Source organism: Drosophila sechellia, unplaced genomic scaffold (assembly GCF_004382195.2).
Source record: "Drosophila sechellia strain sech25 unplaced genomic scaffold, ASM438219v1 2R_2, whole genome shotgun sequence".
Taxonomy (NCBI): domain Eukaryota; kingdom Metazoa; phylum Arthropoda; class Insecta; order Diptera; family Drosophilidae; genus Drosophila; species Drosophila sechellia.
The window spans coordinates 377,752-449,840 of NW_022611043.1; the positions used below are offsets into that span (position 1 = coordinate 377,752).

Below are 72,089 nucleotides of genomic sequence, written 5' to 3' on the forward strand. Positions count from 1 at the left end.
GCACAGTCTGGTGACTTTTAGTCATTGCGTTTAGCAAAAGCAAAGGCACGCAGTTGTTTTTCCAATTCGCTTCGTGTCTGGATATTCGTTGTGAATAATATACGCTGCAGTCGGTGGTCTATTTGAGCTACATGTGCGAGCACGACCGATACAGCAATTTCTTCATTGCTCATTTCTTTCCACTTCGAGTTCAATGCCGTTAGTTGTCTGCTGGCATATACAGACAAACGCTCATTCGCTCTTGGGCCATAGTTATACAAGTTAGCACCAAAAGAATTCACAACAACAATCTACGAAGGCTTTCACGCGCATCCGGCCGTGCACCAGCAGTAACCAATAAATGCAAGATCAGCGTCTGGAGCGCTTACGTGGTAGCGACGATAGCAGAGTCAGCAACGGAGTTGGCACTGACGCTAGCAGAACTTCCTTTTTGTGAAAATAAACAAACGTTTACTTTAACTTACATGTTTAACAAAATGGCTGCCGGCGTCTGTACACTATCATATAGTTGTGTAAATAATTCTAGGAATTCTGGCCACTTTATTCCACCATAGCAAATCTGGGATAACCATTGGAATGCTCCTCCTTTGAGTTGCTCATGAGTTGCCTAGTGCCATAACCAAAGCGCTTCCTTCCAACACATTTTCTGCCATAATTATATGAACAGTTTTGCGCCATGCAGCTACATCTGCACTTGCAGTGTCTGGATTAAACTTTGGTAGCGTAACTTTGCTGGGTTGCGTCCTCATTTTGGAAGTCTGCATAGATTTAATCAACTCCATGAAATTTTTGCTTTCCGATTCGAATAATGCACGCCACTGATCTCTGGAGAGGTCTTGGGAGTAGGCCGATCCCACTTCTGATGACGGAGAAGCAGAGCGCGTCTTCTCTTCCACTTCAGTATCCATATTGTGCAGCACAGTAAGTCGCCTACTTGTTGTTCGTTCTATCGTTCTCACTAGACTAATTTACTCAAGCTCGCTCTCTCGATGCTTTTCTTCTATTGCTCAATTTCAATCAATTATTTCATCATCCTTACTTTGTCTCCACGAAACTCTACAAAACAACAACAGGCGCCATGCTCATTGAATACACGCACAAATGATGCTCACTTAACAACGGAACGCTTTCCGTGTATTTTATTATTCGCTACTTATTCTTAACGTAACAAATGAATATCATTATTTCGGATACATTCAAAATAATACGTTAGATCTACTCAATCTCCGACATATGCGTAGTTCTGCTAAAAGACGATTTTCGGGCCGAAATCCATTCTGATCCAAGAATCCACGAATTGACATATTTGAAGTTTTGACCAATTTCGTATAAATATAATGGAATAATATAATGATAAAAAATTCACGCCGTGACTATTTTAATTTTAAAGTTTTTTAATATTCGATTGTTAAAATCTCAAAATCAAAAAGAAGCATTACATTGAGAAAAAAATATTTCATAAAAATAATGCGTTGTAGAAAATAAAAATTTATAAAATAAATAAAAATATGAAAACTGTTTGTTGCAAAAGTCATAACTTGAGGAACGAAGTGCGGACACAAGCACTCACCAATCATTGCTTTATTAATTATTGACAATTATTCTAATCAATTTTGAAATTTATTTTGTGATATTATGTACATAGATTCGGCAATTACTATTTCTAAGCTATATTTAAATAATAATAACGTTAAGGCAATGCAAAACAATAATTTTTTACATGGTGCCAATTGATCAATAATAATATAGATTTAAAGTCTAAGAACTTCTAAGGTGAAGGGCATATTTTGTCAAATTTACAATGCATGAGCATGCACAGTTGTCGGATGTCACTGTATGCGTATAAAAAGTCTGCTAGCTGTACAGCTCTCCGCTCTCTCCCTCTTGAACAAAAATTCAAGAGAGCGTGGAGCCTCACCGAAAAAGCCGTGTGCAAAAAAGTCCGTATGGCGTTACGCATCTTGTTATTCTAGTGTCTTTGGTTAAAGGGTATACTAGATTAGATTAAAAGTATGTAACAGGCAGAAGGAAGCATTTCCCATGTTAGCCCATGTTGCCACGCCAAACACAAAAAAGTTTTTGCCACGCCCACTCTAACGCCTAAAAACCGCCTTAAACTGCCACGCCCACATTTGTGAAAAATTGTTGTATATTTTTTCATACATGCAGTCTTGTTAATTTTTATCGATTCGCCAAAAAACTTTTTGCCACGCCCAGTCTAACGCCCTAAAACCGCCCAAAACCGCTTCTTTGATATTTTTTCATAATTTTTTCAGTCTTGGAAATTTCTATAGATTTGCCAAAAACTTTTTCCACGCCCACTTAACTCCACCAACATCCCAAAACTTCCACGCGCACAATTAAAAAAAAAGTTTTGTTATACTTTCATATATGTGTTACTATTGTAAATTTCTATCGATTTACTAAAGGACTTATATCTCCAATATCTCCGATATCCCAGAAAAAGGCCGAAATTTTGCGTTCGCATTTCACTAGCTGAGTAACGGGTATTTGATAGTTCGAGAAGTCGCCTATAGCATTATCTCTTTTTTAAGTTTAATTTTTTTGTTAAGAGTGGTAGATTGAGTTGAAATATTTGCATAGCAAAGTATTTTTTAAGTAATATTCCCGTTTGTTAGATGGTGTGAGGTTTGTGGATGGATGTTTATCGCATATCCAAGGAAAATGGCAAGAGTAAACGTGGCAATCTGTTTTACAATCAGTATGTAAAATATTAATCTTCTTGTGCTTATAGTTCCTGAAACCTTGATGTAAATACGGGCAGGACATGGCCAGATGGACTCGGTTAGTGATTCTGATTAAGAATATGTATACTTTATAGGATGGGAAACACTTTCTAGGTAGACGGAAATAAGTTATCCAACGAATCTGGACAACGAATCCCCTCATCGTAATCCTTTATTAAAAATGAAACAAAAAAATTAATATTTTATTTAACATAAAAATGTAAGAAAAATGGTTCTATAAACATTTTATATTAAAAACAACATTCTAGGAACTAAAATGCATTCAGTTAGCATTCATTCCGCAATGGCGATCAAAAGGCAACGGAAACGTCGAGATGAACAAAAAAGGGCGCGAGAAAGACGTTATAGCACGCAAAGTTCTGAAAGCGGGGAAACATTTCATTCTCCAACAGGATCCGTGAGGCGAAAATATCACCATCCTCGTCATGCAGTTAGTTCTGGCCCGGGAATGCTTGACAGCCAGGTTTATGTTTAAAATAATAAAATAAGTAAAATTTATGATATTTATCGTTTAAATATAGGTAGTTACTAGTATTGGCATGTTGCATATAGGTATTGTATTCGTTGTGTTTGGAGTTTTTCTTTGCGGCGCTGGTATTATTCCAGACGAAACTATGTCATGGAAGTTATTTAGTAAGTAATTTTAACAGAATATTCTTTTTTTATTTGCTGCATATAATCGATTTCTTAGGCTCAAGCTCAGCCTGGTGGAATGAAGTAACTTGCACAGGATTATTTTCTCTTGGATTGGGACTGTTTTTACTAATTTTAAACTGTCTTATAAGTCGAAAAGAGGAGGAGGATCTTGAAGACTATGTGCAACGTCAACTAACTCGATCTCGCTCTGGTAATATAATATTACTTATGTAATAATTCTTATGTAAAATATTTGTTAAAATAAATACATAATTTTCAGGACACCGACTTGAAAGAGATGTTGAAACTGGTGTTTTGACAACGCGCCATGCACGCAAAGCTGTTGCCTTACAAAAGGGCGGACGTATTAACTCTCCTACAGATGTTTCCGTCGTAAATTGCGGCTCTTCAGAGAATATGTGCAATGGACCGATAGTCGTCCATAATGGTAAAATAATTAGTATCAGCTTATAGAAAGCAGTAATTAATATAGTTTTTAGTTTTAAACAGTTCTGATGCTATCCTTGAAAAAATTGTGGAGGAGGATAATACTTATTTAAACGACCGCAGCTCCGGAATATCTCCGATTGATTTAGAAAATGATAAGAAACAGCTCTTAAGAAGAGAATCTCTAAGTGACGCAATCAGTATAACGCGTATTTAAGAAACTTAATTTTTTACTCCTTACAAACAGTACATGAACAGATAGAAATAATTTTTTTTATATCTAATGGTTTTATAATACAATAATCATATATCCTCTTTGTCACTTACGATTGAATACATTTAATAACACTAACACTGCATTATCATTATAACATAAAACCGAAATGTGTGTTTTAGTTAAAACAAGAGAGAATGCTATAGTAAAATTCTCCGACTATCGGATACCCGTTTCTCAGATGGTAAAAATGAGAACGCGAAATTTCATAAATTTTCTGGGATATCGATAGATATTGGGGAATGAAGTGAGAAAAAATTTAAAAATTATTGAAAAGTGTGGGCGTGACCGGTTTGACGGCTTTAAGGCGTTAGGGCGTGGCAAAAACTTTTGGCAAATCGATAAAAATTTACAAGACTGATAAGATTATTAAAAAATATCCAACAATTTATAAAAAATTTGGGCGTGGCAGTTTTGGGCGGATTTATGGCTCTAAGATGGGCGTGTTTACAAATCGATAGATATTCACAAGACTAATAAAAATGTGAAAAAATATAACCACATTTTTCAAAAGTGTGGGCGTGGCAGCATGGGTCAATAAACTTGCGCTGAGTCTTTGTCTCTAGAATCTTTATGATTAATCTGAACCTTCTAAAATCAATAGTTCCTGAGATCTCGACGTTCATACGGACAGACGGATATGGCTTGATCGACTCGGCTATTGGTTCTGATCAAGAATATATATACTTTTTATGGTCCGAAACGCTTCCGTCTACCTGTTACATCCTTTTCAACGAATCTAGTATACCCTTTTACTCTACAAGTAACGGGTATGATAAGAGAAGAAAATGGGAGCTCGAAGTTATCGGGAAGCTATCAATGAATCGTTCGATACGTGTTGATTATATTATTTAACGATCTTTTGGTGCAAAAAGTTAAGATAAGTGCGTTAAATGAATACCCTTCTTAGAAGATAGAAGATTCCTAAATTTTAACTTTGTTACATGTCATCTTTGGAGGCAGTTAAACTCTGTGGCACCTCGGGTGTGCAGCAGTATCTTCGTTATCTGAGTTCCCATCTCTCACGATCACTCTATTAGTTTCGCACCTACACCCTAGGCTTATCGTTCAGCTGTTCGCTCTGCAATTAAGTCGCTCATTATCATTCGCTTTTCGTTACCTATACATATCGCATCGGTGCAAAATCTCGTTCGCTAAGCCCAATAATATCTTTCGAAATCACTAAATAAACCTCGTCCTTTCATCATTAAAAATATCTAATGAAAAAGCGTATTGTCATTGACGACGTGTGTGTCACCTACAGGTCCTGCTGCGAACAGGATGCTGTTGACGGCATCCAGGACTTCGCATCAACATTTGCGGAATGGGCAAAACGCTGGAACATTGGCATTAATGGTGACAAATCTGCGAATGTGTGCAGCAGCGACAAAGCACTTCTGGCTAATTAATTCGGGAAGTAAATTGTCACTCTCCAACAAGGTGACAATTTACAAGCAAATTATAGCGCCAATATGGAAGTATGGTTGACAGATTTGGGGCTTGGCTTGCGACAGGCAAATTCGCCGCATTCAGGCTGCCCAAAAGAAAATCGTCAGGACGATTACCGGCTGAGAATGGTACGTAAGGAACTCAACCCTGCACAAAGACCTCAAATCGCCTAGCCAAGGCAATGTCCAGAGCCTGCCCACCAAGAAGGCTCCACAGGAGACAGCCGAAGGACCTCATCATACGGTCCCCCTTGACGAGATCCAGGAGATGATGCTCTCATATTGTTATAATGTTAATTGGAATATTTGTATTATTGTTTTGTACAGCTAACTCTTGTTAGCCGGCGCGCCTGCGAGGGCTGAATTAATAGAGACCAAGGTGACAAAGGGGTTTTTCAGCTACCCCGTATGCCTTAATAAAGTACAAAAAAAAAAAAAAAAAAATTATATTTGACCTATTAAACTAATTTACTATAGCGATTAATATTTATGAACGTGCTAGTTTTGCAAGTGAACGCATGTTAGTTTTGCAAATTAAGAATAATTCAAATTTTGTGCCTACTTCTATCTATTATTAACTAAGTGATCCGGCAGACGTTGACCCTCACAAAATTTGTATTTAAACAGATGACTTTTTGGACTTCTTTCTATACAAGGAAATTGTTGAGGTAATAATCTTTTTTTGTCATTGCCACTAATGTCCACACACCTCCCAAAACAGTCATGTCCAGACTTTTGAACAATTATTAATTTTTGTTTTTTCATTTTATTATTATTACCGATATTTCATAAAATGTTAAAATTTTTCGTTCACACTTCAATCTGAGTAACAAGTATCTGAAAGTCAGGGAACTCGACTATACCATAATCTCTTGCTATGATATGAGATTATAAAATTGCATATTTTAATAACTTCATATATTTAAATTTGAAAAAATTTGAATGTGTAATTTCTATGCAGTAGTGAAGGTAACTTCGAAATTCGGAAGGGGATATGTGAAGGAAATTATTTTGGCTTTATATTTTATATTTTGAAATAAACCTAATTCTTTTTCTATGATTTAATAAAACATTTTAGCTAAGACATGCAAATGTAGAATCACCGAAGTCAAGTGCCTTTCAAATTAAATAATCGTTACACACACACAAAACATTTCTATAGCCGTTACTCGTAGTGTATACAGTTTGTTGACCCCTTTTACCCCACCCTCTCTTGCGCCCACAAATTGCGCAAAACTCCCACGGCTACAATTTTGAAAAATATATTGATATTTTTTTATGTTATTATTAGTCTTGTAAATTTTAATCGACTTAAAAAAAAAAAAAAATATGCCACGACCAGTCTAACGCTTAATACTGCCTTTTTCACCCTTTAGAAAAATGTTTTGATTTTTCATCGTTTTATTGCTGTTTAATAGGTGCTGTCACTAAGAGTTTCCAGTGTTGGAAGATTAATTCTACTATCTGCACTCCGACGCCCTTGTCATCATATCCAAAGCGCTTCAGATAGCTGCGAAAGCAACCGTGCCCACTGATCATCTGCGTTGGATGGAACGTTATTTCGCCATGCTTCCGTTCTATCCACGGCTTGAGATTAGGAATCAGCTGCTGCGTCCAGCGACACTTTAGCCCGTTGTTCCACCTGTGCTGACATGTCTTCAGGGTGTGCTGCCTTGCTTCTCCTCGTATTGACCTCTTGGCGCATGGGTTTGGTTGAAGACCACTTTGTCTTCCTGCGCTAATAGGTCTATAGGCGGTATGCTTGCGATCACCAATGCCGCCTCGTTGGACACTGTTCTGAAGGCGCAGCAGATACGTAGTGTCGACAGTCTATGGGTAGCACTTAGGCCCTGAGCGTAGCTTTCTCTTTCAAGCGCTTTTGCCCACACCGGGAGAGCATATAGCATGGTCGCGCGGGTGACGCTCGTCAGCAGCCGTCTACTCGCATGTTTTGGGCCTCGGATGTTCAACATTATGGTTTATAACGCCCGATTTACTCCTGCTGCTTTCGAGCTTGCGTAGGCTACGTGTTGACGGAACGAAAGCCTAATGCCTATCATGACTGCCAGGTACTTAATAGCCCGAGAGGAGGACACCGAGGAACTGCCTACTTCGGCTGTGGCCGTCTCCACTGCCTTCCTGGAGCTAATCAGGACAGCCTTCGTCTTTTCCGGCGCCAGCTCTAGCCCCATTGAGCTGAGCCATTGTTCAATGGCCCTGATGTTTTTGTTACACTTTTTCTCAGCCTTACCGGGATGCTTGTCAACAACGAGCAAAGCCACGTCGTCCGCGAAGCCTACGATCTCGCTCCTCCCAACCAGCGGTAGGCGAAGTATCCCGTCATACATGGCGTTCCACAGAAGTGGGCCGAGGACCGAGCCTTGCGGGACTCCACCGGTGACCTGGTGCCTGAAGACTCCTTCCGACGACTCGCACAGTAGGACCCGATCAGAAAAATAGCTGCGAATGATCCTGACTAGGTAGGCTGGGACGCTGAAGCCAATTAGTGCCTCTAGGATCCGGTCCCATCTCGCTGTGTTGAAGGCGTTCCTGATGTCTAGTGTGACCATGAGGCAGTACTCTTTGCTACCACCCTTCCATCTGGTGCCGTCGATTGCTTGGGCCGCTACTTCGACCACTCTGTTAACAGCGTCGACGGTGGACCGCGCTTTCCTGAATCCAAACTGGGACTTTGTGAGGTCACCCGCGTCGGCGATAGCCCTCTCTAGCCCAGTGCACACCAGTTTCTCCAGGAGCTTGCCAGATGAAGGCTCCTCGGGTGGTTTCCCTGGTTTTGGGAGGAGCAGCAGCTTTTGAATTTTCCAGCAGCTCGGGAAAACTCCTTCCGTCAGGCACTTGGTGAGTGCCTTCGCAAACGAGTCTGGCTGGAGGTAGAGAGCAAGCCGAAGCGCCCTGATCGGGATGCCGTCGGGGCGGGGGCCTTGCCGTCCTTCAGCAGTTTTGCCAGCTCCAGGATCTCATCACTGCTGACCGTGGCGTCGGATTCGACGTGGTCCCCTGTGGCTGGGTCGGCTGGACGTATCCCATCAATCACAGGGAACAGATGTTCCGCTACACTGCGGAGCATCGCTGGGTCCAATAGTCCTCGTATATGCCTTCTTGACCACCACCTTGTAGGCACTTCCCCATGGGTCGCTGTCAGCAGAATCGCATAGGTCGATGAAGCATTTCCGCTTGCTCTCCCGTATGGCTATCTTGAGTGCTTTCCTGTGGGCTCTATACTCGGATGGGCGTTCGGCAAAGGACTCCGCACCTCTAGCGCGTTGATAGCGACATCTGGCGGAGAGGCAATCTTGACGAGCCTTCTCTATCTCCTGGTTCCACCAGTAGACAAGGACTCTTTGTCGGCTATCCGTCCTGCTCGTTTGCATGCTGGCGTCGCACGCGGCCTTTAGCTGCCTCATCAGCGCCACTGCCGTCAGCTCAGCTCCTTCTCTGCTCACCGTGGGTAGGAAGTGCTCTCGTCTTGTATTTCATCCTGGCCTGGGCTACTATCTGGGCTTGGGGCGAAGAAGGGCATCCCAAGTCGCAAATTATGGCCAAGTGGTCACTGCCAGTGTATTCCTTGCTGAGTCTCCACCTCGCGAGCCCTAACGGTGAGGTGAGGTCCACTACAGAGCACAGTTCAGCACGCCTGACTGTGTGTCGGTTTCCTTGGTTTAGAAGAGCCAGGTCCAACGTCGCGAATGCCTCCAGCACCATCCTGCCTCTCGCGTTGGTGGTTGAACTGCCCCAGCTCTTTGACCATGCGTTGTAGTCGCTAGCTATGAGAACCTGGGTGCGGCCTCTAGCACTCGCTACCAGTCTATCCAATGCCCGACTGAATGCGATTAAGGTCAGGCTGGGAGCTAGGTATACGCTGTACCACCATCTGCCCACCTTTGCCCTAACAAACCCTATATCGCTGGAACTGCTATTAAAGCAGTCTTCTCTCCATACTGCGTTTGACGGCGGCTCTTGATAGCCACCACTGCTGCTGGGATCTCCGCCTGGGCCTCCAGGGCCCTCTTCAGCTCGTCTTCAGTAGTAAGCTCTTTAAGGTCGCGAATCAAAAATACTTTTGATTGTGTTAACGCGCGAAGGCTGGCGCGGTCTCCTAGCACCGCTCACATGTCCACCTTGAGCTTCTGCGTCAAGTCTTGGGCAGAGGCACGTAGCTCGAGAAGCAGTTCACCTTTGGCCGTCCTCTTAACCCTCGTTACGTTTTTCCCGATTGAGCCTTGTGTCCTGGTCTCTTGTGACCAACCACAGCACTTCGCTGTACGGTAAACCAGATGGGGTGATAACCAGCGCATCAGGCCTCTCCCTCGGCGGTCTCATCGTGCGCGGTCCGGGAGGTCGTTGCTGAATTCTGGGTTGTGGCTTACTTCCCGCTGCAGTGGTCTAAATTGATCTGCTCCTTGACTTTTTACACTCTTGTTACACTCTTGGCTATTATATACGAACACTCCACCGCCAGTATGGTCGAAAGCTCAAAAACTACAAGCCGAGCTAGACCACTACGTAAAATTTCTTAGTGAAACAAACCCAACCACACCCGCTCACTCAGTAAATGAAATAAAATGCATACCAAAAATTAATAATATTCAACCTGCCCAGCCAAAAAGCCTTCCGGAGTTTAAGAAGATCTGCCCGAAGGACTGCGAGGGACCCTTGTTCACACCACATTGTGAACGCACTTGCAGGCATTGCAACACCGGCACCCAACAATAACAAGAGGACATTTTCATCAACGTGGTGAGCAGCCCGCCCACTACGTCATCGAGGGCGTGTCAGCGTGCCAACACCGGCGACGCCCAGCTGACACAGGATAACGTGGTGTGCAGCCCGCCCACTACGTCAACGCGGGAATAGTATTCACACTGTGGTGCGCTATCCGCACACTACAGCAACGGTGGATCTCCAACAACAAATGACAAGAGGGAACCGCCAGCGCTTCAAAGAGCGCAAAATTTTTTTTAATAGCACTGCGTGCAAAATTTTTTTCTGATTGCACTGCGATGCATATTTTTTTTAATAATTATAAAAACCAATTGTAACATTGAGCGGAACCTTTTCTGCCCGATGAGAAGTTCGGCCTGTAAAGCCAAACGAAAATTTAGGTAGGAAACCTGTAAATTCATACGGATGAATTAATTTTAAATTTCTCACCGCCGCAAGGCGTCTTAACAAAAAAAAACTGATATTTAAAAATTTAAAAAAAAAAAAAAAACAAAATCAATAAATACAAAATAAGTAAATGTCATTTGACAACTCTATAAGTAAATTTTACCCAGACCAATATATTCAGAAAATACTGTACTAGGAGAAAAACTCTTTTCAAAAAATGGGTCTAGTAGATGTTAAGTCAGTGGACTCCACTGCCAATGTAATCAACAAGGTCGAAGTTGTTCCTTTAAACCTGGATTACATAATAATTTGTTTAATTATTATAACAATAATTATGTTGATAAATACATGTTATAAAATATACAAAATGCATAGTAAATGCCTTAAGAAAAGATATGTAAGCAGAGCTAATGACTTGGACAGGGTTTGATAGCTAAAAGGCAATACATAAAGCAAAAAAAAAAAAAAACAAATTTAACCCAAGTAAGCAAGAATAAAACTGCCATGTCAAAAGCTTCACAAAGGAAAGAAAAAAAAAACAAGCCTAGTTATGACCATATAAATAAATATGAAAATATAAAATGAAATATAAAATATAATTAAATCTTTTTATTAAATTTATTAAATAAATCTTTTTAATAACACCCCAGTTCCTAACTTGATGGATAAATATAATAGCTAAAATCAAGAAACTGCGGGAAGACTTTGATAGATCGTTTAAGTGCCTCAATAAGAGTGCACCAATAAGTAACGATACAAAGATAAAACATTTAGAGACACTATTAGGAAAATATAACGAGGTTCGTGTCATAATAATAATTTTCTTCGTTACAACAGACACAAGTAAAAGATATAATATCTCGATTAAAAGAGAACATATTATATGTGTCACAAAGGCACAAGTTACAAGTACTTGTTCCAAATACACTAAATTTCCCAGCTGAACTATTACTAGACGTAATTGCTGAGGAAAGAAATAAGCCAACAGAAAGTAAAATAGTAAACAAGATGGCACAATCAGTAGTAGATTTCCTAAAAACAGCCTCGTCTCTATTATTTGAGTACGACGGCAAAGCAGAAAACCTACAGAGTTTCAAAGACGCTCTGAACTTGTTAGATTCGATAAAAGGAGAACATGAGACTTTAGCAGTCAATGTCATTAAGACCAAACTAAAAGGTCATGCTACGAATCTCATTAGCACGGAAAATACTATACAGGAAATTAAAGATAAACTCTCGCGAACAGTAAAGGGGGAATCTGTTGAGGTACTCTCTGCAAAATTACTAAATCTGCAGCAAAAGAACAAAACAGCCAACCTTTACACGCAAGAGGTGGAGCAATTAACAAAAGCTCTAGAAGGTGCTTATATTAGTGATGGTTTGAAACCAGAACTTGCAAACAAATATAGCACGACACAAGCCGTCAAAGCAATGACGAGGAATTGCTCGATTGATAAAGTAAAGGTTATCATGCAAGCAGGCACGTTCAACAGCATGAACGATGCCATATCTAAATTTATAGACAGTTGCACAGAAGCAACTGGACATTCCAACGCTGTTCTGTTCTACCAGAATCAGACTCAGCGCGGCACATACCGCGGTCGTTATAACACAAGGGGCCGCCCTTATTACAGAGGCGGTCATCGTTATAACAATACCAATAATAATAATAATAGAGGAAACTTTAGAGGCCGTGGCAACTCGAACCGAGGCCAAAACAACAATAATCAGGGATATGTAAGAGTAGCCCAAAATAACTCGGGAAACTCCGAACACCCTTTAGCTGCCCATCAATAAATAGATACAAGGTTCACACAATTAATCTTAGCCAAAACATATTTGTTAATTTTGTCAATGTAGAAACAAATAAAAAACTTGTCTTTTTAATAGACACAGGTGCAGATATTTCTCTTCTAAAAGAAAATTCTGATATCTTTAATGATATCCAAGGCAACAATAAAATTAATATTCAAGGAATAGGACAAGAATTAATTCAATCCAAAGGATTAACTTCAATTGAGATACAGACAGGCAATTACATAATTCCACACGATTTTCATATAGTAGATTCACATTTCTTAATCCCATGTGATGGAATATTAGGAATTGATTTCATAAAGAAATTCAATTGTCAATTAGATTTTAATCAAATAGAAGATTGGCTCAAGATGAGACCAACTAATTTGAATTTCCCAATATACGTTCCAATAACATACAGCTCTGGTAATAACTCAATACTTCTACCAGCAAGATCCCAAGTTGTCCGAAAAATACAACTACCCTCAAATGAAGATAGTGTTTTAATAAAAAACCAGGAAATTCAAAAAGGCATTTATGTTGCAAACACAGTTGCAACAACCAAAAATGCATTTGTCCGATTGCTAAATAGAAATAATAAAGATCAAATAGTAAATATAAAAGATCTACAATATGAATCACTTTCGAACTATGACATAGTTCAAACCAATCCTAAAGCAAGAGAAAAAACTGTCATGTCTCAATTAACAAAAAATTTTCCACCACAATTCAAATCTACACTAACAGATTTATGCACCAAGTATAGCGATGTATTCGGACTCGAAACCGAATCAATCACAACAAATAATTTCTACAAACAAAAGCTAAGATTGACAGATGATGAACCAGTATATATTAAAAATTATAGAAATCCTCATAGTCAACTTGACGAAATTCAAGTACAGGTAGAAAAATTGATTAATAACAAGATAGTCGAACCGTCTGTGTCCCCATATAACAGCCCACTTTTGTTAGTTCCAAAGAAATCTCTTCCTGGTTCTGACAAGAAAAAATGGCGATTAGTAATTGACTATGGTCAAATTAATAAAAAATTGTTGTCCGATAAATTCCCACTACCTAGAATTGATGATATTTTAGATCAACTAGGTAGAGCAAAATATTTTTCATGCCTAGACTTAATGTCAGGTTTTCATCAAATTGAACTCTAAGAAAGTTCAAGAGATGTAACGTCTTTTTCAACGAGCAATGGCTCATATCACTTCACGCGATTACCATTCGGTCTAAAAATAGCACCAAATTCTTTTCAGAGAATGATGACTATAGCTTTCTCTGGACTTAAACCTTCTCAAGCATTCCTGTATATGGATGATTTAATAGTTATTGGTTGTTCCGAAAAACATATGGTTAAAAACTTGACTGATGTTTTTGAGAAATGCAGGAAATACAACCTAAAGCTACATCCAGAAAAATGTTCATTTTTCATGCATTAAGTCACATTTTTGGGACACAAATGCACAGATAAAGGAATTTTGCCAGATGACAAAAAGTATGACGTCATCAAAAATTATCCAGTCCCACACGATGCGGACAGTGCTAGACGATTTATTGCATTTTGCAATTACTATAGACGTTTTATCCAAAATTTGGCCGAATATTCTCGTCACATAACAAGATTATGTAAAAAAGATGTAAAATTCGAATGGACATCTGAATGCCAGCATGCCTTCGAACATCTCAAATCGGCATTAATTAATCCCAACTTATTACAATATCCAAATTTCAGCAAAGAGTTTTGCATAATAACGGATGCAAGTAAGCAAGTGTTAACTCAATGCAAAAAAGGTCTCCAACTTCCAGTGGCATATGCATCAAGAGCGTTCACAAAGGGTGAAAGTAATAAAAGCACAACAGAACAAGAATTGGCAGCAATTCATTGGGCAATAACTCATTTCAGACCATATATTTATGGTAGACATTTCACTGTCAAAACAGACCACAGACCACTTACATACCTGTTCTCTATGATAAATCCAAGCTCTAAACTAACTCGTATGAGACTTGAATTAGAGGAGTATAATTTTACAGTTGAGTATCTAAAGGGAAAAGACAACTATGTAGCTGATGCGTTATCAAGAATAACCATCAAAGAACTACAAGAAATTAACAGAAATATAAAGAAAGTCACTACAAGATATCAAAGTAGACAAAAATCCTGCGCAGGAGATAAAGAAATAGAATTGCCTAACCAATCTATAGAAAAAGCTTCAAAGCCCAACGTATATGAAGTCATCAAAAATGACGAATTACGTAAAGTAGTGACCTTGCATATAAAAAATATGCTATGTTTCTTTAAACATGGTAAGAAAATTGTTGCAAGATATGATGTTAGCGATTTATATACTAATGGAATACTTGATTTAGGTCATTTTTTCCAAAGGCTTGAAATGCAAGCCGGTATAAATAAAATCAGCCAACTCAAAGTGGCACCGTGGGAAAATATCTTTGAACATGTTTCAATTGATAATTTCAAAATAATGGGCAATAAAATATTAAATTCATTGAGAGTAGCGCTACTCAACCCGGTGACCCTAATAGAAAAATTAAAAGAAAAATAAGCTATATTGTCTACATTTCATGACGATCCAATACAAGGAGGTCACGCAGGCATCACAAAAACCTTGGCCAAGGTCAAAAGATACTATTACTGGAAAAGGTATGTCTAAAGATATAACTGAGTACATTAAAAAATGTCAGAAATGCCAAAAATCAAAAGTGACAAGAAATACAATAACTCCTTTAACAATAACAGAGACCCCAATAAAAGCTTTCGACAGGGTGATAGTGGACACTATAGGTCCACTACCAAAATCAGGAAATGGCAATGAATATGCAATCACACTAATATGTGATTTAACTAAATATCTAGTTGCCATACCAGTTGCAAAAAAAAGCGCAAATACTGTCGCTAAAGCAATTTATGAATCTTTTATTCTAAAGTACGGTCCAATGAAGACGTTCATTACGGACATGGGAACAGAATATAAGAATTCAGTTATAAATGACTTGTGCGAATATCTTAAAATAAAAAATATAACATCAACTGCACATCATCACCAGACAGTTGGAACGGTCGAAAGAAGTCACCGAACTTTCAATGAATATATACGTTCATACATATCGGTTGATAAAACTGATTGGGACGTATGGCTTAAATATTTCGTATACTGTTTTAACACGACCCCATCAATAGCACATAACTATTGTCCATACGAACTTGTCTTTGGTAAAACAAATAATTTGCCAAATCAATTTAATAGCATAACTAATATAGAACCCATATATAATGTAGATGATTATGCTAAGGAAAGTAAATATAGATTAGAAGTAGCCTATAAAAGAGCTAGAATTATGATAGGTGAACATAAAGAGAAAAATAAGAAACTTTATGATCAGAAAGCAAGGAACTTAGATATATTAGTAGGAGATAAAGTTCTATTAAAAAACGAAACAGGTCATAAGTTAGACTCCAAATATACAGGTCCGTATAAAGTAACGGAAAAAATAATAACATTATAATAACTAATAATAAAAATAAAAAGCAAACTGTTCATAAAGACAGATTAAAAATTGCGACGTCGTAAATATTTATAGTATGATCATACATAGGCATAAAAATAAAAATAATAATAATAATAATAAAAAAAAAAAAAATTTTTCTTTTTGAGGTTTTACTTAAAAATTCTCACTACATAGATGTACTTAAAAACAATCATAACACAATTTTTAATAATGTATAAACTACCTTTAAAATAACTTCATAATATTACGTTATTTTTCAAAAGGAAAGAGATGTAGTATGCACACATATCGGTTAACCACTGTATTCATAATATACAATTAATAAAAAACCAGGAAATTCAAAAAGGCATTTATCTTGCAAACACAGTTGCAACAACCAAAAATGCATTTGTCCGATTGCTAAATAGAAATAATAAAGATCAAATAGTAAATATAAAAGATCTACAATATGAATCACTTTCGAACTATGACATAGTTCAAACCAATCCTAAAGCAAGAGAAAAAACTGTCATGTCTCAATTAACAAAAAATTTTCCACCACAATTCAAATCTACACTAGCAGATTTATGCACCAAGTATAGCGATGTATTCGGACTCGAAACCGAATCAATCACAACAAATAATTTCTACAAACAAAAGCTAAGATTGACAGATGATGAACCAGTATATATTAAAAATTATAGAAATCCTCATAGTCAACTTGACGAAATTCAAGTACAGGTAGAAAAATTGATTAATAACAAGATAGTCGAACCGTCTGTGTCCCCATATAACAGCCCACTTTTGTTAGTTCCAAAGAAATCTCTTCCTGGTTCTGACAAGAAAAAATGGCGATTAGTAATTGACTATGGTCAAATTAATAAAAAATTGTTGTCCGATAAATTCCCACTACCTAGAATTGATGATATTTTAGATCAACTAGGTAGAGCAAAATATTTTTCATGCCTAGACTTAATGTCAGGTTTTCATCAAATTGAACTCTAAGAAAGTTCAAGAGATGTAACGTCTTTTTCAACGAGCAATGGCTCATATCACTTCACGCGATTACCATTCGGTCTAAAAATAGCACCAAATTCTTTTCAGAGAATGATGACTATAGCTTTCTGTGGACTTAAACCTTCTCAAGCATTCCTGTATATGGATGATTTAATAGTTATTGGTTGTTCCGAAAAACATATGGTTAAAAACTTGACTGATGTTTTTGAGAAATGCAGGAAATACAACCTAAAGCTACATCCAGAAAAATGTTCATTTTTCATGCATGAAGTCACATTTTTGGGACACAAATGCACAGATAAAGGAATTTTGCCAGATGACAAAAAGTATGACGTCATCAAAAATTATCCAGTCCCACACGATGCGGACAGTGCTAGACGATTTATTGAATTTTGCAATTACTATAGACGTTTTATCCAAAATTTGGCCGAATATTCTCGTCACATAACAAGATTATGTAAAAAAGATGTAAAATTCGAATGGACATCTGAATGCCAGCATGCCTTCGAACATCTCAAATCGGCATTAATTAATCCCAACTTATTACAATATCCAAATTTCAGCAAAGAGTTTTGCATAATAACGGATGCAAGTAAGCAATGCAAAAAAGGTCTCCAACTTCCAGTGGCATATGCATCAAGAGCGTTCACAAAGGGTGAAAGTAATAAAAGCACAACAGAAGGAGTATAATTTTACAGTTGAGTATCTAAAGGGAAAAGACAACTATGTAGCTGATGCGTTATCAAGAATAACCATCAAAGAACTACAAGAAATTAACAGAAATATAAAGAAAGTCACTACAAGATATCAAAGTAGACAAAAATCCTGCGCAGGAGATAAAGAAATAGAATTGCCTAACCAATCTATAGAAAAAGCTTCAAAGCCCAACGTATATGAAGTCATCAAAAATGACGAATTACGTAAAGTAGTGACCTTGCATATAAAAAATATGCTATGTTTCTTTAAACATGGTAAGAAAATTGTTGCAAGATATGATGTTAGCGATTTATATACTAATGGAATACTTGATTTAGGTCATTTTTTCCAAAGGCTTGAAATGCAAGCCGGTATAAATAAAATCAGCCAACTCAAAGTGGCACCGTGGGAAAATATCTTTGAACATGTTTCAATTGATAATTTCAAAATAATGGGCAATAAAATATTAAATTCATTGAGAGTAGCGCTACTCAACCCGGTGACCCTAATAGAAAAATTAAAAGAAAAACAAGCTATATTGTCTACATTTCATGACGATCCAATACAAGGAGGTCACGCAGGCATCACAAAAACCTTGGCCAAGGTCAAAAGATACTATTACTGGAAAAGGTATGTCTAAAGATATAACTGAGTACATTAAAAAATGTCAGAAATGCCAAAAATCAAAAGTGACAAGAAATACAATAACTCCTTTAACAATAACAGAGACCCCAATAAAAGCTTTCGACAGGGTGATAGTGGACACTATAGGTCCACTACCAAAATCAGGAAATGGCAATGAATATGCAATCACACTAATATGTGATTTAACTAAATATCTAGTTGCCATACCAGTTGCAAACAAAAGCGCAAATACTGTCGCTAAAGCAATTTATGAATCTTTTATTCTAAAGTACGGTCCAATGAAGACGTTCATTACGGACATGGGAACAGAATATAAGAATTCAGTTATAAATGACTTGTGCGAATATCTTAAAATAAAAAATATAACATCAACTGCACATCATCACCAGACAGTTGGAACGGTCGAAAGAAGTCACCGAACTTTCAATGAATATATACGTTCATACATATCGGTTGATAAAACTGATTGGGACGTATGGCTTAAATATTTCGTATACTGTTTTAACACGACCCCATCAATAGCACATAACTATTGTCCATACGAAATTGTCTTTGGTAAAACAAATAATTTGCCAAATCAATTTAATAGCATAACTAATATAGAACCCATATATAATGTAGATGATTATGCTAAGGAAAGTAAATATAGATTAGAAGTAGCCTATAAAAGAGCTAGAATTATGATAGATGAACATAAAGAGAAAAATAAGAAACTTTATGATCAGAAAGCAAGGAACTTAGATATATTAGTAGGAGATAAAGTTCTATTAAAAAACGAAACAGGTCATAAGATAGACTCCAAATATACAGGTCCGTATAAAGTAACGGAAATAGGAGAAAATAATAACATTATAATAACTAATAATAAAAATAAAAAGCAAACTGTTCATAAAGACAGATTAAAAATTGCGACGTCGTAAATATTTATAGTATGATCATACATAGGCATAAAAATAAAAATAATAATAATAATAATAATAAAAAAAAAAAAAATTTTTCTTTTTGAGGTTTTACTTAAAAATTCTCACTACATAGATGTACTTAAAAACAATCATAACACAATTTTTAATAATGTATAAACTACCTTTAAAATAACTTCATAATATTACGTTATTTTTCAAAAGGAAAGAGATGTAGTATGCACACATATCGGTTAACCACTGTATTCATAATATACAATCACATTGTATCACTCTGTTGTAATGTGTACATAAACAGTTCAGCCCAAGCGTATGTTGAGGGCAACGTACCTATTTTGCATGATCAGCAGTACTCACGCTGGCCAAGCGCTGACCGCTAATATGTGTGCCTATAGCACCCCTCCTCCAGCACCGTCGCTCGGCGACAATATATATATATGTAGGAAACGCATATAAGCGTCGCTGCGCTGCAGGCTATGCCGGCAGCGCTGCTCCTCGACTTAGGCTAAGAAACCATTGTATTTAGATCGCCAGATTATTGACGAATTAACTTCGAATGGAGCGGGACCTTCCCTGCTCCTACAAATCAAATAAAAAGTGAATATAAACTGAAAACCAATCTTTTAACTGGGAGCTACAACAATCCCAGCTGACTGCGAGATCCGAGATTTTCCAGGAGCGCCAACTCGGTGCACCCGACTACTCGAGCGCGCCCGCAACTATCACCGTTTGTGTTTGTGAGTATGTAGTAAAATGTAGTAAAATCTGGTGAGAGTTTTAATATGTTAAAGTTTTTCGGAATTTTCGGAAGTTTTAGTAATTTAGGATTAAAAATGCCAAGCGTTGTTAACTGAATTCCAAGTTCAATATCTTCTATATATTCGGTAAATTGTTGTAAATTGAATAATAAAATGTTTAGTCTTTGTTCAATTTTATTTCTCGCACTTAATAAATGGATTAATTCTATGCCTTTATTTACTGTTTTTTTGACTTCGTTGAGTTCATTAGCTTTGACTCCATTTTCGGACAAATTGTAAATTTTAATTCTAACTCTTCTTTATCTGCTTGATCTAATGATTCAAAAAGGTATTTATACATTATGCCCATAAAATTAGCTAAGCCGCGTTTACTGCGCTTTGCTATTCTTATGCCATTCATTTCACTTTTTAATTTTTCTACTAAATATTGAGCTTGGGGTAGAGTTTCATGTTCTTCTGATTGTTATATTTACAGATAAGTAATGATACTCGTAATTAGTTGGTAAGCTTATTTTTTTTTTTTTTTTTATTTCGCACGGGTCCTACGGCCACACCTCCCGCCCAACCGACCGAGGGGCGCTGCCGTGTATCGTAAGGCTCGATTCGCGAGAAGATATAGACGCGATATAAAAAATAGAATAGGAACGAGGAAATGAATATAATGTGGAATAACTATGTTAAATATTAGTGTTAGTAGGATCTAACTATGTAATAGAAAAGATAAAATCGATTGCTTTAATAGCGGCAGAGAGTCAAGATTACAGATAATAGGATAAAGTCTATTATAGTCAGAACATACAACTCTGTAAGGGTCATGCAACTCATAATTAGATCTACAATGATTTAAGATAAGGGGTATATAGTTTCTAGTGACTCTACTTGGAACCGAGAAGTTAAGCCGACTAATCAAGTCGGGACTCTCAACATCCCCACGAATAAGCTTACTGTTCCAAGCATAGTTCTACGGTTAGCTAGGGACGGTAAATTAATTAAAAGTAGTCTACTGGAATACGGAGGTAATATACGGTTTGCATCCCAATGTAGGCGCCGCAAGGCAAAAAGTAAGAAGTTTTTTTGGACCGATTCAATGCGGTCCGAGTGGACTGCGTATTGTGGACTCCAAACAGGTGATCCGTACTCGAGAATCGGACGGACTAACGAAATAAATAGGGTTTTAGTCAAGTAAGGGTCTTCAAATTCCTTAGACCCCGTTTTTATAAAACCAAGCACACCCGTGGCCTTATTGACAATAGACGAAATATGGTCAGAAAATTTTAGTTTTGGGTCCAGAAGAACACCAAGATCATCAACTCGTGTTATTCTGTCCAGAGAGCACCCACTTAGAGTGTAAGTCGTGCGTATTGGGTTGGCACGACAAAAGGTCATAACTTTACACTTGGAGCCATTTAAGTCTAATATGTTATCACGGCACCATATTTGAAATCGGTCTAGATCGGATTGTAAGTCCAAATGGCAAGGAGTGTCCTTGTACTGGACTTGTTGTGTCCTGTTGTGTCCTGCCATTCAGATAGCTTGAAATCCAATTTAGAAGATCAACAGGGAAACCTATAAGATCAAGTTTTCTTATTAGAAGGTAATTATTAACAGAATCAAATGCTTTACTAAAATCAGTGTAGATGACATCAGTTTGAAGATTATTTTTGAAACCCTGTATTACGAAAGAAGTTAGCTCCAAGAGGTTAGTGGTTGTAGATCTGCGTTTCATAAAACCGTGTTGACACGGTGATATGATTGATATGATATGATCTACAAAGGTGCTGCAAATGAGGAGTGATAACATCTTCGAAAAGTTTTGGGATAGCCGACAATTTAGAGATTCCTCTGTAATTGCTTGCATCCAGTTTGCTACCTTTTTTGTGAAGAGGAATCACAACGGACTCCTTCCATATATGAGGGAATTGTGAAGATTCCAAAGATAAGGTAAACAGTTTCAGTAGAGGCTTGCACAAGGCTTCCGCACAGAATCTGAGCACACAGCCAGGAATTCCATCGGGACCTGCCGAATAGACCGGTTTAACACGCTGAAGATCGTTAAGCAGTGAGCTTTCGTTTATAGTGGGGCAAAATATTAGATTCGACTTAGATACCGCATAAGAGTATGGCTGTTCGGAATGAGGTAAAGTTGAATATGTAGTTTGAAAAAACTTGGCGAATAGATCGGCTATTGCCTGATCCGATGTAACCGTAGGGTTTTCAAAAAATAGCGAGGAAGGGTGAGAACTTGTTTTTCGCTTAGTGCTAACGAAATTATAAAACTGTTTCGGATCCTGTGCAAACTGGAACTTACAACGGTTTAAATAATTTTTGTAGCACTGAGCATTAAGCACGGTAAAGTTTAACCGAGCGCTTAAATATTTACAAAGGATGGACTGAGAACCGGTATTTTTAAATTTCATATAGAGTCTGGACTTTACATTTCTTAGGTGTGTCAACTCTTTATTAAACCAAGGAGGTTTAGAGATTGACGGATAGTACATCGGAACACAAGATTTAAAAAATGATTTAATTGCGGTATAAAACATATTAATCGCATCCGCCATTATGTTGCAGGAGTAAAGATCGGACCAAATAAAGCCAGCTATAAAATTGTTTAGCCTCCGAAAATTTGCCTTGCGAAAACAGAGAATTCGTTTTGTTGACTTCTCTGAATTTACTTTTAATACCGTACCTAAGTCGATTTCCACCTCGAAAGTAGGATGATATTGATCTTCAGGTTGAGTAAGAGGTATTACCCTGGACAGAAACACACATTCAGGACTTGTTACAAAACATAGATCCAAAAGTCGACCAAGAGAATTTGGAATATAATTAACTTGCGACAGCGATAAGTCGAGCAAGCCGTCAATAAAGTCATGTTGTGCTAAAGGGAGAAGGATATTCGATTGTTTTTCTGGGGACCACATTGTGCCAGGTATATTAAAATCACATAGAACTACCAATTGGTCCCTGTCAGAAAGTTTATTCAAGATGGACTGGATAGCGGACAGATGATTCTGATATTGTGGGAATTCAGAAGATGGCGGCATATAGGAGCACGTAATATAAACTGATCTGTCGGAAAAAGACAGCTTTACACATACGAATTCCGAGTTACAGGAATCGTCCAAAAGTAACTCCTCCGACGCGAGGGTAAATCTAACCGCAATTAAGACTCCACCTCCCCGTCTGGAGGGACGGTCAAACCTATATATAGTGTACATACCTGGGAAGACTTCGGAGTTAAGTATCTCCGGCTTTAACCAAGTCTCTGTGAGCACTATTATATGGGATGCAAATGAAAGACTATCACAATACAATTTGATTAATTTGCTATGCAAGCCTCTAACATTTTGATAGGAGATAGTAAGTTTTGTATTTAGTTTTTTGAAGAGGAAGAAGATGAAGAGGCGGATGGTGCAGTGGTCTGGCCACGTGAGGGAAGTTTAATTCCCACGGGCACCTTTTTCTTATTTTTGATCTTAGCTTCAAACTCTTTTACCACCATACTATCCGGCCAAAAATCACCCGAACATATGGTCGAAAAGAGCTCGTTTGAGACAGTTATCTTGAAAGATGATATGTCCCTAGCGTAAGAGAAGTTAAATTTTTCCACTTTTATATTATCGGCTTTTGTTTTGTCTTGTATATAAGACAATACATCCGACGATGTTTGATCAGGGGAAAGCCGAGAAACAAATCCAGTATTAAATATCAGTATTGATCCAGTATTAAATATTATGTAGACATTTTTGGCTTGAATTGGATTTACTTCAAGTCTTTGTCCTTGGGCATATCGGGTAGAGCATAGTAACAAATAGAAAAGGGTCATCAAGAATTTGTTGTTATGTTGGATTGTCTTGATCGTTTGGGGTTGTGCTGGAATTATTATCATATTTAGTTTTATTATTTTTCTTTTTATATTTTAATTTGTAGTGAGTAATTTTTCTTCCTCTGTTCTTTTCTTCATAGTGTTTATCAACTATTTGTGTAATTTCTCCTGTTTTCCTTAATGGGTTTGTTGTCTTAGTTTTTACTAATGGTGCTTGTCTATATCTATCTATTTTGAATTCCTTTTGTGTTTCATTTTACTTGTTATCTTGCTTGTTATCTACTTTATTTTTCTGGGTATCGTATCCAGATCTTCTTGCCTACTTAAAAATATCGGCTGGAATTATCCAGTTGTGTTATGCTTAATTTTATGATTGTATAAATTATTTAACGATTGATCGCACCGTCTTGCGATATTGTCGTCGTCAGGTTTCCGCCAGAGGTGAACGGCTTCCTTTGCTGGCTGCTCCGGGGAGTCCGGGGAGCAGGAGATTATTATTTACGTTGAGAGGGACTTTCCTCTTTTAACTGCCAGCCGTGTGGCCTGGCAGAGTAAGTAATAAATATGTGTTTTACGACGCTTAGTCTAAGTTGATGAGCTGCCGCTCTTCATTCTGGTAAATGCAAATTCAAACTTAACTTAAAATTATTCTTAAAGCTAACAAAGACTCGCTGCGGCCACGCAAATATGCTGTGTTTGCCGGCTGCGCACGGGTTTCCGGCCCAATGCTGGGTCAGCACTTTGACATTATGTTTCACACACTGAGCCAACTGTTCTAGTTCGTTGGCTTGTGTTAACTACTCCCCCTTCAAGATTACGGCCGTCCTCGAATGGTCTTAATTCGGCGATCATCCCGTTTAATTGGATTGCAGATCTTCGCGCTCCGATGATCCGTAGACAGGCGATGCCAATGCAAATTAACGCGCAACTAAACGCTGCTGCGATAAATATCATGCGATGTGAATGATGAACTCCAAGTTACGTTCACTCAGCTGGTGAAGATAGGGGAGACTCAGAATATCTCTGTTGGCGGTGATATTCAATGACGGGGAACTAGCTACTCCTGGAGCTCGTATTTGGGCCTTGTCGTGATTTATAAAGGTGGTGTCATTTATCACGACGCGATCGTTGAAGGTAATGAGATGTGTGCCACGTAGATAGACTTCTGTTCCGTTGTCCACCGTGACCCTGGCAGGCCGGTCATTGATGATGATGATTCCCTCATCCACGCGGGTAAGCGGGTGTAGCAATGCGCTAGAACGCCTGCGTGTAGTTCCCTGGCGCACGAGATTTCCGTTGATAGCTGGCAAAAGCTATCCCCCGGTGTTGGGATGCAGTTTTTGATTGTATGGACTTCTTCTCCACACTTTACTACCATGTTGTCGGTTATTCGCAGCATAACCCCTTTACAAGTGACTGGGAAAATAGTGACCTTCTTACAAAATAATTTTATTTACGGGAATTTAATAATGAAGTGTATTATTTTAGAGGATTGTAGTATTTTTACAGACGATGCCGACATAAGTATCAGCCTAACTGATTTTAAGTCTGCATGATCTAGGATATTTGAACTGACAATATCGTTTTTCGCCAGTGTTACAGCCAGTATTAAATTCTGTAACTCCAACATTAGTATTCTATTCCTAGCCAGCAGTGTCTCATATAAATGGCTGGTGTCAATATGGGTATTTTTATGTGTTTGCAAGATTTGAATTACAGTTGTTGTTAATTGATTGATTCGACTTTGTATTCTAGTATTAATTTTGATTTGTCTATTTTTTGACTGTGTCAACTGCCACTCTGTGAACCTAACTCTTTCTAGATCGCCGGCATCCGGCGTCCCCGTTACTACCTTTAGCATTGAGCCCAGAAAATCTAAACTCCTATCGATTCCCTTATCGAACCCTGCGTGTCCCGAAGGTGCGAGGTGTCCACTTCTAGCAACTTCCTCATTTGAGACTGTGGAAACATCTCGTTCATGCTGCTTGTTTCTTCTATTACGCGCATGTATTCCGAAAGATTTGCCGAGTGTGTCACGTACGCGAGCTCCTCCCACACTAGGATCCCTCCATCTATGATGGGGATGAGCGCTGACACCAATGACAGTGAAAGGAGGAGGAAAATTCTGCGCCTGTGGAAATGAATTTTTTAAGTCGCTTTTTCTTGTTCGTTGAGGTTTATCCCATCACCGATTAAATTTATCCTAAAACTAAATCGTCGTGCCTTTGGCAACGGATTTAATGTCTATTAAATGGAAGTTTGCCAAATGGCTGGTAATAGGTAGTAATAATAAAAAGTTTAAAACTAAGCGAGAGAGTTATTTTAGGTTGTCTTAGGTTCCTCCCTTCAATGAGGACCGTGGTCCTTTTCGCCAACTTCGAAGACTCTGTTTTGTCGAGATGCACTCTCTCTAGACCTTAGCGCGTCTTGGGCACTCTTCATTTTGTCAGCAATCCGTTCTTGTGTGTCGTCCGTGGATTCTTGTATTGCGTCGACTGGCCTCTTATCGATGACCGAATGAATTGATTTGTTATATCTGGTAGTGGCTAACAAGATTACCACAGTATCACTTATGCCCTTGTCAATTTTTAGGCACCTGGCGAGCTCTAGTAGAGTGCTGTGAAAACGTTCCACTTGCCCGTTTGAGGCACTGTGAAGGGGTGGCGCATTCTTGATGATTACGCGAAAATGGTTGTCTAGCATGGCCGTGATGGTGTGCGATTTTAATGATGGCTCGTTGTCGCAGTAAATCACCTCGGAAGAAGAAATGGGAAGAAATTCATAACCTGTAACAAGGCCGGTTTTAAATCTTCAATTGTTCTTGCCGGCACATTCTGTACGACGGCGAATTCCGAAAACTTGTCAATGGAAGTGAGAAAATATTTTTTATCCCCTGAGAAAATCGGGAATCTCCGCACTAAGTCGTCCTGCACCGTTGCTAACGTGTTCAAATCGCAATGGAGGCCGTTAATGCCCTTGAGACTATTGCATCCGCAAGGTCATTGAGTAATGACTCCTTGTCGGTGAAGTTGGTTGCGTGTCGTTTCATATTTTTGAAGAGAGCGAATGAGCGTTTTAGCGGAAAGCGGGCCTCTTCTAGAATTAGTTGGTTCTGGAAGCAGTTTAGGGGCTTATCCGTTGTTTATATGGTGTGGGCGAGGGAAATCTCACTGTGAATGGTCGCAACACATGATTCTGCGTCCTGTTCTTCTATGGCGTTAATTTGCTGCCTAGACAAGGCATCCGCAACCAAATTTTCTTTTTCCGGTTTATATACTACCTTCGCACCCGTTTCCTCCATGCGACCCTTCCACCTTTTAATTTTCGCGTTAGGGTTAGAATCTGATAACGAGAATGACAATGGCTGATGGTAAATAAAGATAGTTTTATCTTTCACCGCATATAAATAGTGTCGCAGTTTGACCAACGCCCAAACGATGGCTAATAATTTTCTTTTATTTGTGGCATAGTTCATTTCCCTATTCTTTAATGTCCTCGAGATCATTGTAATAGGACGATTCTTATGTGAAAGCACTGCTCCAATACCGTAGGCCAATACCTTTGGCTGAATGGCTTCTTGTAATCCGGGTATCTAAGCATAACATCTTCGGATGCCAAAATGTTGCGCAGTTTTTCGAAAGAATTTTTTTGCGCCTCATTGAATTGTACTTGGATGTGTCGATATCTGGCAGCGGGTATTTGTCCGGGATAGTCCTTTCGTTTAGCTTACGAAAGTCTTTGACTAATCGTATATTTTGATTGTCGGCCTCGTCGGTTCCTTGTGGAGATGCGCCGCCCTGTTTTAACAGATCGGCCCCGATTATCCCGTCGAATATAGTAAAATCTGGTAGAATGAAAAAAGTCGTGGCGCCATGAATTGAGTGAATTTCGAAAGAAGAGTCCACCGGGCGGATACCCTTTAGCTCTTTGCGAGGTCGGATGAAATTTTTTGACGCGCCGGTCGAAAAAAATTTACGTAGTCAGAATCAAAATCGGCTTTGGCATCGTCGGCTATTTTCGATTCCGCTTTGGAGGCGGAGACGGCATATCTCCTGTCTTTTTTTCCGCATTCTGCGTAATGAAATTAATTTTTTGTTGTTTCCTTACGGCGCCTGTGCGCTCAGAGGTGGCTGGTCTTCTATTCTGATAGGCATTTGCCTGGGTCGGCTGCAGCTATTTAAAAAATGAGGGATCGACCTCCATAGGCTCTGGTGTGCCGTTTTTTTTGTAATTTTTGACATTTTGCGGGTCGGCGAGAGCCTGTGCCTTATGCTGCCTATTGAAATACGGATTTTTGGTATTATTAGGTTGTGGGTCATGGTGGTCGTACTTGTCAAGTTGACGACCCTGCACTTTTGCAGTAGGTTTGCGATCTTTGTCTTTCTGACTTTTTGCAACGTACCTCTCATGGTTAGATTCTACTTCTTGCGCTAAAGCTAAAGCTGACGGCATGACTTTCGGCTTTGCCGCGAATAGCACTTCAGTGAGTTTGCGTTTAAGTCCCGAGATGAAAATACGCAATGCGTCCTCTCTGAATTTTTCACACAATATTTTTGCCGTCGTTGGATCGTGAGACATATGAGCATTATTTGTGAGTAAGGTGAGTTTTTTCTCGACCTCATTATAATATTCTAACAGAGTCATGTTGTTTCCCTGTCTTAAAGTGCTCATGTCTTGTTCAATGAAGTAAATTGGCCCTAACTTTGTTTTTAATAATTGTCACTGACTCGCAATGGCGAGAGGTGCCGTTGAAATTTTTAAATATTCGATGTGCAGCTATCGCCGCTTGTCGCAACGAAACATATGATTCCTGGGACCCCGAGAATTCAGGAAAATATTTACCGGCTTCTAAAGTCACGCTACATGGAGAATTATTAGTTATATCTATAGGTTCGTGGTTGGCTCAGCCACGGCTGGGGTGGGCACGACATGTGCTGCTGCCGACTCGCTGCCCAGCTCCTGACTTTTCTGACGCATTTCATTTGGTTCGAGTTCGTCTTTGGCGGCCTCCTCCGCTAAAGAATTGGCCACAATTGCCTGTATTACGGTTTTGAGCTGTTCTGGATCTATCGCCATTGCAGGGGGATTCGTGGTTACACGTCTTAGAGGGGAGCTTGATGTTCGCTATCGGAGTATGTGGAGTGTGGTTTATTATTCCTACACTCTGAGAATCCGGGCTGCATGAGCAGTCCAACTCGCTTAGGTATGCAAAAGCTGCCTGTGTGGGTGGCAGTTGACCAAAGACAAACAAACAATAAATAAAGACAAAGGCTGCAGCGTCAAATGTCGCGCTTGAATCGAATGAAAATATAATACTACAATAATAAATGAAAAGCGAATAATAAATACGCGCTGTTATAAAAAATAAGTATATGTTTTTGTTTTTTGTTTTTATTCACATTGATTTCTGTTGAAAATATATTTTTTGTTTAGAATACTTTCTGTTGAAAATCATTTTTTGTTCAAAATAATTTCTGTTGAAAATAATTTTTTTGTTTAAAATAATTTTTGTTGGAAATAATTTTTTTTTCACTGTAAAATTGGCGTGGATTAACAATATATTTTTTTAACGCTTCTGTGCATCGGTTTGAGGTACATAAAAATATTTACAGACTTAAAATGCGTTTAGCATCAGTTCCCACTCCCATGATTTTTTCGGTGTGTGTCTTATTTCGTCACTTATTCCCTTCACTTTTCCCGCCCGGATTATTTTGCTTTGCCGCAAATTTAGCAGCTTTGTGGACGGTGTTGGTGATGGTGGGTGGTGGTTTTTACCACTTCTTACCACCACAGAATTGTGTGGTAAAAGTGTGGTTTAGAATTTGGTTTACTTAGTTTCTGGATTATTTTCTCTATGAATTATCCTTAGTTTCTCATTTATTGTTTTATGAAATATCTAAACGTCAGAAATTCCATTTTTACTAGTAGTTATGTCAAATGCTGAATCTTTATCTGTCTTAATTTGTACTGGTTTACCCATATTGGGAAACACTAAAAGTATAGCTCGCTTAGCTTCGAGCCACTCTGCTATTAATTTCTATAAAAAAGGTGAATTTGGAATAAATGTCAATTCAAGATAAAAATTGTTTCTATACAAGATGAAAGCTCTCCTTCCTGCTCCCTACTATGCCATCCTGAGATCGTTCATCTCTAATCGGACGTTCGACGTTGCTGTGCGTGATGCTCGATCCAGCCTGGAAGAGATTCACGCAGGAGTTCCACAGGGAAGTGTTCTTGGGCCCTTCCTATACACCCTGTACACTGCTGACATGCCATCTCCCGCAAACAACGCCGAAGTCCCTCCGGCTCAGCTGCTTCTGGCCACTTACGCCGATGACACTGCCATGCTGGCGTCTCATCCTTCACTGCAATCTGCCTCTAACGCTGTCCAGGAATGGCTGCACGCAATCGAAAAATGGACTGCCAAATGGAATGTGGCCATTAACTCCTCAAAGTCAGCCTGTGTAACCTTTTCCCTGCGACCCGGAACCTGCACTGATCTGACCTTCGATGGAAGCCCTATCACCAATGCTAGTTCGCACTGCTACCTAGGAGTTCATCTAGATCGGAGACTGACCTGGAGGGCCCACATCACGTCGGTCAGATCTAAGTCACTGGCGAAGCTAAAAAAGCTCGACTGGCTCTTCCACTCCAGCAAACTTCAAATGAGCTCTAAGGCTCTTTTAATCAAAGCCATTCTCGCTCCAACGTGGAGTTATGCCATCCAGGTGTGGGGAACTGCCGCCAAATACCAGCTTAATAGGCTCCGTGTGGTCCAGTCGAGAGCTGCACGTCACGCATCTGGGCTCCCCTGGTACGTGACGAACATAGTCATCGAAAGAGATCTGAAAGTTACCCTTCTTGGGGATCAGATTAATTTCCACAGCAGCCGTTATGCCGACAGGCTTATAGCCCACCCGAACCAACTAGCAACTATCCTAGCTGATCCCATCTCCCTCCGAAGACTGAAGAGGGTACACCCCAGCGATCTCCTTACCCGGAGGATAACATAACATATTACATTTTCTTTTGTACTTTATAATTAAGATACCACTTGGTCTCATTTATCTTTATCACACATTAGGTTAAGTTCAGAGGAATTACTGAACGATTCCTTTTGAAACCTTAATAAATAGAATGACCATTTAAAAAAAAAAAAAAAAAAAAAAAAAAAGTCTATCATGTAAAAGTCCATTACGTTTCTTTACCTTGGGTTAAATGTTTCTGGGGTTATTTCGAATGCTAATTTTGTGTTCCTATGTTCTGTTTTTGCAATGTTACATATTTTACATTCGTTTATAATATTTTTAATTAATTTTTGATGATCAGGGTAGTAAAATTTTTCTTTGAAGATGCTAACGGTTTTTTCTATACTTGGGTGCAAGAGCTCTTTATGACTTTTAAGTGTGACTTCCTTGAATTGTGCATATGTAATGAAATTTATTAATTTTTTTGTAGATCTCATAACTTTTGTTAAATTATTCGGACTAGCTATTTCTAAGTAAGCATTTTGGAATATTATGAGATATTCTTTATTATTAAAATATACTAAAGTTTCTTTTGTTCATAAGTAATCTATTATCCATTGTCCAATTGTTATCCATTGCCTGATCGGGTGTCATTTCATTATACATATTAGTTTAATGTCATCAGAATTTCCTTTAATAAATTCAATTTGTTGGTTCTAATAATTGATTGGTTTTTCCGTTAATGAAATGTAATTTTGGTTATCTTCATGGCTACTATGTATGGTAGCAGCTGAGGTGGTAGATTCACTGTAGAAGTTTTCTATTTTTACACGTGAAAGTGCATCGGCGACATGGTTTTCTTTTCCTGGTATATATTTTATATGGTAATCAAACTCATTTAGTCTGATTTTCCATCTTTGGAGTTTCATGTTTGGTTCTTTGATATTATCGAGCCATACTAAAGGTTGGGGATCACTAAGGATCTGAAATTTAAGACCAAAAAGGTAGGACTTGAAATATTTAGTGGCCCAGACAATAGCTAAAAGTTATTTTTCTATTGCCGAATAGTTAAGTTCATGTTCATTGAGAGTGCGGCTAGCATAACAGACAGGTTTATGATCCTGTTATGATACAGCACCTAGAGCAACATTGCTGGCGTCTGTGGTTAATGAGAATGTTTTTTCAATATTTAGATAAATTATTATTGGTTCGGCCATAATTAAAAATTTTAATTTTTCGACGGCTGATATATAATCGGTATCTTTAGAATTTATAATGGAACCTTTTTTTAATTTTTGTGTATTCGTTTAGCAAATTTTGCGAAGTTAGGTATAAATTTACGGTAGAAGCCGCAAAGTCCTAAAAATGATTTTGTTTCTTTATTAGTTTTAGGTAATGGGAATTTCTGTATTGCCTCTAATTTATTTAGGTTAGGCTTTATGCCTTCAGTAGTTACAATATGACGCAATAATTTTGTTTCTTTTTTCATAAACTCACATTTGTCGAGTTGTAACTTTAGATTAGCTTCTTGTAGTTTCTCAAATACTTTAAGTAGAGATAATAGGTGTTCTACCAATGAAGTGGAAACTATTATATCGTCCATATAAACTTCAATAAACGTCCATATAGTCTTCAAATAGATTGTTGATGCAACGTTAAAATGTTGCGGGGGCGTTCTTCAATCCGAATGGCATTCGAGTGTATTCGTAATATCCATTTTTTGTGGAGAAAGCTGTTTTCTGAATCGAGCTTTCGTCCATTTGGATCTGATGAAAAATTTTTTTTCTAAAACTATTGTAGTGAAATATTGAGACCTACCGAGCTTATCTAGTATTTCATCCATAGCTGGAATTGGGTATTTGTCATCAATAGTAATTTCGTTTAGCTTGCAATAGTCGATTACTATCCTGAACTTTGCATCGCTTTATCTGTACTATCCAGATGGGTGAACAATAAGGTGAGTTCGATTTCCGAACGATGCTTTGTTGAATCATTTCTTTGATTTGTAATTCGACTTCATTGTCGTAGGCTTGTGGGTATTTATAAGGTTTTCTATAGATAGGGTCTTTATGTTTAATTTTAAAGACATGCTTTTCAGTACTTGTGAAGGTCAAATTTTCGCCTTCTCTGTATTGTGATGATGATGGCTCTAAACAACTCAGACAGTCGACATTGTCTTCTAGGCTACCTTCTCGTTCTGGTATGTACTCCATTATTTTATTTATTTATTTATAATGATAGATAGAATAGTTTAGAAAACTAGACTAACTTAGATAGTACAGCATTAGCTACGGGGCTTACAGCTATATTTATTTACAATGTTATTATATCTTAATTTAGTTTGGTAATTAATTGCTAGCTTGTTATGTACAAATGCCTGTTTTGTTTTTAGATTTTGTGGTATAATTTAGTTTTTTTGAGGAAAAGTAGGAGTTTTTTTTATGTTATGTGGATTGGGTTTGCTAAGAAGGTCTAGAGGGTTGGTGTTGTTAAATATATCTTGCTTGGCTTGTAGAAGGGATGGGCATGAGTTTAATATGTGGTTTAAAGAAATATCACCTTGGCAATACGGACAAGTTGGTATTGAATTGGGATTGGGTAGTGTTGGTGGGTTATGTTTGTGTGTCCTAGTCGAAGTCGTATTATTTTTATTTGGTCGAGTCTGGTCCAATTTGGGTGGGATTGTTTAAGGTAATCGCATGTGTGAGAGGTGTTCGTGTTAATAGATTGGTACCATGGACTGCAGTTTATTATGTGTTCTTTCTGTTTTGTCGCAAGGTCGGCTTTAAGCTGTTTTTTTATATCTGTGGTATTTATGTTTGTGGTGAGGATAAGTGGCATACTGCTTGCTGATTTTGCAGCTTGATCGGCTAGTTCATTTCCTTTTATTCCTGAATGGCCAGGAATCCACATTATTTTAATTTTAGGTGCGTGTTGCGTTATTAGCGATCGTATTCTGCTTGGGTAAAAGTTGTTATTATTTGTGTTTTGAATTGAATCTATTGCTGATAGGGAGTCGGAACAGATAATAAATTTGCCTCTTCGGTTTTTAGTAAGTTCTATTGCTTCTAGAATGGCGATTGTTTCGGAGATGAGGACGGATGAATATGGGGGAAGTATGCCGTATCAAGACGTCTGTCTCCGTTGTAATGGCGAATGATATTGTGTAATTAATTCTTGAACCGTCAGTGAATATGAAATTGTGTGTTTTGAGGTTATTCCTTGTGTGTTCGTATAATTTTCTGTATTGATCTGGAGATGTTTGTTCTTTCTTATTGATTCTAAGTGACGTGTCTATTAGATTGGGGAGGGTCCATGATGGCCTGTGTTTATGGAGTTTTATTGGTTTGTAGGGTAGATTAAGTTCTAGGCTAAGCTTGATTGTTCGGTCTATTGTTGATGTTTTTTTCTTATTAGCTTTTTTAGGCTGCAAGAACTTATGTATTGGAGTGTTTTTGGAGAAGATTAGGTTTTGGGATAGTTTGGCTATTTGAAGGTTTCGTTTCATTTCTAAAGAGGGAGTATTCGATTCGTAAAGTAAGTTATTTATTGGGGTAGAGCGATAGGCCCGAGAGCTAGACGGATAGCGGAGTTAAACGGTGTTTTTATTTTGTTTAAAATGCTTTTGGGAGCATGGCCGTACAAAACAAACCATACTCTAGTTTGGCTATAATTGTTGCTTTTGCGACATTAAGTAGTGTATGCGTGTTGCAATTAAATTTAAGACTAGATAAGCATTTTATTATATTTAGCTTGTTGTGTAGTTTGGGTAGAAGTAGGTTTATGTGTGTGTTCCATTTGTATTTGTTGTTTAAGGTCATTCCTAGAATTTTTAAGGAAGTAACGTTAGGAATTTGGATGTTGTTGCAGCTTATCTTGCATGTGCAGTGACGTTTTCTGCATATGTGGAGGTGTTGACATTTGGATAGGGATAGCGATGCCCCTGAGTAGGAGCACCAATTTTCTATATCGTCGAATAGATTGTCTAAGTTGAAATTTGTATTTGTGTTTTTGTTGAAATTTATTATAAGGAAGAAGTCGTCGGCATATGCATTGAATTTAATTTCTTTATGTAGGGATATGATGTTGGATAATTTATTGAATGCTATGAGGAAAAGTATTACGGATATGGGTGAACCTTGGGGGATTCCGTTGAATAGGGGTAATGGGTTTGATGTAAGCGGACCGGCGCGGACAGTTATTTTTCTGTTGCTCATGAAGTTTTTAATGTATTTTATTATTTTGGGGCCCGTTTTCCATTCCTGCAATTGCTGGATTATGGAGTGCACACCTACTCGATCGAAGGCTCTTGAAAAATCAAGAGTGACGAGGGAGGTGTGCATTTTTGACTTCGTTATGAGATAGTCTACATAGAGTAGACAGTCCGAAGTCGATTTGCCTTTTTTGAATCCGAATTGTTTGTCGTTAATTAGGTTGTTATATGTCACTAGCCACCAGAGTCTTTTCGTTATTATTTTATCAAGTATCTTTGCTATACAGCAGTTGAGGGAGATGGGTCGGTATGAGGAAGTTTTCGTTTTATCGGTGTTTGGCTTGAGGATTGGGATGATTAGGCTTGTTTTGTAGGCTTGAGGTATGTGGCTATTGAATATTTCATTAAATAGTTTCGTTATTCTGTTTTTTGTTGTGTGGGAGCTATTTTTGATCATTTGATACGAGATTCTATTTAGTCCTGGAGCACAGCTCTTTTCTACGCATACAGTGATAGCAGACAACTGTATGTGTGCATACGTGTGCTCATGCATTGTAAATTTGACAAAATATGCCCTTCACCTTAGAAGTTCGTTGACTTTAAATCTATATTATTTTTTATCAATTGGAAATGCGAAAAATTCTTGTTTTGCATTGCCTCAACGTTATTATTATTTAAATAAAGCTTAGAAATAGTAATGGCCGAATCTACGTACATCACAAAATAAATTTCGAAAATGACTTTATATTATTATATTTGTCATTAGAGTATTCATCTTGCGACGTGAGAAAAAAATAATAAGGTAATGATTGTTGAGTGCCAATGATTGTTGTCCAGATATGACTTTTGCAATAAACAGTTTTAATATTTTTATTTATTTTATTAATTTTTATTACTTAAATTTTTAATACTTTGGGAAACTGAAGGCACCATCTGATCTTTTTATTAATATTTGTAAAATACACATTAAAGTTTTTGAAATATTTTTAAAAATAATAAAAAACAAATGTGTATAAAATTTATTGTTGAGCATTAGTGCACAAATAAAAGTAGTGTATATATATTACACATAATTAATTATCAACATAAATATAAATATGTAAAAGGTAGCTAATTCGAGCGGCGATCTTAACAAACGAATTTAAAAAATTTTAAAATTATAATAGTCAGTTCGTGAATTTTTATTTTGTTTCATCATATTGCTACGAAATTGGCCACAACTCCAAATATGTAAATTCGTTTCTTCGATCAGAATTGATTTCTGGCCGAAAATCGCCTTCTAGCACAACACGCACACATATACGCGTTCTCGTCTCTTGTTTTTACTCGCACAAGCAAGCAAATTATATATTTCGATTTCTTACGCTCTCAGCGTCAGCGAGCGGAAAGAGAGCAAATTTGGCCTCCACCAAAATAGTGGCTGCATAGTGCCAAACGAATGTATGGCCGTTACGCATCTTGTTATTCTAGTGCCTTTGGCAAATTGTAGCTACCGTAAAGACTTGTAATTTTTCCCTAGAAATCCTGTTCCATGTAGTCATGGACAAATATTTGAAGTACGATGTGTTGATTGGCCGTGAGATTTTAGGTCAAGGCTTTGGTGTAACTTTGTTTTGTATAAAATTAATACTGTCAATACACTGTCTAGCATTACCAATATGAGTTATATGGATTCTATAAATATGGATAGTAATTTGAGTAAGTCCGACAAAGCTGAACTTGCAGAAATATTAAAATCAACCAAAATTATAAATGGTATACCAAGTAGCCGACTTACCACAGGTCAATTAGATATTCGTCTAATTGATGCCAATAAAACCGTAATGTGGTGACCGTATAGGCAGAGTAACGATGAAAAGTTGTTGCTGAGAAGTAAAATTCAGGAACTTTTAGCCTCAAACGTTATACGTCCAAGATGCTCCCCATTTGCAAGTCCAATGTTATTAGTTAAGAAAAAGGATGGTAGTGATCCTTTGCGCATTGACAACCGAAAACTGAATTCAAATACAATTTCCCTTGATATCAGATCAAATTGATAGACTATGTATTTTACTAGCCTCGATATGGCGAGCAGTTCCTATCAGATACCATTAAAGTCAGAATAGATTGAACGCACAGCCTTTCTCACAACAGAAAGACAATATAAGCCACAATGAAAGCATTATGTAAGGTGGCATACCCATATCAAAGACACTAGAATAACAAAATGCGTAACAGCCATACATTGGTTTGGCACTATGCAGCCACTTTTTTGGTGACGGCCAAAATTGCTCTCCGTCCGCTCGCTTATGCTGAGAGCCTAAGAAATCTAAAAATAGAATTTGCTTGCTTGTGTGAGTAAAAACAATAGGCGAGATCGTGTGTATGTGTGCGTACTTGTGCTAGAAAACGATTTTCGGCCCGAAATCAATTCTGATCGAAGAAACGAACTTACATATTTGGAGTTGTGGCCAATTTCGTAGCAATATGATGATATAAAATAATAATTAAAAATTTACGCCCTGACTATTATAATTTTTAGGTTTTTTAAATTCGCTTGTTAAAATCTCCGCTTGAATCAGTTACCGTTTACATTTACATTACATTTATTTATTTTTATATTATTTATATTATGTTATGTTAATTAATTATGTGTAATATATGTAATAATCGCTACCCAGGGAATACCACGGGGAGGCCATTACAATTGTAATGGGGTCCTATATTTATTAGACCTTCGAGTTGATTTGAAATATTTTAATGTTTAACATTAAAACATTTCGATGTTCCCCAATTAAGTTATTTTTCTAACTATTGTTTTTTTTATATTTTGGGTCCATTTTTCAGTCGCCAATTATTTAAATATTGCTCATTTTTTTTATTTATGAGATAGAATGCTGAGCTTAGCTTGCTATTCTTGTCTATCAGCTATCATCACAGTCCACTTGCAATGCTTAAAAAGCAAAACTTGTATAAGTTTGTTTAACAGATCTGTTCTATGTGCATAACATTCATTATTTTCATAAAACCATAATGAGAAAGCACTACTTTCATTTGTGCACTTTATGCATTGCTCAATAATAAACTTTTTTATACACTTTTGTTTTTTTATTATTTTTAAAAATATTTCAAAAACTTTAATGTGTATTTTACAAATATTAAAAAAAAGATCAGATAAAAATATAAAACTTTTCATTGCAAAAGTCATATCTTGAGGCACGAAGTGCGGACACAATCACTCAACAAGCCATATTAATTGTTCACGCGTCGCAAGCTGAATACTCTATTAACAAATATTCTACTATAAAGTCATATTTGAAATTTATTTTTTGATATTATGATTTGTCTATTACTATTTCTAAGCTATATTTAAATAATATTAACGTTAAGGCAATGAAAAACAATAATTTTTCAAATGGTCCCAATTGATTAAAAATAATATAGATTTAAAGTCTAAGAACTTCTAAGGTGAAGGGCATATTTTGTCAAATTTACAATATATGAGCATACGTGTGCACACATACAGTTGTCTGCTATCACTGCATGCGTAGAAAAGAGCTGTTCGCCGTTGCGCTCTCCGCTCTCTCTCTCTCGAACAAAAATTCGAGAGAGCCTGGTGCCACCTCTAGAGCCACGCCAAAAAATCGTGTGCCAAAAAATCGTGTGCCAAAAAATCGTATGGCGTTACGCATCTTGATATTCTAGTGTCTTTGCTCATATGCTGTTGTCTACATAGATGATGTTTTTTTCGTAGCTGGCACAAAGGAGGAGGCGATTTCTGTCAAGGTGATGTAGCTATGTAGCGGGGCCGCTTTCACAATATCAATGTGGTAGCCGTTTTTAAGTCAAGAGGTGATAGTTTCCGAATTGAAGGCGGCCTCATTATCGCAATATATTGTTCTGATTCTGGGAAACAAGTTTACGATTTGAAGGAAGGGCCCTGTGACGTCCACTATTCTTCTGGACAGCACTGGTTGCACTATTGTAAGCTTCGAGAACTTGTCAACGTATGTTAGGAATTGCTTCTTATCGGTTGAGCAGATATCAATGTGTAACATTTCGCCAGTGTAGCTTCGTATGGGTGTTTCCTCAACCTCCTGTTTTTTTGTCTGCCTGCCATATTTGGCTTTGGTGCATATTTTGCAATTTGCAACCACTTCCTTTGCTAGGCTGCTCATTTTGGGAATATAGTAATCGCGGAGAACCTGCTTGGTATTCTCCTGAGCCGCCCTGTTTGCACGATTGTGTTCTGTCGTGACAATGTCGAACTGCTCGTTTCTATTTGTAACGTCTATTACAATATTCTTACAATACCGAAACTGCGTAGCCGGGAAATGAGCAATTAAGTCATGTTGAAAACTTGCCAGGGGGAAATTGATTAAGTGGCGAGTTTTGATACGAAACAACACCAAGCTATAATAATTTGGTTTCTGAAACAGTTTACTGGTCTGTCGCTTCGACCGTGTAGGTCAGTGACAGTTCGCTGTGAATAGTCGCAGCGTCTGACTGAACACTCCGACCCATCTATGTAATCTCTTAAGTAAATGACAACCCCCCGGAAGCCAAAACATTTCTCAGCCTCTCGAATGCATCTCTCTGCAAGTCACCGAACTCAATAAGCGTCTTCATAGACATGTGTTTGCTGATAGAGCCATTTTCTCCTTTCAGCAAGCAGGTCAAAGGCCTCGTGATCGACGCGAAGTTTTTAACGAAACAACGGTAATAACTGGTGCACCTCCATTGGTGACAATAAATCCCAGATACTCAACGCTTAGCTTAAAAAAGTGCGTCTTCTCGCTGGATACCTTCATGTTGGCATCACACAGGCTTTTTAAAACCCAATCTATGTGCTTAACATGGTCGTTTACATTTTCAGAAAAAATAATGACGTCATCTACGTAGATATAGCACGATTTTCCAATCTGTTGCCGTAACACGTCATCGATCGGTCTTTGGAAGATGCTTCCCGCATTCTTCAATCCGAACGGCAATACTTTCCGCCGTTTACTTCTCACGGTCATAATCGGCCAAGTATATCTGGTGGTAGCCGGACTTTGAATAAAACGTTGTAAAGTACTTTGGCTTTTCAAAAGTTGTCAGTATCATGGGGATGTTTGGCATTGGGTACTTATCAGCGATAGTTTTTTCGTTAAGTTTCCTAAAGTCTGTAACCAAACGCTTATTTTTGTTCCCCAGCTCATCATGGCCTTTTTTGTCCACAACCCATGTTGGATTGTTGTACGGTGACCTTGAGGTTCTAATAATGCCTTTCTGCAGTAAGTCTGCGATATCTCGCTTAACAAACTCAGATACACCCATGGGAGGCGGTTATAATTTGGAATATACCGGCTTATCATCAGTTGTGCGAATTGTGGCAACAACAGAAGTGTTAAGGCAGTGCCTCGTTAGAGGCTGAAAATGCCTTAGATCTGTTTGCTATCATGTTTCGAAATTGAACTTATACAGGCTCCGGTACGGCAAGTAATTTACGTTAGTAAAATTTACATTGTCGTAATTATGATGCTGAAGCTTGTCAGAAACAGAACCATAATTTATTGTACCTTTCTCTGCGCCGAGTTTTACTCCCACTTGAGCTATCAGGTCAAATCATATAATACCATCGAACGGTGTCAGCGCGTCTAAAATGAAGAGCGCGGATGTTTTTCCAAAAATATTCATTAAACATTTCTGGTGAACGCTGTTAGAACCATTGGAACTAACTGTGAAAGGGGAATAGACCGGCACATCAATGAACGGCAAGCGGGAGCGCTCCCTAACAAATTGATCTGATAATTTATCCTCGCCTATCTCGGTAACGGACGCTGCGGCCGCGCATATTCATAATATTCGTTGTAATTTTTATCGTCAGCCTGTTGCATGGTATTCTGCAATCTCTGACGCCTTTGACCGGTCATACGTGCGGAGCCAAATCTTTTATGCAGGCTCACCGCTTCCAAAGGAAAGCTGGCAGAATTGAGTCCTGCTGGAGCCTAACTCCATAGGTTGAGGAGATTGATTACGGTAGCTGCCCGTGTTCTAGGCAGAACTACTTCTGCCCTTTTTTCCCTTGGCCATCTTCGGCCATGCTATGTTTTCCCTGCGGTTTCCTTGGGCGGTTTTGGTTCCTTCGGTGCTTATGTGTAAGTGCGTTGTCCTTCAAAGCCTTTGCATATGTGGCAGCAAAGGTGGTGCGCTCTATGGTAGCCTCGGACTCCCTATTCTAAAGCTGAGGGCAAATACTTCGCTGGCAAGACTATGGCCCTCAAGGGTTTCCTAATACCAGCAATAAATGCATGGAGAGCATCCTCTCTAACTTCATTATTAAACAGAATAGCACTGTCCAGTTAGTGTGTTATAACGATCTTGTTTGTTATTAGCGTTAATCGTTTCTCTACGTCGTCGTAGTATTGCATTATGCTAAGTTCTCCTTGCTTAACTGTTTGAAGTCCCTGCCTAAGGACACGCAGCGACGTTTTGTCCGCGTAAGTGCAGTCTAATAGAGCAATAATGGCATCGAAATTTAAGACTGTGTTATGGGCAACTAGTAGCCCTCTAGCCGACCCCCTGATTATATTTCTGATAATCGAAACGGCCTGATAATGCGCTTCGCTACCATAATATGGCTTGAAAATCTCGTCTGCGTCTACGGCAGATTGAAGCCATGACACATATTCATCTTGTTCTCCCGTAAAATCCGGCATGGTCTTCACAATGTCAAGCTTGACCTCACATCGAATGTTTGGGTCTACTGTTATTTTTTGCTTATCTTCCACTTGTGGTGCTTCCTCGCGCAAGTTTTGCATTTGTCGTTTCACCTCATCTAACTGCGACTGGAACGCCTGCATCAACCTAGTTTCTTGCTCGGCTAAAGCCTGACCAACGGCTCCAGATATGACTGCCTGTAATTGGGCGCCGTCCATGTCTGCAGTGTTACCTGTCGTATTAGGACGAAAACCTTCTGATTCTAAATCCCACCCGTCGTCACTATCGTACTCGACCTTAAAGCCTCTATATGCACCTGCCCAACTCATTTACCATTGGTTGGCACCACACAAATTTAATTCTTTCAGAGCACGATTGATCGCTATGCGAGGTGCGATATTTACACGCGCGAGAAATAGAATGCGACGCAAAAAGAAAAAAAATTGTTTATAAAAAAACGAGGGGTCTTCACGGAAGAATAATTATTTCCTATTTATTCTTTTGGGCAGCACCAAAGACACTAGAATAACAAGATACGATTTTTTGGCACACGATTTTTGGCAATGACTGTGTCCGCACTTCGTTCCCCAAGATATGACTTTTGCAATAAACAGTTTTCATATTTTTATTCATTTTAAAATTTATATTTTCCACTACGTTTTATTTGAATGAAATATTTTTTTCTCAATGAATAACTTCTTTTTGGAAAATTTATGTTTTAAATTACAGTAGTTATAATAATTTCCATTGCATTTGCTTTAATTACTTGACTTAATATTAATGTATGTAAATGACCCATTTTTAATATTTAAAATTAAAATTAGATTCAGTTTATATATTTTGTGAAATATTTAAATTTGATATTTTTAAAAAGTGCGCAATTTTAGGTGGAAAATAAAGCGAGCCAACTTTTTGGTTTTCTTTTTAATTTCTCCTCGATTTTTTTGAAATTTTTGCTTTATAAACGAGTTTATACTAAATTAAAGCCGTTTTGTTGCAATAGAAAAGCAGTAAACAAAAACTCGAAGGTCATATAAATATAGGACCCCATTGCAATTGTAATGGCCTCCCCGTGGTGTTTCCTGGGTACCGATTATTACATATATTACATATAATTAATTATTAACATAAATATAAATATGTAAACGGTAGCTAATTCGAGCGGAGATTTTAACAATCGAATATTAAAAAACTTTAAAATTATTATTCATTTGAGTACTCTATTAGAACTAAAGTAGTAGGTTACAATATGACTGCACGCAGGCAGTTGACAGCATAAGAAATAATATATAATAGAGTCTCAGTGTGACTTCAAATTAAAGAGTTGGCCTTACGATTGCGTTGCTACATAAATACATACATAAATGTAAGACTCCTTCTCAACGCAATATGTCAACCTCTACATGCAAGTTGCTTATTTAATATTACATTTAATATTCATTTGAAAAAAATCAATCTCTACTCAATACAACAATCAATACAATTCCATCATTTTTATGCATCTCTCATGCTTAACTCTATTCAAATTCTTTGTAATGTATCGATATCATGTTCTCTGTTGGCACACACTTAATTTTCATTATCTTTTCCTTACTACGTTTTTTTTTACTAAACATTGCGTGCTTTGAATATCGCCATAAATCTGCACTTGGAGATTTCTAAAGCCCATCTCATTTATCAGCTTTCGCACATAGGCAGCCTCCCTCGCCGCAGTCGAGAGCGCTTCTCCGCTTCTGTGCTACTTTGAGCAACCTTCGATTGTTTTTTTTAAGCCCATGTAAAAACAGCTCCAGCAGCAATCAATACCCAACCGCGTCGACAAACAAGTGTATTGATACACCAGTACGCTCGTAATGCATGTTCAAATCAGTTGTACCTCTTAGATATCTCCCGCTTAGCAGCAGCTTCATGCTCCTTATGTGGGTCTGCATTCTGCTGTGCCAGTTTAGTCACAGAATGCAATTTATTAGGGCGAGTTATTAAAGACTGGTAAATAACTTTATCTATCCTCTGGCACTCGACCCTGTCACATTTTACTTGGTATCCAGCTTTTAGGCGTATAACGTTTGGCTTCCAGTCCTTCATCTTGTAGTCATTCGATGTACATTCTCTATGTACTGCTTATGACAATTAGACGCTTTATTTGCACAAGTTCATCCCTGCTCGAATAAGCAGACGATACGTAGGCAGACGATACGTCCATTTGGTGCATGTACAAACTATTCTCAAATGCCAGAGCAATGACAAGCTTGATAGACGAATAACGTGCCATAGGAGAGAACGTCTCCGTAAAATTAACGCCATATCGCTGAGCGCATCCCTAAGCAACTAGTCGAGATTTTAGCCGCTCTACTTGGCCCGTCTTGTCACGCTTCACTGCAAACACCCATTTCGATCCGATAGCTTTCTGACCCTCTGAGAGATCCACCAACGTCCAGGTTGCATTGGCTTGAAGACTCTCCATCTCCTTCTGCAAAGAAGCACTCCATTCAGCAGAATTATCCATACTCATTGCCTCGTTCACACTCGTAGGGACGGGGACTTCTTCAGCATACATTGTATTGACCATATTGTACTGCTTACGTGGTCGTCCGGGTAAGCCAGTGTACACATTCTTTGGTCACCCACGACCTCTCCATTCAGCTGATTCGGAAGAAAGCCCATCAAAAGAAAGCTCGTCTCCTTCTTCATAAAGGTTCTCGCCGACAGGTGCATCATCGTCTTGGTCAGTAGACAACTGGAATGGCTTTAAGCTTCTCAAGTTGAACGTTGGAAGTACCAGAATCTTGTTCGATCCGAGCACAGTCATCATGGTCATTCTCAAATACAATGACGTCCCGACCCACACAGACGTTTCGCTTGCTAGGATTATACAAACGATGAGCTTTCGAAATTTAAGAGTATCCTACCAAAACATGCTCCTGGCCTCTTGGAGCGAACTTCTTTTTCTGGGTTTTGTCCAGCACGACAGTTTTAGACCCAAAACCCTTCAAGTGTGACACTTGACACTCTTCCCTGTCCATGATTCAAATAAAGTCATTCCTGGTAAAGTAGACGTCTCGGCGCGATTGCGTAGATATGCAGAGCAGCATGCTCTGCAGCATGCAGAATCATACTTCTAGCCATTTCTACTAGAGTTCGGTTAGCAAGTTCCGCCCCCCATTTTGATGAGGTGTGTGGAACCAAAGACACTAGAATAACAAGATGCGTAACGGCCATACATTGGTTTGGCACTATGCAGCCACTTTTTTGGTGACGGCCAAAATTGATCTCTGTACGCTCGCTTACGCTGAGAGCGTAAGAAAACTAAAAATAGAATTTACTTGCTTTTGTGAGTAAAATCAAGAGACGAGAACATGTAAATGTGTGTGTACTTGTGCTAGAAGACGATTTTCGGGCCGAAATCAATTCTGATCGAAGATTCAAATTTTAAAAATTTGGAGTTTTGGCTAATTTCGTAGCAATATGATGAAATAAAATAATAATTAAAAATTCACTGACTAGTATAATTTTAAAGTTTTTTAAATTCGTTTGTTAAGATCGCCGATCAAATTAGCTACCCTTTACATATTTATATAATAGAAATAATTATATGTAATATATATACACTACTTTTATTTTTGCACTTAATGCTCAACAATAAATATTTTTATACACATTTGTTTTTATTATTTTAAAAAATATTTCAAAAACTTTAATGTGTATTTTACAAATATTAAAAAAATAGATCAGATGGTGCCTTTAGTTTTCCGAAGTATTAAAAATTTAAGAATAAGAATTTATAAACTAAATAAAAATATGAAAACAGTTTGTTGCAAAAGACATATCTTGAGGCACGAAGGTCCGCACTTCGAGCACTCAACAATCATTGCCTTCTTAATTTTTCTCACTTCGCAAGCTCAATACCCTAATGACAAGTATTCTAATATAAAGTCATTTTCGAAATTTATTTTGTGATGTACATAGAGTCGGCTATTACTATTTCTAAGCTTTATTTAAATAATAATAACCTTAAGGCAATGCAAAACAAGAATTTTTCGCATGGTGCCAATTGATAAAAAATAATATAGATTTAAAGTCAACGAACTTCTAAGGTGAAGGGCATATTTTGTCAAATTTACAATGCATGAGCATACGTGTGCACACATACAGTTGTCTGCTATGACAGTATTCGTAGAAAAGAGCTGTTTGCTGTAGCGCTCTCCGCTCTTTCTCTCTCGAACAAAAAATCGAGAGAGCCTGGACCCACCGCTGGGGCCACGGCCAAAAAATCGCGTTTTGTATGGCGTTACGCATCTTGTTATTCTAGTGTCTTTGAATTTGCATTGTGCATGTCACGGAGACTTCACCTATACAACTTATAAGCACAGTATTATTTATTATTTTTGCAATGAACTTATCTGCTAATTTTTCTTTCAATAAGGAACACTCAACTCCTGAATCAAAAAAGTATGGAACGGGCTCACCCATTTGGTGCAAATTCCCTCTTGGATTGACAACGGCGCACATATCCACTCGTTTCTCAGCCTGGCTTAACGATGTTGTGCACCTTGTTGCAATATGCCCCAGCTGTCCACACTTGTAGCACTTTATGGTTGACATGTCCCTCTTTGGAGTAGAGTTGCTGTTTGAAGGGTTACTCTTCGAAATCTTCACTTCTTCAGCCATTCTGTTTCGGCACTCTGCGAACTGATGGCCAGGTTTGGCACAATAGTGACACTTCATGCGTGATGATAATTTCTGCTCCTTACGTTCTGGAGCACTAGCACAGTCTGGTGACTTTTAGTCATTGCGTTTAGCAAAAGCAAAGGCACGCAGTTGTTTTTCCAATTCGCTTCGTGTCTGGATATTCGTTGTGAATAATATACGCTGCAGTCGGTGGTCTATTTGAGCTACATGTGCGAGCACGACCGATACAGCAATTTCTTCATTGCTCATTTCTTTCCACTTCGAGTTCAATGCCGTTAGTTGTCTGCTGGCATATACAGACAAACGCTCATTCGCTCTTGGGCCATAGTTATACAAGTTAGCACCAAAAGAATTCACAACAACAATCTACGAAGGCTTTCACGCGCATCCGGCCGTGCACCAGCAGTAACCAATAAATGCAAGATCAGCGTCTGGAGCGCTTACGTGGTAGCGACGATAGCAGAGTCAGCAACGGAGTTGGCACTGACGCTAGCAGAACTTCCTTTTTGTGAAAATAAACAAACGTTTACTTTAACTTACATGTTTAACAAAATGGCTGCCGGCGTCTGTACACTATCATATAGTTGTGTAAATAATTCTAGGAATTCTGGCCACTTTATTCCACCATAGCAAATCTGGGATAACCATTGGAATGCTCCTCCTTTGAGTTGCTCATGAGTTGCCTAGTGCCATAACCAAAGCGCTTCCTTCCAACACATTTTCTGCCATAATTATATGAACAGTTTTGCGCCATGCAGCTACATCTGCACTTGCAGTGTCTGGATTAAACTTTGGTAGCGTAACTTTGCTGGGTTGCGTCCTCATTTTGGAAGTCTGCATAGATTTAATCAACTCCATGAAATTTTTGCTTTCCGATTCGAATAATGCACGCCACTGATCTCTGGAGAGGTCTTGGGAGTAGGCCGATCCCACTTCTGATGACGGAGAAGCAGAGCGCGTCTTCTCTTCCACTTCAGTATCCATATTGTGCAGCACAGTAAGTCGCCTACTTGTTGTTCGTTCTATCGTTCTCACTAGACTAATTTACTCAAGCTCGCTCTCTCGATGCTTTTCTTCTATTGCTCAATTTCAATCAATTATTTCATCATCCTTACTTTGTCTCCACGAAACTCTACAAAACAACAACAGGCGCCATGCTCATTGAATACACGCACAAATGATGCTCACTTAACAACGGAACGCTTTCCGTGTATTTTATTATTCGCTACTTATTCTTAACGTAACAAATGAATATCATTATTTCGGATACATTCAAAAATAATACGTTAGATCTACTCAATCTCCGACATATGCGTAGTTCTGCTAAAAGACGATTTTCGGGCCGAAATCCATTCTGATCCAAGAATCCACGAATTGACATATTTGAAGTTTTGACCAATTTCGTATAAATATAATGGAATAATATAATGATAAAAAATTCACGCCGTGACTATTTTAATTTTAAAGTTTTTTAATATTCGATTGTTAAAATCTCAAAATCAAAAAGAAGCATTACATTGAGAAAAAAATATTTCATAAAAATAATGCGTTGTAGAAAATAAAAATTTATAAAATAAATAAAAATATGAAAACTGTTTGTTGCAAAAGTCATAACTTGAGGAACGAAGTGCGGACACAAGCACTCACCAATCATTGCTTTATTAATTATTGACAATTATTCTAATCAATTTTGAAATTTATTTTGTGATATTATGTACATAGATTCGGCAATTACTATTTCTAAGCTATATTTAAATAATAATAACGTTAAGGCAATGCAAAACAATAATTTTTTACATGGTGCCAATTGATCAATAATAATATAGATTTAAAGTCTAAGAACTTCTAAGGTGAAGGGCATATTTTGTCAAATTTACAATGCATGAGCATGCACAGTTGTCGGATGTCACTGTATGCGTATAAAAAGTCTGCTAGCTGTACAGCTCTCCGCTCTCTCCCTCTTGAACAAAAATTCAAGAGAGCGTGGAGCCTCACCGAAAAAGCCGTGTGCAAAAAAGTCCGTATGGCGTTACGCATCTTGTTATTCTAGTGTCTTTGGTTAAAGGGTATACTAGATTAGATTAAAAGTATGTAACAGGCAGAAGGAAGCATTTCCCATGTTAGCCCATGTTGCCACGCCAAACACAAAAAAGTTTTTGCCACGCCCACTCTAACGCCTAAAAACCGCCTTAAACTGCCACGCCCACATTTGTGAAAAATTGTTGTATATTTTTTCATACATGCAGTCTTGTTAATTTTTATCGATTCGCCAAAAAACTTTTTGCCACGCCCAGTCTAACGCCCTAAAACCGCCCAAAACCGCTTCTTTGATATTTTTTCATAATTTTTTCAGTCTTGGAAATTTCTATAGATTTGCCAAAAACTTTTTCCACGCCCACTTAACTCCACCAACATCCCAAAACTTCCACGCGCACAATTAAAAAAAAAGTTTTGTTATACTTTCATATATGTGTTACTATTGTAAATTTCTATCGATTTACTAAAGGACTTATATCTCCAATATCTCCGATATCCCAGAAAAAGGCCGAAATTTTGCGTTCGCATTTCACTAGCTGAGTAACGGGTATTTGATAGTTCGAGAAGTCGCCTATAGCATTATCTCTTTTTTAAGTTTAATTTTTTTGTTAAGAGTGGTAGATTGAGTTGAAATATTTGCATAGCAAAGTATTTTTTAAGTAATATTCCCGTTTGTTAGATGGTGTGAGGTTTGTGGATGGATGTTTATCGCATATCCAAGGAAAATGGCAAGAGTAAACGTGGCAATCTGTTTTACAATCAGTATGTAAAATATTAATCTTCTTGTGCTTATAGTTCCTGAAACCTTGATGTAAATACGGGCAGGACATGGCCAGATGGACTCGGTTAGTGATTCTGATTAAGAATATGTACTTTCTAGGTAGACGGAAATAAGTTATCCAACGAATCTGGACAACGAATCCCCTCATCGTAATCCTTTATTAAAAATGAAACAAAAAAATTAATATTTTATTTAACATAAAAATGTAAGAAAAATGGTTCTATAAACATTTTATATTAAAAACAACATTCTAGGAACTAAAATGCATTCAGTTGGCATTCATTCCGCAATGGCGATCAAAAGGCAACGGAAACGTCGAGATGAACAAAAAAGGGCGCGAGAAAGACGTTATAGCACGCAAAGTTCTGAAAGCGGGGAAACATTTCATTCTCCAACAGGATCCGTGAGGCGAAAATATCACCATCCTCGTCATGCAGTTAGTTCTGGCCCGGGAATGCTTGACAGCCAGGTTTATGTTTAAAATAATAAAATAAGTAAAATTTATGATATTTATCGTTTAAATATAGGTAGTTACTAGTATTGGCATGTTGCATATAGGTATTGTATTCGTTGTGTTTGGAGTTTTTCTTTGCGGCGCTGGTATTATTCCAGACGAAACTATGTCATGGAAGTTATTTAGTAAGTAATTTTAACAGAATATTCTTTTTTTATTTGCTGCATATAATCGATTTCTTAGGCTCAAGCTCAGCCTGGTGGAATGAAGTAACTTGCACAGGATTATTTTCTCTTGGATTGGGACTGTTTTTACTAATTTTAAACTGTCTTATAAGTCGAAAAGAGGAGGAGGATCTTGAAGACTATGTGCAACGTCAACTAACTCGATCTCGCTCTGGTAATATAATATTACTTATGTAATAATTCTTATGTAAAATATTTGTTAAAATAAATACATAACTTTCAGGACACCGACTTGAAAGAGATGTTGAAACTGGTGTTTTGACAACGCGCCATGCACGCAAAGCTGTTGCCTTACAAAAGGGCGGACGTATTAACTCTCCTACAGATGTTTCCGTCGTAAATTGCGGCTCTTCAGAGAATATGTGCAATGGACCGATAGTCGTCCATAATGGTAAAATAATTAGTATCAGCTTATAGAAAGCAGTAATTAATATAGTTTTTAGTTTTAAACAGTTCTGATGCTATCCTTGAAAAAATTGTGGAGGAGGATAATACTTATTTAAACGACCGCAGCTCCGGAATATCTCCGATTGATTTAGAAAATGATAAGAAACAGCTCTTAAGAAGAGAATCTCTAAGTGACGCAATCAGTATAACGCGTATTTAAGAAACTTAATTTTTTACTCCTTACAAACAGTAAATGAACAGATAGAAATAATTTTTTTTATATCTAATGGTTTTATAATACAATAATCATATATCCTCTTTGTCACTTACGATTGAATACATTTAATAACACTAACACTGCATTATCATTATAACATAAAACCGAAATGTGTGTTTTAGTTAAAACAAGAGAGAATGCTATAGTAAAATTCTCCGACTATCGGATACCCGTTTCTCAGATGGTAAAAATGAGAACGCGAAATTTCATAAATTTTCTGGGATATCGATAGATATTGGGGAATGAAGTGAGAAAAAATTTAAAAATTATTGAAAAGTGTGGGCGTGACCGGTTTGACGGCTTTAAGGCGTTAGGGCGTGGCAAAAACTTTTGGCAAATCGATAAAAATTTACAAGACTGATAAGATTATTAAAAAATATCCAACAATTAATAAAAAATTTGGGCGTGGCAGTTTTGGGCGGATTTATGGCTCTAAGATGGGCGTGTTTACAAATCGATAGATATTCACAAGACTAATAAAAATGTGAAAAAATATAACCACATTTTTCAAAAGTGTGGGCGTGGCAGCATGGGTCAATAAACTTGCGCTGAGTCTTTGTCTCTAGAATCTTTATGATTAATCTGAACCTTCTAAAATCAATAGTTCCTGAGATCTCGACGTTCATACGGACAGACGGATATGGCTTGATCGACTCGGCTATTGGTTCTGATCAAGAATATATATACTTTTTATGGTCGGAAACGCTTCCGTCTACCTGTTACATCCTTTTCAACGAATCTAGTATACCCTTTTACTCTACAAGTAACGGGTATGATAAGAGAAGAAAATGGGAGCTCGAAGTTATCGGGAAGCTATCAATGAATCGTTCGATACGTGTTGATTATATTATTTAACGATCTTTTGGTGCAAAAAGTTAGGATAAGTGCGTTAAATGAATACCCTTCTTAGAAGATAGAAGATTCCTAAATTTTAACTTTGTTACATGTCATCTTTGGAGGCAGTTAAACTCTGTGGCACCTCGGGTGTGCAGCAGTATCTTCGTTATCTGAGTTCCCATCTCTCACGATCACTCTATTAGTTTCGCACCTACACCCTAGGCTTATCGTTCAGCTGTTCGCTCTGCAATTAAGTCGCTCATTATCATTCGCTTTTCGTTACCTATACATATCGCATCGGTGCAAAATCTCGTTCGCTAAGCCCAATAATATCTTTCGAAATCACTAAATAAACCTCGTCCTTTCATCATTAAAAATATCTAATGAAAAAGCGTATTGTCATTGACGACGTGTGTGTCACCTACAGGTCCTGCTGCGAACAGGATGCTGTTGACGGCATCCAGGACTTCGCATCAACATTTGCGGAATGGGCAAAACGCTGGAACATTGGCATTAATGGTGACAAATCTGCGAATGTGTGCAGCAGCGACAAAGCACTTCTGGCTAATTAATTCGGGAAGTAAATTGTCACTCTCCAACAAGGTGACAATTTACAAGCAAATTATAGCGCCAATATGGAAGTATGGTTGACAGATTTGGGGCTTGGCTTGCGACAGGCAAATTCGCCGCATTCAGGCTGCCCAAAACAAAATCGTCAGGACGATTACCGGCTGAGAATGGTACGTAAGGAACTCAACCCTGCACAAAGACCTCAAATCGCCTAGCCAAGGCAATGTCCAGAGCCTGCCCACCAAGAAGGCTCCACAGGAGACAGCCGAAGGACCTCATCATACGGTCCCCCTTGACGATATCCAGGAGATGATGCTCTCATATTGTTATAATGTTAATTGGAATATTTGTATTATTGTTTTGTACAGCTAACTCTTGTTAGCCGGCGCGCCTGCGAGGGCTGAATTAATAGAGACCAAGGTGACAAAGGGGTTTTTCAGCTACCCCGTATGCCTTAATAAAGTACAAAAAAAAAAAAAAAAAATTATATTTGACCTATTAAACTAATTTACTATAGCGATTAATATTTATGAACGTGCTAGTTTTGCAAGTGAACGCATGTTAGTTTTGCAAATTAAGAATAATTCAAATTTTGTGCCTACTTCTATCTATTATTAACTAAGTGATCCGGCAGACGTTGACCCTCACAAAATTTGTATTTAAACAGATGACTTTTTGGACTTCTTTCTATACAAGGAAATTGTTGAGGTAATAATCTTTTTTTGTCATTGCCACTAATGTCCACACACCTCCCAAAACAGTCATGTCCAGACTTTTGAACAATTATTAATTTTTGTTTTTTCATTTTATTATTATTACCGATATTTCATAAAATGTTAAAATTTGTCGTTCACACTTCAATCTGAGTAACAAGTATCTGAAAGTCAGGGAACTCGACTATACCATAATCTCTTGCTATGATATGAGATTATAAAATTGCATATTTTAATAACTTCATATATTTAAATTTGAAAAAATTTGAATGTGTAATTTCTATGCAGTAGTGAAGGTAACTTCGAAATTCGGAAGGGGATATGTGAAGGAAATTATTTTGGCTTTATATTTTATATTTTGAAATAAACCTAATTCTTTTTCTATGATTTAATAAAACATTTTAGCTAAGACATGCAAATGTAGAATCACCGAAGTCAAGTGCCTTTCAAATTAAATAATCGTTACACACACACAAAACATTTCTATAGCCGTTACTCGTAGTGTATACAGTTTGTTGACCCCTTTTACCCCACCCTCTCTTGCGCCCACAAATTGCGCAAAACTCCCACGGCTACAATTTTGAAAAATATATTGATATTTTTTTATGTTATTATTAGTCTTGTAAATTTTAATCGACTTAAAAAAAAAAAAAAAATATGCCACGACCAGTCTAACGCTTAATACTGCCTTTTTCACCCTTTAGAAAAATGTTTTGATTTTTCATCGTTTTATTGCTGTTTAATAGGTGCTTTCACTAAGAGTTTCCAGTGTTGGAAGATTAATTCTACTATCTGCACTCCGACGCCCTTGTCATCATATCCAAAGCGCTTCAGATAGCTGCGAAAGCAACCGTGCCCACTGATCATCTGCGTTGGATGGAACGTTATTTCGCCATGCTTCCGTTCTATCCACGGCTTGAGATTAGGAATCAGCTGCTGCGTCCAGCGACACTTTAGCCCGTTGTTCCACCTGTGCTGACATGTCTTCAGGGTGTGCTGCCTTGCTTCTCCTCGTATTGACCTCTTGGCGCATGGGTTTGGTTGAAGACCACTTTGTCTTCCTGCGCTAATAGGTCTATAGGCGGTATGCTTGCGATCACCAATGCCGCCTCGTTGGACACTGTTCTGAAGGCGCAGCAGATACGTAGTGTCGACAGTCTATGGGTAGCACTTAGGCCCTGAGCGTAGCTTTCTCTTTCAAGCGCTTTTGCCCACACCGGGAGAGCATATAGCATGGTCGCGCGGGTGACGCTCGTCAGCAGCCGTCTACTCGCATGTTTTGGGCCTCGGATGTTCAACATTATGGTTTATAACGCCCGATTTACTCCTGCTGCTTTCGAGCTTGCGTAGGCTACGTGTTGACGGAACGAAAGCCTAATGCCTATCATGACTGCCAGGTACTTAATAGCCCGAGAGGAGGACACCGAGGAACTGCCTACTTCGGCTGTGGCCGTCTCCACTGCCTTCCTGGAGCTAATCAGGACAGCCTTCGTCTTTTCCGGCGCCAGCTCTAGCCCCATTGAGCTGAGCCATTGTTCAATGGCCCTGATGTTTTTGTTACACTTTTTCTCAGCCTTACCGGGATGCTTGTCAACAACGAGCAAAGCCACGTCGTCCGCGAAGCCTACGATCTCGCTCCTCCCAACCAGCGGTAGGCGAAGTATCCCGTCATACATGGCGTTCCACAGAAGTGGGCCGAGGACCGAGCCTTGCGGGACTCCACCGGTGACCTGGTGCCTGAAGACTCCTTCCGACGACTCGCACAGTAGGACCCGATCAGAAAAATAGCTGCGAATGATCCTGACTAGGTAGGCTGGGACGCTGAAGCCAATTAGTGCCTCTAGGATCCGGTCCCATCTCGCTGTGTTGAAGGCGTTCCTGATGTCTAGTGTGACCATGAGGCAGTACTCTTTGCTACCACCCTTCCATCTGGTGCCGTCGATTGCTTGGGCCGCTACTTCGACCACTCTGTTAACAGCGTCGACGGTGGACCGCGCTTTCCTGAATCCAAACTGGGACTTTGTGAGGTCACCCGCGTCGGCGATAGCCCTCTCTAGCCGAGTGCACACCAGTTTCTCCAGGAGCTTGCCAGATGAAGGCTCCTCGGGTGGTTTCCCTGGTTTTGGGAGGAGCAGCAGCTTTTGAATTTTCCAGCAGCTCGGGAAAACTCCTTCCGTCAGGCACTTGGTGAATGCCTTCGCAAACGAGTCTGGCTGGAGGTAGAGAGCAAGCCGAAGCGCCCTGATCGGGATGCCGTCGGGGCGGGGGCCTTGCCGTCCTTCAGCAGTTTTGCCAGCTCCAGGATCTCATCACTGCTGACCGTGGCGTCGGATTCGACGTGGTCCCCTGTGGCTGGGTCGGCTGGACGTATCCCATCAATCACAGGGAACAGATGTTCCGCTACACTGCGGAGCATCGCTGGGTCCAATAGCTTGGGTCCAATAGTCCTCGTATATGCCTTCTTGACCACCACCTTGTAGGCACTTCCCCATGGGTCGCTGTCAGCAGAATCGCATAGGTCGATGAAGCATTTCCGCTTGCTCTCCCGTATGGCTATCTTGAGTGCTTTCCTGTGGGCTCTATACTCGGATGGGCGTTCGGCAAAGGACTCCGCACCTCTAGCGCGTTGATAGCGACATCTGGCGGAGAGGCAATCTTGACGAGCCTTCTCTATCTCCTGGTTCCACCAGTAGACAAGGACTCTTTGTCGGCTATCCGTCCTGCTCGTTTGCATGCTGGCGTCGCACGCGGCCTTTAGCTGCCTCATCAGCGCCACTGCCGTCAGCTCAGCTCCTTCTCTGCTCACCGTGGGTAGGAAGTGCTCTCGTCTTGTATTTCATCCTGGCCTGGGCTACTATCTGGGCTTGGGGCGAAGAAGGGCATCCCAAGTCGCAAATTATGGCCAAGTGGTCACTGCCAGTGTATTCCTTGCTGAGTCTCCACCTCGCGAGCCCTAACGGTGAGGTGAGGTCCACTACAGAGCACAGTTCAGCACGCCTGACTGTGTGTCGGTTTCCTTGGTTTAGAAGAGCCAGGTCCAACGTCGCGAATGCCTCCAGCACCATCCTGCCTCTCGCGTTGGTGGTTGAACTGCCCCAGCTCTTTGACCATGCGTTGTAGTCGCTAGCTATGAGAACCTGGGTGCGGCCTCTAGCACTCGCTACCAGTCTATCCAATGCCCGACTGAATGCGATTAAGGTCAGGCTGGGAGCTAGGTATACGCTGTACCACCATCTGCCCACCTTTGCCCTAACAAACCCTATATCGCTGGAACTGCTATTAAAGCAGTCTTCTCTCCATACTGCGTTTGACGGCGGCTCTTGATAGCCACCACTGCTGCTGGGATCTCCGCCTGGGCCTCCAGGGCCCTCTTCAGCTCGTCTTCAGTAGTAAGCTCTTTAAGGTCGCGAATCAAAAATACTTTTGATTGTGTTAACGCGCGAAGGCTGGCGCGGTCTCCTAGCACCGCTCACATGTCCACCTTGAGCTTCTGCGTCAAGTCTTGGGCAGAGGCACGTAGCTCGAGAAGCAGTTCACCTTTGGCCGTCCTCTTAACCCTCGTTACGTTTTTCCCGATTGAGCCTTGTGTCCTGGCCTCTTGTGACCAACCACAGCACTTCGCTGTACGGTAAACCAGATGGGGTGATAACCAGCGCATCAGGCCTCTCCCTCGGCGGTCTCATCGTGCGCGGTCCGGGAGGTCGTTGCTGAATTCTGGGTTGTGGCCTACTTCCCGCTGCAGTGGTCTAAATTGATCTGCTCCTTGACTTTTTACACTCTTGTTCTGCCTCTCCTACTTGGTTATGGATCTGTCTCGGGGTTTCCATGCGATGTTGCCAAGGATACCCGTCGGACGCCCATAAATGTATGCTACGACCGGAGAACCGATCGATTGGCGATTTGCGTAGCTGTTAGCTCTTATCAGTGAGTGCATCCACCAAGAAAAAAGCGCCGTCTGTGATTCGGGAGTCGTGCATCCGACCAGCGCTGCCAGACCGGGGAGCTTTAGCCGTTTACCAGCACTGCTATCCTGTTGTATGCACACATATCGGTTAACCACTGTATTCATAATATACAATCACATTGTATCACTCTGTTGTAATGTGTACATAAACAGTTCAGCCCAAGCGTATGTTGAGGGCAACGTACCTATTTTGCATGATCAGCAGTACTCACGCTGGCCAAGCGCTGACCGCTAATATGTGTGCCTATAGCACCCCTCCTCCAGCACCGTCGCTCGGCGACAATATATATATATGTAGGAAACGCATACAGGCGTCGCTGCGCTGCAGGCTATGCCGGCAGCGCTGCTCCTTGACTTAGGCTAAGAAACCATTGTATTTAGATCGCCAGATTATTGACGAATTAACTTCGAATGGAGCGGGACCTTCCCTGCTCCTACAAATCAAATAAAAAGTGAATATAAACTGAAAACCAATCTTTTAACTGGGAGCTACAACATGGCGGCCGTGACAGGACTGAAGATTACAGGACACGTATAAGCTGTAGCAGAAGGAAATGGAAAAAAGAAGCCGCTTGTGATAAATTCCAACTTACATCAGCTAGCACTGGATGTGAGAAGATCAGCACGCCCGGCATTCGACGCTCCTCAAAAGAAAAAAAATCTTTTGACCACGCAACAACTTCAACAAACAACTGGAGCAAAGAAACAATGATCTGAGTGAGTAGAGTGTGAGTGTGATGGGTAAAAACAGGGGCGGAGTTCGAAATAAAGCAAAAAAGAGAATAGCGCACCTAAAGTGGCTATTATACGAACACTCCACCGCCAGTATGGTCGAAAGCTCAAAAACTACAAGCCGAGCTAGACCACTACGTAAAATTTCTTAGTGAAACAAACCCAACCACACCCGCTCACTCAGTAAATGAAATAAAATGCATACCAAAAATTAATAATATTCAACCTGCCCAGCCAAAAAGCCTTCCGGAGTTTAAGAAGATCTGCCCGAAGGACTGCGAGGGACCCTTGTTCACACCACATTGTGAACGCACTTGCAGGCATTGCAACACCGGCACCCAACAATAACAAGAGGACATTTTCATCAACGTGGTGAGCAGCCCGCCCACTACGTCATCGAGAGCGTGTCAGCGTGCCAACACCGGCGACGCCCAGCTGACACAGGATAACGTGGTGTGCAGCCCGCCCACTACGTCAACGCGGGAATAGTATTCACACTGTGGTGCGCTATCCGCACACTACAGCAACGGTGGATCTCCAACAACAAATGACAAGAGGGAACCGCCAGCGCTTCAAAGAGCGCAAAATTTTTTTTAATAGCACTGCGTGCAAAATTTTTTTCTGATTGCACTGCGATGCATATTTTTTTTAATAATTATAAAAACCAATTGTAACATTGAGCGGAACCTTTTCTGCCCGATGAGAAGTTCGGCCTGTAAAGCCAAACGAAAATTTAGGTAGGAAACCTGTAAATTCATACGGATGAATTAATTTTAAATTTCTCACCGCCGCAAGGCGTCTTAACAAAAAAAAACTGATATTTAAAAATTTAAAAAAAAAAAAAAACAAAATCAATAAATACAAAATAAGTAAATGTCATTTGACAACTCTATAAGTAAATTTTACCCAGACCAATATATTCAGAAAATACTGTACTAGGAGAAAAACTCTTTTCAAAAAATGGGTCTAGTAGATGTTAAGTCAGTGGATTCCACTGCCAATGTAATCAACAAGGTCGAAGTTGTTCCTTTAAACCTGGATTACATAATAATTTGTTTAATTATTATAACAATAATTATGTTGATAAATACATGTTATAAAATATACAAAATGCATAGTAAATGCCTTAAGAAAAGATATGTAAGCAGAGCTAATGACTTGGACAGGGTTTGATAGCTAAAAGGCAATAAATAAAGCAAAAAAAAAAAAAAAAAACAAATTTAACCCAAGTAAGCAAGAATAAAACTGCCATGTCAAAAGCTTCACAAAGGAAAGAAAAAAAAACAAGCCTAGTTATGACCATATAAATAAATATGAAAATATAAAATGAAATATAAAATATAATTAAATCTTTTTATTAAATTTATTAAATAAATCTTTTTAATAACACCCCAGTTCCTAACTTGATGGATAAATATAATAGCTAAAATCAAGAAACTGCGGGAAGACTTTGATAGATCGTTTAAGTGCCTCAATAAGAGTGCACCAATAAGTAACGATACAAAGATAAAACATTTAGAGACACTATTAGGAAAATATAACGAGGTTCGTGTCATAATAATAATTTTCTTCGTTACAACAGACACAAGTAAAAGATATAATATCTCGATTAAAAGAGAACATATTATATGTGTCACAAAGGCACAAGTTACAAGTACTTGTTCCAAATACACTAAATTTCCCAGCTGAACTATTACTAGACGTAATTGCTGAGGAAAGAAATAAGCCAACAGAAAGTAAAATAGTAAACAAGATGGCACAATCAGTAGTAGATTTCCTAAAAACAGCCTCGTCTCTATTATTTGAGTACGACGGCAAAGCAGAAAACCTACAGAGTTTCAAAGACGCTCTGAACTTGTTAGATTCGATAAAAGGAGAACATGAGACTTTAGCAGTCAATGTCATTAAGACCAAACTAAAAGGTCATGCTACGAATCTCATTAGCACGGAAAATACTATACAGGAAATTAAAGATAAACTCTCGCGAACAGTAAAGGGGGAATCTGTTGAGGTACTCTCTGCAAAATTACTAAATCTGCAGCAAAAGAACAAAACAGCCAACCTTTACACGCAAGAGGTGGAGCAATTAACAAAAGCTCTAGAAGGTGCTTATATTAGTGATGGTTTGAAACCAGAACTTGCAAACAAATATAGCACGACACAAGCCGTCAAAGCAATGACGAGGAATTGCTCGATTGATAAAGTAAAGGTTATCATGCAAGCAGGCACGTTCAACAGCATGAACGATGCCATATCTAAATTTATAGACAGTTGCACAGAAGCAACTGGACATTCCAACGCTGTTCTGTTCTACCAGAATCAGACTCAGCGCGGCACATACCGCGGTCGTTATAACACAAGGGGCCGCCCTTATTACAGAGGCGGTCATCGTTATAACAATACCAATAATAATAATAATAGAGGAAACTTTAGAGGCCGTGGCAACTCGAACCGAGGCCAAAACAACAATAATCAGGGATATGTAAGAGTAGCCCAAAATAACTCGGGAAACTCCGAACACCCTTTAGCTGCCCATCAATAAATAGATACAAGGTTCACACAATTAATCTTAGCCAAAACATATTTGTTAATTTTGTCAATGTAGAAACAAATAAAAAACTTGTCTTTTTAATAGACACAGGTGCAGATATTTCTCTTCTAAAAGAAAATTCTGATATCTTTAATGATATCCAAGGCAACAATAAAATTAATATTCAAGGAATAGGACAAGAATTAATTCAATCCAAAGGATTAACTTCAATTGAGATACAGACAGGCAATTACATAATTCCACACGATTTTCATATAGTAGATTCACATTTCTTAATCCCATGTGATGGAATATTAGGAATTGATTTCATAAAGAAATTCAATTGTCAATTAGATTTTAATCAAATAGAAGATTGGCTCAAGATGAGACCAACTAATTTGAATTTCCCAATATACGTTCCAATAACATACAGCTCTGGTAATAACTCAATACTTCTACCAGCAAGATCCCAAGTTGTCCGAAAAATACAACTACCCTCAAATGAAGATAGTGTTTTAATAAAAAACCAGGAAATTCAAAAAGGCATTTATGTTGCAAACACAGTTGCAACAACCAAAAATGCATTTGTCCGATTGCTAAATAGAAATAATAAAGATCAAATAGTAAATATAAAAGATCTACAATATGAATCACTTTCGAACTATGACATAGTTCAAACCAATCCTAAAGCAAGAGAAAAAACTGTCATGTCTCAATTAACAAAAAATTTTCCACCACAATTCAAATCTACACTAACAGATTTATGCACCAAGTATAGCGATGTATTCGGACTCGAAACCGAATCAATCACAACAAATAATTTCTACAAACAAAAGCTAAGATTGACAGATGATGAACCAGTATATATTAAAAATTATAGAAATCCTCATAGTCAACTTGACGAAATTCAAGTACAGGTAGAAAAATTGATTAATAACAAGATAGTCGAACCGTCTGTGTCCCCATATAACAGCCCACTTTTGTTAGTTCCAAAGAAATCTCTTCCTGGTTCTGACAAGAAAAAATGGCGATTAGTAATTGACTATGGTCAAATTAATAAAAAATTGTTGTCCGATAAATTCCCACTACCTAGAATTGATGATATTTTAGATCAACTAGGTAGAGCAAAATATTTTTCATGCCTAGACTTAATGTCAGGTTTTCATCAAATTGAACTCTAAGAAAGTTCAAGAGATGTAACGTCTTTTTCAACGAGCAATGGCTCATATCACTTCACGCGATTACCATTCGGTCTAAAAATAGCACCAAATTCTTTTCAGAGAATGATGACTATAGCTTTCTCTGGACTTAAACCTTCTCAAGCATTCCTGTATATGGATGATTTAATAGTTATTGGTTGTTCCGAAAAACATATGGTTAAAAACTTGACTGATGTTTTTGAGAAATGCAGGAAATACAACCTAAAGCTACATCCAGAAAAATGTTCATTTTTCATGCATGAAGTCACATTTTTGGGACACAAATGCACAGATAAAGGAATTTTGCCAGATGACAAAAAGTACGACGTCATCAAAAATTATCCAGTCCCACACGATGCGGACAGTGCTAGACGATTTATTGCATTTTGCAATTACTATAGACGTTTTATCCAAAATTTGGCCGAATATTCTCGTCACATAACAAGATTATGTAAAAAAGATGTAAAATTCGAATGGACATCTGAATGCCAGCATGCCTTCGAACATCTCAAATCGGCATTAATTAATCCCAACTTATTACAATATCCAAATTTCAGCAAAGAGTTTTGCATAATAACGGATGCAAGTAAGCAAGTGTTAACTCAATGCAAAAAAGGTCTCCAACTTCCAGTGGCATATGCATCAAGAGCGTTCACAAAGGGTGAAAGTAATAAAAGCACAACAGAACAAGAATTGGCAGCAATTCATTGGGCAATAACTCATTTCAGACCATATATTTATGGTAGACATTTCACTGTCAAAACAGACCACAGACCACTTACATACCTGTTCTCTATGATAAATCCGAGCTCTAAACTAACTCGTATGAGACTTGAATTAGAGGAGTATAATTTTACAGTTGAGTATCTAAAGGGAAAAGACAACTATGTAGCTGATGCGTTATCAAGAATAACCATCAAAGAACTACAAGAAATTAACAGAAATATAAAGAAAGTCACTACAAGATATCAAAGTAGACAAAAATCCTGCGCAGGAGATAAAGAAATAGAATTGCCTAACCAATCTATAGAAAAAGCTTCAAAGCCCAACGTATATGAAGTCATCAAAAATGACGAATTACGTAAAGTAGTGACCTTGCATATAAAAAATATGCTATGTTTCTTTAAACATGGTAAGAAAATTGTTGCAAGATATGATGTTAGCGATTTATATACTAATGGAATACTTGATTTAGGTCATTTTTTCCAAAGGCTTGAAATGCAAGCCGGTATAAATAAAATCAGCCAACTCAAAGTGGCACCGTGGGAAAATATCTTTGAACATGTTTCAATTGATAATTTCAAAATAATGGGCAATAAAATATTAAATTCATTGAGAGTAGCGCTACTCAACCCGGTGACCCTAATAGAAAAATTAAAAGAAAAATAAGCTATATTGTCTACATTTCATGACGATCCAATACAAGGAGGTCACGCAGGCATCACAAAAACCTTGGCCAAGGTCAAAAGATACTATTACTGGAAAAGGTATGTCTAAAGATATAACTGAGTACATTAAAAAATGTCAGAAATGCCAAAAATCAAAAGTGACAAGAAATACAATAACTCCTTTAACAATAACAGAGACCCCAATAAAAGCTTTCGACAGGGTGATAGTGGACACTATAGGTCCACTACCAAAATCAGGAAATGGCAATGAATATGCAATCACACTAATATGTGATTTAACTAAATATCTAGTTGCCATACCAGTTGCAAACAAAAGCGCAAATACTGTCGCTAAAGCAATTTATGAATCTTTTATTCTAAAGTACGGTCCAATGAAGACGTTCATTACGGACATGGGAACAGAATATAAGAATTCAGTTATAAATGACTTGTGCGAATATCTTAAAATAAAAAATATAACATCAACTGCACATCATCACCAGACAGTTGGAACGGTCGAAAGAAGTCACCGAACTTTCAATGAATATATACGTTCATACATATCGGTTGATAAAACTGATTGGGACGTATGGCTTAAATATTTCGTATACTGTTTTAACACGACCCCATCAATAGCACATAACTATTGTCCATACGAACTTGTCTTTGGTAAAACAAATAATTTGCCAAATCAATTTAATATAGAACCCATATATAATGTAGATGATTATGCTAAGGAAAGTAAATATAGATTAGAAGTAGCCTATAAAAGAGCTAGAATTATGATAGATGAACATAAAGAGAAAAATAAGAAACTTTATGATCAGAAAGCAAGGAACTTAGATATATTAGTAGGAGATAAAGTTCTATTAAAAAACGAAACAGGTCATAAGTTAGACTCCAAATATACAGGTCCGTATAAAGTAACGGAAATAGGAGAAAATAATAACATTATAATAACTAATAATAAAAATAAAAAGCAAACTGTTCATAAAGACAGATTAAAAATTGCGACGTCGTAAATATTTATAGTATGATCATACATAGGCATAAAAATAAAAATAATAATAATAATAATAAAAAAAAAAAAAATTTTTCTTTTTGAGGTTTTACTTAAAAATTCTCACTACATAGATGTACTTAAAAACAATCATAACACAATTTTTAATAATGTATAAACTACCTTTAAAATAACTTCATAATATTACGTTATTTTTCAAAAGGAAAGAGATGTAGTATGCACACATATCGGTTAACCACTGTATTCATAATATACAATTAATAAAAAACCAGGAAATTCAAAAAGGCATTTATCTTGCAAACACAGTTGCAACAACCAAAAATGCATTTGTCCGATTGCTAAATAGAAATAATAAAGATCAAATAGTAAATATAAAAGATCTACAATATGAATCACTTTCGAACTATGACATAGTTCAAACCAATCCTAAAGCAAGAGAAAAAACTGTCATGTCTCAATTAACAAAAAATTTTCCACCACAATTCAAATCTACACTAACAGATTTATGCACCAAGTATAGCGATGTATTCGGACTCGAAACCGAATCAATCACAACAAATAATTTCTACAAACAAAAGCTAAGATTGACAGATGATGAACCAGTATATATTAAAAATTATAGAAATCCTCATAGTCAACTTGACGAAATTCAAGTACAGGTAGAAAAATTGATTAATAACAAGATAGTCGAACCGTCTGTGTCCCCATATAACAGCCCACTTTTGTTAGTTCCAAAGAAATCTCTTCCTGGTTCTGACAAGAAAAAATGGCGATTAGTAATTGACTATGGTCAAATTAATAAAAAATTGTTGTCCGATAAATTCCCACTACCTAGAATTGATGATATTTTAGATCAACTAGGTAGAGCAAAATATTTTTCATGCCTAGACTTAATGTCAGGTTTTCATCAAATTGAACTCTAAGAAAGTTCAAGAGATGTAACGTCTTTTTCAACGAGCAATGGCTCATATCACTTCACGCGATTACCATTCGGTCTAAAAATAGCACCAAATTCTTTTCAGAGAATGATGACTATAGCTTTCTCTGGACTTAAACCTTCTCAAGCATTCCTGTATATGGATGATTTAATAGTTATTGGTTGTTCCGAAAAACATATGGTTAAAAACTTGACTGATGTTTTTGAGAAATGCAGGAAATACAACCAAAAGCTACATCCAGAAAAATGTTCATTTTTCATGCATGAAGTCACATTTTTGGGACACAAATGCACAGATAAAGGAATTTTGCCAGATGACAAAAAGTATGACGTCATCAAAAATTATCCAGTCCCACACGATGCGGACAGTGCTAGACGATTTATTGCATTTTGCAATTACTATAGACGTTTTATCCAAAATTTGGCCAAATATTCTCGTCACATAACAAGATTATGTAAAAAAGATGTAAAATTCGAATGGACATCTGAATGCCAGCATGCCTTCGAACATCTCAAATCGGCATTAATTAATCCCAACTTATTACAATATCCAAATTTCAGCAAAGAGTTTTGCATAATAACGGATGCAAGTAAGCAAGTGTTAACTCAATGCAAAAAAGGTCTCCAACTTCCAGTGGCATATGCATCAAGAGCGTTCACAAAGGGTGAAAGTAATAAAAGCACAACAGAACAAGAATTGGCAGCAATTCATTGGGCAATAACTCATTTCAGACCATATATTTATGGTAGACATTTCACTGTCAAAACAGACCACAGACCACTTACATACCTGTTCTCTATGATAAATCCGAGCTCTAAACTAACTCGTATGAGACTTGAATTAGAGGAGTATAATTTTACAGTTGAGTATCTAAAGGGAAAAGACAACTATGTAGCTGATGCGTTATCAAGAATAACCATCAAAGAACTACAAGAAATTAACAGAAATATAAAGAAAGTCACTACAAGATATCAAAGTAGACAAAAATCCTGCGCAGGAGATAAAGAAATAGAATTGCCTAACCAATCTATAGAAAAAGCTTCAAAGCCCAACGTATATGAAGTCATCAAAAATGACGAATTACGTAAAGTAGTGACCTTGCATATAAAAAATATGCTATGTTTCTTTAAACATGGTAAGAAAATTGTTGCAAGATATGATGTTAGCGATTTATATACTAATGGAATACTTGATTTAGGTCATTTTTTCCAAAGGCTTGAAATGCAAGCCGGTATAAATAAAATCAGCCAACTCAAAGTGGCACCGTGGGAAAATATCTTTGAACATGTTTCAATTGATAATTTCAAAATAATGGGCAATAAAATATTAAATTCATTGAGAGTAGCGCTACTCAACCCGGTGACCCTAATAGAAAAATTAAAAGAAAAACAAGCTATATTGTCTACATTTCATGACGATCCAATACAAGGAGGTCACGCAGGCATCACAAAAACCTTGGCCAAGGTCAAAAGATACTATTACTGGAAAAGGTATGTCTAAAGATATAACTGAGTACATTAAAAAATGTCAGAAATGCCAAAAATCAAAAGTGACAAGAAATACAATAACTCCTTTAACAATAACAGAGACCCCAATAAAAGCTTTCGACAGGGTGATAGTGGACACTATAGGTCCACTACCAAAATCAGGAAATGGCAATGAATATGCAATCACACTAATATGTGATTTAACTAAATATCTAGTTGCCATACCAGTTGCAAAAAAAAGCGCAAATACTGTCGCTAAAGCAATTTATGAATCTTTTATTCTAAAGTACGGTCCAATGAAGACGTTCATTACGGACATGGGAACAGAATATAAGAATTCAGTTATAAATGACTTGTGCGAATATCTTAAAATAAAAAATATAACATCAACTGCACATCATCACCAGACAGTTGGAACGGTCGAAAGAAGTCACCGAACTTTCAATGAATATATACGTTCATACATATCGGTTGATAAAACTGATTGGGACGTATGGCTTAAATATTTCGTATACTGTTTTAACACGACCCCATCAATAGCACATAACTATTGTCCATACGAACTTGTCTTTGGTAAAACAAATAATTTGCCAAATCAATTTAATAGCATAACTAATATAGAACCCATATATAATGTAGATGATTATGCTAAGGAAAGTAAATATAGATTAGAAGTAGCCTATAAAAGAGCTAGAATTATGATAGATGAACATAAAGAGAAAAATAAGAAACTTTATGATCAGAAAGCAAGGAACTTAGATATATTAGTAGGAGATAAAGTTCTATTAAAAAACGAAACAGGTCATAAGTTAGACTCCAAATATACAGGTCCGTATAAAGTAACGGAAATAGGAGAAAATAATAACATTATAATAACTAATAATAAAAATAAAAAGCAAACTGTTCATAAAGACAGATTAAAAATTGCGACGTCGTAAATATTTATAGTATGATCATACATAGGCATAAAAATAAAAATAATAATAATAATAATAATAAAAAAAAAAAAAATTTTTCTTTTTGAGGTTTTACTTAAAAATTCTCACTACATAGATGTACTTAAAAACAATCATAACACAATTTTTAATAATGTATAAACTACCTTTAAAATAACTTCATAATATTACGTTATTTTTCAAAAGGAAAGAGATGTAGTATGCACACATATCGGTTAACCACTGTATTCATAATATACAATCACATTGTATCACTCTGTTGTAATGTGTACATAAACAGTTCAGCCCAAGCGTATGTTGAGGGCAACGTACCTATTTTGCATGATCAGCAGTACTCACGCTGGCCAAGCGCTGACCGCTAATATGTGTGCCTATAGCACCCCTCCTCCAGCACCGTCGCTCGGCGACAATATATATATATGTAGGAAACGCATATAAGCGTCGCTGCGCTGCAGGCTATGCCGGCAGCGCTGCTCCTCGACTTAGGCTAAGAAACCATTGTATTTAGATCGCCAGATTATTGACGAATTAACTTCGAATGGAGCGGGACCTTCCCTGCTCCTACAAATCAAATAAAAAGTGAATATAAACTGAAAACCAATCTTTTAACTGGGAGCTACAACAATCCCAGCTGACTGCGAGATCCGAGATTTTCCAGGAGCGCCAACTCGGTGCACCCGACTACTCGAGCGCGCCCGCAACTATCACCGTTTGTGTTTGTGAGTATGTAGTAAAATGTAGTAAAATCTGGTGAGAGTTTTAATATGTTAAAGTTTTTCGGAATTTTCGGAAGTTTTAGTAATTTAGGATTAAAAATGCCAAGCGTTGTTAACTGAATTCCAAGTTCAATATCTTCTATATATTCGGTAAATTGTTGTAAATTGAATAATAAAATGTTTAGTCTTTGTTCAATTTTATTTCTCGCACTTAATAAATGGATTAATTCTATGCCTTTATTTACTGTTTTTTTGACTTCGTTGAGTTCATTAGCTTTGACTCCATTTTCGGACAAATTGTAAATTTTAATTCTAACTCTTCTTTATCTGCTTGATCTAATGATTCAAAAAGGTATTTATACATTATGCCCATAAAATTAGCTAAGCCGCGTTTACTGCGCTTTGCTATTCTTATGCCATTCATTTCACTTTTTAATTTTTCTACTAAATATTGAGCTTGGGGTAGAGTTTCATGTTCTTCTGATTGTTATATTTACAGATAAGTAATGATACTCGTAATTAGTTGGTAAGCTTATTTTTTTTTTTTTTTTATTTCGCACGGGTCCTACGGCCACACCTCCCGCCCAACCGACCGAGGGGCGCTGCCGTGTATCGTAAGGCTCGATTCGCGAGAAGATATAGACGCGATATAAAAAATAGAATAGGAACGAGGAAATGAATATAATGTGGAATAACTATGTTAAATATTAGTGTTAGTAGGATCTAACTATGTAATAGAAAAGATAAAATCGATTGCTTTAATAGCGGCAGAGAGTCAAGATTACAGATAATAGGATAAAGTCTATTATAGTCAGAACATACAACTCTGTAAGGGTCATGCAACTCATAATTAGATCTACAATGATTTAAGATAAGGGGTATATAGTTTCTAGTGACTCTACTTGGAACCGAGAAGTTAAGCCGACTAATCAAGTCGGGACTCTCAACATCCCCACGAATAAGCTTACTGTTCCAAGCATAGTTCTACGGTTAGCTAGGGACGGTAAATTAATTAAAAGTAGTCTACTGGAATACGGAGGTAATATACGGTTTGCATCCCAATGTAGGCGCCGCAAGGCAAAAAGTAAGAAGTTTTTTTGGACCGATTCAATGCGGTCCGAGTGGACTGCGTATTGTGGACTCCAAACAGGTGATCCGTACTCGAGAATCGGACGGACTAACGAAATAAATAGGGTTTTAGTCAAGTAAGGGTCTTCAAATTCCTTAGACCCCGTTTTTATAAAACCAAGCACACCCCTGGCCTTATTGACAATAGACGAAATATGGTCAGAAAATTTTAGTTTTGGGTCCAGAAGAACACCAAGATCATCAACTCGTGTTATTCTGTCCAGAGAGCACCCACTTAGAGTGTAAGTCGTGCGTATTGGGTTGGCACGACAAAAGGTCATAACTTTACACTTGGAGCCATTTAAGTCTAATATGTTATCACGGCACCATATTTGAAATCGGTCTAGATCGGATTGTAAGTCCAAATGGCAAGGAGTGTCCTTGTACTGGACTTGTTGTGTCCTGTTGTGTCCTGCCATTCAGATAGCTTGAAATCCAATTTAGAAGATCAACAGGGAAACCTATAAGATCAAGTTTTCTTATTAGAAGGTAATTATTAACAGAATCAAATGCTTTACTAAAATCAGTGTAGATGACATCAGTTTGAAGATTATTTTTGAAACCCTGTATTACGAAAGAAGTTAGCTCCAAGAGGTTAGTGGTTGTAGATCTGCGTTTCATAAAACCGTGTTGACACGGTGATATGATTGATATGATATGATCTACAAAGGTGCTGCAAATGAGGAGTGATAACATCTTCGAAAAGTTTTGGGATAGCCGACAATTTAGAGATTCCTCTGTAATTGCTTGCATCCAGTTTGCTACCTTTTTTGTGAAGAGGAATCACAACGGACTCCTTCCATATATGAGGGAATTGTGAAGATTCCAAAGATAAGGTAAACAGTTTCAGTAGAGGCTTGCACAAGGCTTCCGCACAGAATCTGAGCACACAGCCAGGGATTCCATCGGGACCTGCCGAATAGACCGGTAGACGCTGAAGATCGTTAAGCAGTGAGCTTTCGTTTATAGTGGGGCAAAATATTAGATTCGACTTAGATACCGCATAAGAGTATGGCTGTTCGGAATGAGGTAAAGTTGAATATGTAGTTTGAAAAAACTTGGCGAATAGATCGGCTATTGCCTGATCCGATGTAACCGTAGGGTTTTCAAAAAATAGCGAGGAAGGGTGAGAACTTGTTTTTCGCTTAGTGCTAACGAAATTATAAAACTGTTTCGGATCCTGTGCAAACTGGAACTTACAACGGTTTAAATAATTTTTGTAGCACTGAGCATTAAGCACGGTAAAGTTTAACCGAGCGCTTAAATATTTACAAAGGATGGACTGAGAACCGGTATTTTTAAATTTCATATAGAGTCTGGACTTTACATTTCTTAGGTGTGTCAACTCTTTATTAAACCAAGGAGGTTTAGAGATTGACGGATAGTACATCGGAACACAAGATTTAAAAAATGATTTAATTGCGGTATAAAACATATTAATCGCATCCGCCATTATGTTGCAGGAGTAAAGATCGGACCAAATAAAGCCAGCTATAAAATTGTTTAGCCTCCGAAAATTTGCCTTGCGAAAACAGAGAATTCGTTTTGTTGACTTCTCTGAATTTACTTTTAATACCGTACCTAAGTCGATTTCCACCTCGAAAGTAGGATGATATTGATCTTCAGGTTGAGTAAGAGGTATTACCCTGGACAGAAACACACATTCAGGACTTGTTACAAAACATAGATCCAAAAGTCGACCAAGAGAATTTGGAATATAATTAACTTGCGACAGCGATAAGTCGAGCAAGCCGTCAATAAAGTCATGTTGTGCTAAAGGGAGAAGGATATTCGATTGTTTTTCTGGGGACCACATTGTGCCAGGTATATTAAAATCACATAGAACTACCAATTGGTCCCTGTCAGAAAGTTTATTCAAGATGGACTGGATAGCGGACAGATGATTCTGATATTCTGGGAATTCAGAAGATGGCGGCATATAGGAGCACGTAATATAAACTGATCTGTCGGAAAAATACAGCTTTACACATACGAATTCCGAGTTACAGGAATCGTCCAAAAGTAACTCCTCCGACGCGAGGGTAAATCTAACCGCAATTAAGACTCCACCTCCCCGTCTGGAGGGACGGTCAAACCTATATATAGTGTACATACCTGGGAAGACTTCGGAGTTAAGTATCTCCGGCTTTAACCAAGTCTCTGTGAGCACTATTATATGGGATGCAAATGAAAGACTATCACAATACAATTTGATTAATTTGCTATGCAAGCCTCTAACATTTTGATAGGAGATAGTAAGTTTTGTATTTAGTTTTTTGAAGAGGAAGAAGATGAAGAGGCGGATGGTGCAGTGGTCTGGCAACGTGAGGGAAGTTTAATTCCCACGGGCACCTTTTTCTTATTTTTGATCTTAGCTTCAAACTCTTTTACCACCATACTATCCGGCCAAAAATCACCCGAACATATGGTCGAAAAGAGCTCGTTTGAGACAGTTATCTTGAAAGATGATATGTCCCTAGCGTAAGAGAAGTTAAATTTTTCCACTTTTATATTATCGGCTTTTGTTTTGTCTTGTATATAAGACAATACATCCGACGATGTTTGATCAGGGGAAAGCCGAGAAACAAATCCAGTATTAAATATCAGTATTGATCCAGTATTAAATATTATGTAGACATTTTTGGCTTGAATTGGATTTACTTCAAGTCTTTGTCCTTGGGCATATCGGGTAGAGCATAGTAACAAATAGAAAAGGGTCATCAAGAATTTGTTGTTATGTTGGATTGTCTTGATCGTTTGGGGTTGTGCTGGAATTATTATCATATTTAGTTTTATTATTTTTCTTTTTATATTTTAATTTGTAGTGAGTAATTTTTCTTCCTCTGTTCTTTTCTTCATAGTGTTTATCAACTATTTGTGTAATTTCTCCTGTTTTCCTAAATGGGTTTGTTGTCTTAGTTTTTACTAATGGTGCTTGTCTATATCTATCTATTTTGAATTCCTTTTGTGTTTCATTTTACTTGTTATCTTGCTTGTTATCTACTTTATTTTTCTGGGTATCGTATCCAGATCTTCTTGCCTACTTAAAAATATCGGCTGGAATTATCCAGTTGTGTTATGCTTAATTTTATGATTGTATAAATTATTTAACGATTGATCGCACCGTCTTGCGATATTGTCGTCGTCAGGTTTCCGCAAGAGGTGAACGGCTTCCTTTGCTGGCTGCTCCGGGGAGTCCGGGGAGCAGGAGATTATTATTTACGTTGAGAGGGACTTTCCTCTTTTAACTGCCAGCCGTGTGGCCTGGCAGAGTAAGTAATAAATATGTGTTTT

At 38.1% G+C, this 72,089-nt stretch overlaps 3 protein-coding genes across 4 annotated transcripts; 2 read left to right on the forward strand and 1 right to left on the reverse strand.

Moving 5' to 3' along the window:
• Nucleotides 1–3,016: 3,016 nt before the first annotated feature.
• LOC116802417 lies at nucleotides 3,017–4,203 on the forward strand. The gene is made up of 5 exons (XM_032726894.1): nucleotides 3,017–3,231; nucleotides 3,290–3,401; nucleotides 3,460–3,615; nucleotides 3,685–3,852; nucleotides 3,905–4,203. The coding sequence occupies exons 1-5, from the start codon at nucleotides 3,025–3,027 to the stop codon at nucleotides 4,066–4,068; spliced, it is 807 nt and encodes a 268-aa protein (XP_032582785.1). The 5' UTR covers nucleotides 3,017–3,024; the 3' UTR covers nucleotides 4,069–4,203.
• A 39,694-nt stretch (nucleotides 4,204–43,897) lies between these two features.
• Nucleotides 43,898–44,981, reverse strand: LOC116802430 (uncharacterized mitochondrial protein AtMg00820-like). The gene is made up of 2 exons (XM_032726910.1): nucleotides 44,330–44,981; nucleotides 43,898–44,216 (listed from the first exon to the last, which is right to left on the reverse strand). Exons 1-2 carry the CDS (start codon nucleotides 44,462–44,464, stop codon nucleotides 44,067–44,069), a joined length of 285 nt encoding a protein of 94 aa, XP_032582801.1. The 5' UTR covers nucleotides 44,465–44,981; the 3' UTR covers nucleotides 43,898–44,066.
• A 4,166-nt stretch (nucleotides 44,982–49,147) lies between these two features.
• Nucleotides 49,148–50,694, forward strand: LOC116802419. 2 transcript variants are annotated; one of them, XM_032726897.1, is made up of 7 exons: nucleotides 49,148–49,206; nucleotides 49,268–49,317; nucleotides 49,508–49,722; nucleotides 49,781–49,892; nucleotides 49,951–50,106; nucleotides 50,176–50,343; nucleotides 50,396–50,694. In XM_032726897.1, exons 3-7 carry the CDS (start codon nucleotides 49,516–49,518, stop codon nucleotides 50,557–50,559), a joined length of 807 nt encoding a protein of 268 aa, XP_032582788.1. In that variant the 5' UTR covers nucleotides 49,148–49,206; nucleotides 49,268–49,317; nucleotides 49,508–49,515; the 3' UTR covers nucleotides 50,560–50,694. The 2 variants fall into 2 exon arrangements, with proteins under 2 accessions (XP_032582788.1, XP_032582790.1); XM_032726899.1 differs by lacking the exon at nucleotides 49,148–49,206 and adding an exon at nucleotides 49,353–49,458 and having other exon boundaries at nucleotides 49,262–49,317.
• The last annotated feature ends 21,395 nt before the right edge of the window (nucleotides 50,695–72,089 follow it).

Excerpts from the sequence above, each read along its gene's own strand:
- LOC116802430 (XM_032726910.1), bottom strand. The coding sequence starts at position 44,464 with ATGATGCACCTGTCGGCGAGAACCTTTATGAAGAAGGAGACGAGCTTT. Across the intron at positions 44,217-44,329 it reads TGGCTTACCCGGACGACCAC|AAGGAGATGGAGAGTCTTCA; the intron begins GTAAGCAGTACA and ends GCTTCTTTGCAG.
- LOC116802417 (XM_032726894.1), top strand. The coding sequence starts at position 3,025 with ATGCATTCAGTTAGCATTCATTCCGCAATGGCGATCAAAAGGCAACGG. Across the intron at positions 3,232-3,289 it reads CGGGAATGCTTGACAGCCAG|GTAGTTACTAGTATTGGCAT; the intron begins GTTTATGTTTAA and ends GTTTAAATATAG. Across the intron at positions 3,402-3,459 it reads TATGTCATGGAAGTTATTTA|GCTCAAGCTCAGCCTGGTGG; the intron begins GTAAGTAATTTT and ends TCGATTTCTTAG.
- LOC116802419 (XM_032726897.1), top strand. The coding sequence starts at position 49,516 with ATGCATTCAGTTGGCATTCATTCCGCAATGGCGATCAAAAGGCAACGG. Across the intron at positions 49,723-49,780 it reads CGGGAATGCTTGACAGCCAG|GTAGTTACTAGTATTGGCAT; the intron begins GTTTATGTTTAA and ends GTTTAAATATAG. Across the intron at positions 50,107-50,175 it reads ACTAACTCGATCTCGCTCTG|GACACCGACTTGAAAGAGAT; the intron begins GTAATATAATAT and ends CATAACTTTCAG.